Source organism: Necator americanus, chromosome III (genome assembly GCF_031761385.1).
Source record: "Necator americanus strain Aroian chromosome III, whole genome shotgun sequence".
Taxonomy (NCBI): domain Eukaryota; kingdom Metazoa; phylum Nematoda; class Chromadorea; order Rhabditida; family Ancylostomatidae; genus Necator; species Necator americanus.
The window spans coordinates 40,300,625-40,372,713 of NC_087373.1; the positions used below are offsets into that span (position 1 = coordinate 40,300,625).

General features: G+C 38.0%; 5 protein-coding genes across 5 annotated transcripts; 3 read left to right on the forward strand and 2 right to left on the reverse strand.

Moving 5' to 3' along the window:
• Window positions 1-2,179: 2,179 nt before the first annotated feature.
• RB195_012450 (uncharacterized protein) lies at window positions 2,180-3,076 on the forward strand (the record flags this gene model as incomplete). Its single annotated transcript, XM_013453501.2, has 3 exons — window positions 2,180-2,341; window positions 2,443-2,517; window positions 2,921-3,076. The coding sequence occupies 3 exons, from the start codon at window positions 2,180-2,182 to the stop codon at window positions 3,074-3,076; spliced, it is 393 nt and encodes a 130-aa protein (XP_013308955.2).
• A 10,894-nt stretch (window positions 3,077-13,970) lies between these two features.
• On the forward strand, window positions 13,971-14,866 carry RB195_012451 (uncharacterized protein; the record flags this gene model as incomplete). Its single annotated transcript, XM_064194302.1, has 3 exons — window positions 13,971-14,132; window positions 14,234-14,308; window positions 14,711-14,866. 3 exons carry the CDS (start codon window positions 13,971-13,973, stop codon window positions 14,864-14,866), a joined length of 393 nt encoding a protein of 130 aa, XP_064051885.1.
• A 7,092-nt stretch (window positions 14,867-21,958) lies between these two features.
• RB195_012452 (uncharacterized protein) lies at window positions 21,959-33,849 on the reverse strand (the record flags this gene model as incomplete). The annotated part of the gene is made up of 3 exons (XM_064194303.1): window positions 21,959-22,063; window positions 22,439-22,541; window positions 27,477-27,619. The coding sequence occupies 3 exons, from the start codon at window positions 27,617-27,619 to the stop codon at window positions 21,959-21,961; spliced, it is 351 nt and encodes a 116-aa protein (XP_064051886.1).
• A 2,129-nt stretch (window positions 33,850-35,978) lies between these two features.
• RB195_012453 (uncharacterized protein) lies at window positions 35,979-37,379 on the forward strand (the record flags this gene model as incomplete). The annotated part of the gene is made up of 7 exons (XM_064194304.1): window positions 35,979-36,131; window positions 36,232-36,309; window positions 36,685-36,744; window positions 36,804-36,827; window positions 36,884-36,939; window positions 37,162-37,267; window positions 37,371-37,379. 7 exons carry the CDS (start codon window positions 35,979-35,981, stop codon window positions 37,377-37,379), a joined length of 486 nt encoding a protein of 161 aa, XP_064051887.1.
• Window positions 37,380-39,462: 2,083 nt separating this feature from the next.
• Window positions 39,463-43,880, reverse strand: RB195_012454 (uncharacterized protein; the record flags this gene model as incomplete). The annotated part of the gene is made up of 12 exons (XM_064194305.1): window positions 39,463-39,474; window positions 39,742-39,814; window positions 39,880-39,947; window positions 40,023-40,203; window positions 41,407-41,526; window positions 42,017-42,126; window positions 42,386-42,448; window positions 42,535-42,644; window positions 43,185-43,350; window positions 43,426-43,525; window positions 43,601-43,746; window positions 43,806-43,880. The coding sequence occupies 12 exons, from the start codon at window positions 43,878-43,880 to the stop codon at window positions 39,463-39,465; spliced, it is 1,224 nt and encodes a 407-aa protein (XP_064051888.1).
• Between the last annotated feature and the right edge of the window lie 28,209 nt (window positions 43,881-72,089).

A 72,089-nucleotide genomic window follows, 5' to 3' on the forward strand; every position in this document is an offset into this window, starting at 1 on the left:
AGGCACAAAGGTCCATCCATCCGTTAAGTCAATTTAAGAAAAACCATTTCGTTTGAAAGTGTCGTTCTAAATTTCTCGTCTCCGCAGGAGCCTACATTTTCCGCCGTTTGTCAGCGGCAAGGACTGAATCAATCCAGGATTACTGTGAGCTCCTCGTCTCGCTATCCTTAGAGCTTCCTCTTCGGGATGGTGAAGAGATAAGTGTTCTGCTGCTCATGAGACTCACTTACTGTTACGCTCACTCGCTTAGCGCCAGCACTCCTGTGCGTCCGTCCCAAAAAGTGCGCCTGTCTTAAAAAAACGATTTGATTCTGCTGAACAATGGAGGTCGAGAATGCTATTGCCAGTAGTAGGAATGCTGCTAGACTAGCATGCATCCTTAATGTCTATTCAAAGAACAATCTATTCTTTGACGGTTACAAATAAAAGTATTAGCGTGGAAGTCTTGAAATGGGTGTAGAGGACGTAAGCTATCGGTACGTCCAAAGCAATGATGACCAACTGATAATTGCTACGTATTCCGCACTTTTTTTCAGAGAAGGTACTGTTTGTCTCATAGAATGTTCAAAGATTCAAATGTAAGGTGCCATTCACAGCTGATTTTACCAAGACGCTACTTGAATACGAATTGGATATCCAGTAAAAATACATTATTAAGTCACTGGCGTCCATCCACTTGGGATGCGCCAACGAGTTTCGATGCAACTCGTAATCGTTGAGGTTTTGGAACGCGTGTTGGACTCAAGCATAGCAATGACTTGGAGTGACGAGCGTATGATCAGGTTAGCCTACGACGTGGGATTCATGCGCCGCAGGCAGGGGACGTTCGGAGCTGCACATTTGGTGCGACGCACCAAAAAAATGGGTTACCGTAATTATTGGTGCAACAACACCGAGCGATATTTCACAGCGGATTTGCCGAGAAGTGACTGAGAAGTAGTGAACAGAGAATATCGAATACTCAAAATAATCTTTTCGAATTACAGCGGTAACGAAAGAGTATAGGTGTAGGATATGGTTGGGGTATTCTTCAAGTGTAGTGCTGACTCCTTAAGGATGGAAACTACGAAATTTTCCATCAGTGCCCAGAGTTTTTAGAGAAAGAACGAACAAAAAAGTTGCGAGGTAAAAAAAAAATCTAATTTTGTAGCAAAAATATACAGAGAGTGCCCAAACTTTTGATTCTTATTGACTAGAGAGGGCGAGCAAAACAAGAAGAAGTCTAAACTCTAACTTTAGCATTACGTTTAGACTGGTTTATCTGTAACTCACCATTACATCTGTTTACACATGATTTTAGATAGGTTAGATGCAAAAGCAGTGCAAAAGCAGTGTAAGTATGAAATGTAATGAACACAAGATCAAATGAAGAATTTGTTAAAATCCCATCAACTATTCACCACTATGGCTTTTGAACTATGAAAAAAAAACTTTTGGACGTGAACCACATTGTGAAATTCAAACAAGACATATTAGATGCAAAAGCAGCTATTTTAGCATATTTGAAATCGATTCGGATTGGACCGTAAAATTTAAAATCGCTATGAACTGATTAGCCAAAAAGGATGGCTGTTCATCGATTTTTGTCAGCAAGAATTAAGTAAATCAGCAGATGTTTCCTACAGAAAGATAATGTTTGATTCTCTTTCCATTTTAGGATTCTCGGACCGTTTACTTTCAGGAGTTTAAGAATGAACATATTGAAAAAATCTGATCACTCGGAGCCATGACGAAGCAAAAACTCCAAAAAATTAAAAATCTTGATCATCTTCGAAAGAACTATAACCGATGACTGACGATTCTATGTTGGAGTTATCCTCATTTCAATAGTATTCTGTATTTTCTGCGATTTTAAGGGAAAAATAACCACAAAACAAGACTAAAATAATTAGAGCTGAATTTGTTATTGGCAGATCATGTGGCCAGGCTACTTCCATTTGCTTGCCATGACGATCAATCGTTCCTCGTCTGCAGCGTTTCAGTTCGATTTCAACATCAGTGCTAAAAAAATATAATGGAGAGAACACTAAAAAGCTTTTAGTGTCAAGTATATAAGACTGCACCCAATCACTTCTCTGCAAATCACAACATCTCTTCTCCCACTTCGCCTTCGCCTTTCAAAGCTTTTCCTTTTCAAAGCTACCTCATCTTTGAAGTTCTGAGAACCGATGAGATTTAGATGCGTTGCCTTGTTCTGTGCGCAATCTGCGCCTGGATTGCTTGTGCTGAAGACGACTGCAGTTGGGACATGTCAGTCGGCTTCTCTGTAAAGGGATTCGATGCGAAGGATGCCCCGAAGGGTTTCGTTGAAGCTGTGGAGAAGTTCCTCGCAGAAGAGCTGGCATGCATTTCAAAATTATTCCGTTGAGCCAATGGAACATTTGGAATTACAATTGATTTTGCAATTTGCTATCCAGCAAAGACAAAAATTTCGATTTTTAGCCCAAGGACAGTGATGTGACCACAGTAGACTTCAAAGAAAATGGCAAAACGTACGTCTACGTGAAGGTTGCAAAGGTAACATTAATTCAGCAAGTTCTCTTAAAACACATAGGGTACTTCTGCCGAAGATGTGAAACATTCAAGAAAGCATCCAGATCTATTGTGTTTTAGACGACGTGAATGAAAATCATTAGAACACTTAGATTTCTGTAGGGAAATTAGGGTTTTTGTAGGGAATTAGAATTTTTAACTTATCAGTATTGGTGCACATTTTGTTTGCAATGGATTAGAAATGGACCAGGTTATCATTTTTTGTTGCTTTTTTATTTTTATTTATTTCTATTTCTGGATCTTAGGTTAAGAGCTAGTAGATTACAGACAGCATTTAGTTTACAAAAGTTTACAGCTGGAGTTTATTTTGCTGCAGCTGAAAATTCTCAGCACGAGAAGAACGACTTAGTAATAATGTTCTTTGAAGGGAAAGAGTAATCCGGGTTCAATGGTGTTCGAAAAGCGGGACTCAGAACTGCTGGAGGGTAAAAGAGTCGATCAGAAGGCATTTATGTACCAACTGGCTCTCTGTCAGTGGCGTGGTATGAAGCCAAGAAAGGAGGAATTCAGCCTCCGCAAGTGATTGAAGATACCGAATGTGGTATTTTAGAAAATAAAACTGGTTGAATTTGATTCTATTTCTTATCACATCTTTGTTTGTTGGAGGGTGCGTTATTCCACTCCTGAAACAATCTGCAATCTTTTGGAAAGATTGTGCAAAGCATTAGTGTGACTTACGCAAGTCCCAAAGCGCACTGTTAACGTAGACGCCGGACTGCATCCAGAGAACGCCTGTCTACCACGTGCAGCGAACAATCGCTTTTATAGGTGCCTCCTCTAAATTTATGTGGTTGTGTAAAGTATTTTTTGTGGGCGCGTGTGGCGCAATCGGTTAGAGGTCCGCTGTAGCCACACGGTCGATGGTTTGACATCGACCGTGTGCCAAACAAACCTTGGATTTCTCCTGGATCGATAAATTGGTGCCAGACTTCTCCGGGAAGATGCAACACTAACCTGATGATCGGCTCGTCACTTCAAGTCGTTCCATGGGTCAACTCGCGTTCCAACACCTCAACGATTACGAATTGCCATCGTAAAACTCGTTTTCGCATACCAAGTGGATTGGTACGCCAGCGACTTTATAAAGTATTTTTACTGAAATCCATTTCGTTTTCAAGTAATTTTTTGGTTAAATCAGGTTCAAATGGCATCGTACATTTGAATCTTTGAAAATTCTACGGGAAAAACACTACCTTCTATGAAAAAGAGCGGAGTATGTAGCATTTTTCAGTTGGTCATCATTGGTTTGGACGTACCGATAGCTTATGTCCTCTACATCCAGTTCAAGACTTCCACGCTTATACTTTTATTTGTAACGTTCAAAGAATAGATTGTCCTTTGAATAGATTAAGGATGCATGCTAGTCTAGTAGCATTCCTTTTCCTTTCGTTTTTTTAGGAAAGGCGTACTTTTTAGGACGGACACACCCGGAGTGCTGGCATTAAGCGAATGAGCGTAACGGTAAGTGAGTCTCACAAGCAGCAGAAAATTCATCTCTTCACCATTCCGAAGAGGAAGCTCTAGGGATAGCGAGACGAGGAGCTCACAGTAATCCTGGATTGATTCAGTCCCCGCAGCTGACAAACGGCGGAAAAAGTAGGTTCCTGCGGAGATGAGAAAGTTAGGATGACACGATCAAACAAAATGGTTATTCTCAAATTTCCTGAACCCTTTGTGCCTACAGAAACATCAATTCAGATATGCTCAATGCAAAAACATCTGTACATCAACATAACTGAAATCGTTTTAGACTCGACCATGGGTGCTGCTCTAAAGGTTTTTCCTCCGTGTTCAGCATGATCGTTCAAAGTTACCCACAATTGACAAGCAGTAATCAAAATCGTTACAGACTGATTAGCAGTGAAACGTCTGTAGCTCTTTATTGATTATTTTTAATTAAAATTAAGTGAAAATGAGAGGTTTTAGACCGCTTGTGAAGTTAACTAAAAGAACGAGATTTCAGGTATAATAATTACAAATTGAATTTGTTGATTTCTTGAACGATTAGGGATTAAGGAATTTCGCAGTATGTTACTGCTTGTTTCTTCTCCCAAACACATGAAAAGTCTCGGTTCCTTCCATGTTTCTCCGGCTAGATCTTCCACTTGTCCAAGATAAACCACACAAGAAGCATACAGTTCAACTGGTTACTACAACAACATATGACAACACGATGCATATCTTAAGAAACCTAAAACAAAATAAAACAAATAAACAGTTTGGAGGGGAAACAGTTTGGAGGGAAAAAACAAATAAAATAAACAATAAACAATAATAAAGAAACAAAAAATAAATAAAAAATAAAAACCAAAATAAACAGTCGAACCTATTCCGGCTGGACATTTCCAGCCGATTCCAACCACAGATCACTAGCAGAAACTCCCAATGGAGTTCAAACGTCGACTTTATACAAACTCTGCGGAACCTTACCTTCATCGCGGTTGTGAAAGTTGAGCTAAAAAAAAACGAGTATCTTACTACACTACAGATTGCTAAACCACAAATGTTGAAAAGAATGCTTAGCGAAGCTTTTATAATTCATCATACCAATATTTTGTGGTAAAACACTGCAACAGCTCCAGATATCAATGCAAAAGAGTTTTAAAAAAGTTGACAATCGCCTGAAGTGTTCCCAAAGAGTTTGGAGGGACTTGTTCCTCTTCCAGTATAGATTAACATTGATAAAAAACCGCTCCTGTTAATCTGAGTGGATGCAGAAAAAGTATGCAATGACATACCGTATCCAAATGAATACGATTCATGAATCCTCCCTTCAAAACATGAGGTAAATGTGGTTGGATATAACTGATACTTTTAGTTCTAAACACTAACCTCCTTCTTACTTTTTTCCTCATTCTTGAGTTGCTTTTGCTGCATATTTAGTAACTATTACATGTACACTAAATTTTAGTAAATCACAAGTCCATGTAGTTTACAGCAAAAATCTAAAAAAAAATCGTACAAGAATCATACATCTCATCTAGTAGTCACGGAAGGAAATTAGTAATAAAAAACATTAAAGAAAAACAAGGGAGAAGCAGAAGCAGAATTTAACGAGTACAACAGTCAGAAAGGTGTAGTGAAAATTATCAATTATCAATAATTATCAAAACATGATTGAACGACGAATTGCAATGAGGAAACAGCTCATTTATCATTCATATCCACTTTCCATCTTGTACATAGGCAATGCCATAAGGATCCCGGATTCTCGTTGCCCCTTAAGCCTTTAGGGCTCGGCATCAACTATCGACTCGATCGATAACAAGTGTTTTTTGTGCGTTGCTGTTTTTGTTCGTGGAGACCTGTGAGAAGGCATTACTAAATTGCAGCGACACCGTGATTTCTAGGGCTTCCATACCTCTTTCCTCTACTCTGATTTTATGAAAAAAAAAACATTAGGTAAAGAACTCTTAATTATTTAGTACTCGGATTTTTATTCGAAGATCACGTGGCTCATTTGCAAAGCCATTTCAGGTGGCTTTTCGTAGCGAGTGGTCGGTTGGGTGGTCAAAGCCGAAAAATTTGACGATGGTTTGTGGTTTAGAGTTGAAAGATTCCGACCGGCTTGTCAATTTTAACCGTGCAGCTGGAGATTCATTTGATTAAGAAGGAATAGAATATAGCATTTTTTCGGATCTGGAAGCTTTCTCATGTGAACAGAGTGGTGTTCGAGGGTCAAAGGTAACAGAAAAATGTAACAACTTTTTCAGGTCGGTGAAGTAGTGCCTAGTGATTACACTTGCTAAGTTATTCGAGAGTTGTTAAATCGAGAATGATGCCGTACTGATAAAAGTATCATAAGTAACATAGTTTTGTGGATATAGATCGAAGAATTTTAATAAAGAACGTTGATTGCATTCGGTTGTTTTCGTCTTCATCGTTCTGTTTGTGAATCTTCGATGCATCTTTAAAAAATTTTCGGGGAATCTGCACAGACACCTTACAGCATTCTGATAAGGTTTCTAAAATTGTTCTTGTTACCATCAATGTCGGTGGGGATCCAGTAGAAATGATGAAAAGAAAAGCGATAAAGGGTGAGAAAACTCAGTGACATCTGTGAAGGCCACACTCATGGAGAATCTGGTTTCTTTCGCTGTTCACAAACCTAATCAGAGGTGCTGAAATTGGATTTGAGTAGGCGATTCAGATTAGTAGTAAAATTTCAGAAATGCCGTTACTTACAAAAGCATCACTTAATTCTAATCTTTCTTCATTTCAAAATCACTGTACGACGAGTCCAAACTCTCTAAACTGCTCGCAGATTTAAAGATTACGGATTTCAGAAGATGCGGAAAAAAACTTCTGCGAGGTTGACTGTGAGGTAGCATAGTAGCAGAGGATTTACCAGCAATTCTGGTCATCATGAATATTTTGTTACGAAGAGAAGAGTGTGGTGTCAATACTAAAACTTCCTAAATTAGCGAAAAGACTAATAAAGTTTACCCTCATTTAATTGGCGATCTTATCAAATTTATCTCAGACTTTCCAAATCTGTTAGCTCACTTCCGACTGTACAGCACCTTCCTTATCACACATCATTCTCAGGGCTATAGAACATTCAAAATAAACTTCCTGGATGCACGACGGCACATAACATCGAGACATCTATGCCACTACCACGACACACTGCGCCCTCTTCGCACAGTTTGAGAGTTCCGCGCTGTGAATCCCTATGCATTCCCACGGCTAGCAGTAGCAGATTCAATGCTGTTACTGTAAACAACAAAGAGAATTCTTCAGCTACCCCAAATGTAACTGATACAGAGAACTTCAAGACTCCAAAATCACGAAAAGATTAGTGGTAATTATCACTTAAATGACAAGGATGATGGTCAACAACATTCAGGCGAATCCCAATAATCAACGGACTAAACCTGGAAGAATTGCAAAAGTTGCATGGAGTGTAGTCTTCATACATAAAAACATTACTCATAAACCAACCGTACCGTAACCCAACGTGCAGAATTTTACCGATTCCGAATTGCAGTCGAACGTCAAAACTTGAAACGCTGTACACCCTTATTTTAGAGAATTTAAGACTTTATTTAGTCCTAATAGTTAGTTTTAATCCTTTAACATAATACTTTAATCCACACTTTAATCTATGTTAATTGACAGTTTAATTTAATCCATAACTGGAACACAACTTATTGGATCAGATTTCCTGGACGATTTACCAGCTCCCAACTTACCCAATGCACCTAACAGTTGGTTTAAATCTTGACCTTACCCGTCATTATCTGACAGCTTTGCTACTCTTTCAGTTTGATTTCGAATTCATTGAAAATTTCATTGAAATGCTACTTTTACTCGTATTTTGACCACTTCAATCGAAAGTTTCCCGAAATAGAGTTCGTTCATAGTTTGGTACTGATATTGTTTGCCCTCTATCCAGATTTTTCCACTGCATTTAATACTTAAACAACATCAGCAACGTGAACATTTCATTGAGAAACTGAAGCAGATAGAATTGGATCGGACATCTTTGCGTCGAAAATGATTGGATCCGGACGCGCATTATTGGCATCGACACCAATAGCACTAATCTAGTGATAGTAGATCCAGAAATACATAATTCTCCACCATCAAAGAAGAATAATATACTTGATTTCATACGCCAGTTGTGGAAACGAGTTTGTTGGCACGACAGCTATATATACGCATTAAAAGAGCAGGTAAAACGGAAAGAATAAGTTACGAGGAGTAGGAACCTTAAGATGTCCATGGAATACAAAAACACGACGGAGCCGATTTTGATGTCAGAGTCCAATTCTTAGTAAAAAAAATCCAAATCGTTGGCTGGAAAATCGCTGGAGGCAGTCAGGGATCCAAGCCAAAATTCTTGAAGTGAACCGCAAGGGCGAATGGCCATCGATGACACGGAAACTCGCGCCATATCTCGGATGGTTCTTCTGATCCGAATGAGACATTCGAACCATTTGCTCTAGTGATCGATCAGTCAACGGCCCATGCGCCTCCGATCAATGCTGGACATTCAGTATAGTCGCCAAGTAGCGTGGAATTTGAAATTCCCTGCTGCCCTTTTCTATACTAATTTTCATCCTCACCATTACTTGAATAATTGAATCGGCTATTCCAGGTTCTGAAGAAGGCGAAAGCGTTAACCAATGAAATTATTTAATAACCTCGTGTACGGGTCATCAAAAAATCAATATGACATCTAAGTATGCCGAGGTTCATTGATAGTCAAACTTTTCAATTGACTCGAAGAAGAATAAATCGCGTAATATCGATCTCACAAACTGCAAGGCTCGAAGTCATTCCGACATTTTTTCCATAGCTGAATACACACACTTCTGCTTCTTCTGACTCAACAACTAAAGAATAACTCCACATTAGCGGCGGAAAAAGGATATTTTTGCCTTAAAAAATCTATGGTGAATTCGAAGAAGTGATCACTGAAGCTTTTGCTTCGCCAAAATCTAATCCTCTGCGCACGAATTTTATCCCTTAGTTTCCGTTCCATAAAAGCCAGCTACCCAGAATTGCCTTGTGTGTGTTCTAAAAATCACAGAGATTAAATCGCTGGAAATAAAGGAAATAATGGTGAGCATGGAAAATAATATAGAAAAGGGCAGCAGGGAATTTCAAATTCTAATATGTTCATTCAAACGCGAGGAGCAAAAAAGTTCCTTGGTTAGAAATACGGTCCAGCAGTAGCTTCATACTGTGATGAGGAAAGCAATGACGGCTGAAAATGCCCAGTACTGGAATAAAAGAAACATCCGCGTGCTGAGGCGCTACGAGACCCCCAGATGGGAAGGGTTAGTCAGACCGCTCAGTGATTTATTGCAGGGTTAGATCAGAGATGATCTGCGTGCAAGAAGGTGCTTTTAAGTTTTTTTAAACATTAATCTATTTACCCCTCCTGTTACCGCATAAGTGTACATCTTTCCATCTTCTCCGAAGGCCTTTATCCAGGTAAGTATGCCGTCTTCGGGCTGAAAATCAAGGGCTGCTGCCTTTGCTGTACAGTAAGTTGGGGAATAAATTGTGATTTCAAATCTTCTACTTTTCAAACAAAATGATTATGATTACACACAAGCTTTTTTTAAGAAACTCCTCCACAGCTGCAACGATATTCTTGGGGGCCTCTTTAACCTTAGCGGAGCGAGTGAGGGAGCTACTCCAATTGCAACCTATATCAGCACAAGCAATCCAGACACAGACTGCGAACAGAACAAGGCAACGCATCTGAATCTCAGAGTTTAAATGATTAGATTGCATTTTAAAAGAAAAAAGTTATAAAAATAGAAGACGATGGGCAACAGGAGGAGTTGTTTAAATTTGGAAACAGGGGCATGTTGAAATCTTATATACTTGTCACTGAAAGCCACTTAAGATTCTTTGCATTGTGCTTTTTTTTTAGCACTGATGAAGCGATGCGGGCGAGAAGGGATTGATCGCTACAGAAACGCATTTGAGGTTGCTCAGCCATTTGATGTGCGAATAAAAATTTCGATCCAATTCATTTTAGTTTCCTTTTATCTGGGGCGGGTGTGGCGCAGTCGGTTAGAGGTCCGTTGTAGCCACACGGTCCAGGGTTCGAATCCGCACTAAAGCTCACCATGCCTTTCATCACTCCGGGATCGATAAATTGGTACCAGACTTGTCTGGGAGGATAAAAACACTGACGCGATCATCGGCTGGCCCCCGCAAGTCATTGTATAGGCCAACTCGCGTTCCAAAACCTCAACGATTACGAATTCCAGTAAAACGCATTGGCACATCCCAAGTGGATTGATACGCCAGTGACTTTATCCTTTTTTATCCTTTTTTCTCTTACTTTATGTTTTTCTTCACGAAATCAGAGTAGAAAGGGATATGGAAGCCAAGATAACTCTATCATAGTGTAGGTGGACATTAGTAGTTATTCTTTCGAGGATCGTCCCATCAAAAAAATGATTTTGCTTGTTCTGCCTCCTAACAAGTTCCAACGAACAGAAACGGAGATGTACAAAAGGAACAATTAAGCAGTTACTATCAGGCAATCGATAGTTCATGCTAAGCCCTCAGGACTTAAAGGGCTACTAAAATTCGGGGCTCAATGTAATTGCGCGTTGCTTCTCTTTTTTCTTGACGTTTCTTGACTGCCTCAGGAAATCTATGGTTACTGTTCGGTCTTTCTTAGATCTCAACTGTGACAGAAATTAATTGTCCATGTTTTTTTTTCACCAAGTATCCAGGAATGGGAGCTTAGAAATGAAATATAAGAAATAATAAGGAGAGTGAGTCTTTAGAATTAAAAATATTAGGTGGACTAGAGAAAATCTGAGCGTTTTCGCTAGATCTCCTGATCACATCGGGTCATACTTTACGGCGATTTTAAGCTGACATTACGCTTCAAATGTTCTTTATCAGTCTTGTGCTGGGTGGAGCCAGCTGTAAGTTGCAGTGTTACAGTATTGTGGTAAAAAAGAGAGGATTCGATACATTCTTCAATACCACTACGACCAAGATGAGCAGCAAAAGACGAAAAAAATTTGTGGACCTAATACGTTATCGAATACAACAGCAACGCGATGGTTTCAACGATTCCTCTTTGTAATATGGACGTCGAAGATGAGGCGAAACGTCGAAAGTGTCGTTGTAATCATGGAAATCGTCAAGTCGAATCGCCATGGAAGCACGTATTCTATCGTACAGGAACCGCAAATTAACCACAAAACCATTAGGAACCATATGCATAAGGCTGGTCTCAAGAAGAAACTCGAGATGTGGGTGCCACACGAATTAAGGCAAACGAACTTTTTGGATCAAATTGATGCTTGCGAAGGGAAGCGAAGAAACGCTCAAAACATTTTACTTCATGTAGTATCACTTATGTTCGCAATATTGGTCTCATGTTTCGAAAAGAAGATTAATGAAACGTATTCAGTTTGTTGCTATACGTGATTCTCATCTGCTCACATTAATTGTGGCGGTTTTCATCAATAGTTTTGCTTGAAATCTGTTCATTTAACCATGTTTCTCCAAGTCCTCTTCTTTCCTTCTCCTTAAAAAATAATCAATAGAAAACTAAATACGTTTCGCTGCTAATCAGTTTGTAGCGATTTTGATTATTGCTTGTGAATGGTATGCGAACATTGAACGATGGCACTGAACGCGGAGGAAAAACCTTTAGAGTAGCACCTATGGTCGAGTCTAAAACGATTTCAATTATGTTGATGTACAGCTGTCTTTGTATTGAGCATATCTGAATTGATGTTTCTGTAGGCACAAAGGTCCATCCATCCGTTAAGGGAATTTGAGAATAACAATTTTGTTTGATTGTGTCGTTCTAAATTTCTCATCTCCGCAGGAGCCTACGTTTTCCGCCGTTTGTCAGCGGCGAGGACTGAATCAATCCAGGATTACTGTGAGCTCCTCGTCTCGCTATCCCTAGAGCTTCCTCTTCGGAATGGTGAACAGATAAGTGTCCTGCTGCTCGTGAGACTCACTTACTGTTACGCTCACTCGCTTAGCGCCAGCACTCCGTGTGCGTCCGTCCCAAAAAGTGCGCCTGTCTTAAAAAACGATTTGATTCTGCTGAACAATGGAGGCCGAGAATGCGATTGCTAGTAGTAGGAATGCTACTAGACTAGCATGCATCCTTAATCTATTCAAAGGATCATCTATTCTTTGACGGTTACAAATAAAAGTATTAGCGTGGAAGTTTTGAACTGGGTGTAGAGGACGTAAGCTATCGGTACGTCCAAATCAATGATGACCAACTGAAAAATGCTACATACTCCGCTCTTTTTCATAGAAGGTAGTGTTTTTCCCGTAGAATTTTCAAAGATTCAAATGTACGATGCCATTTGAACCTGATTTAACCAAAAAATTACTTGAAAACGAAATGGATTTCAGTAAAAATACTTTATAAAGTCACTGGCGTTCATCCACTTGGGATGCGCCAACGAGTTTCGATGCAACTCGTAATCGTTGAGGTTTTGGAACGCGTGTTGGACTATGCAATGACTTGGAGTGACGAGCCTATGATCAGGTTAGCCTACGACGTGGGATTCATGCGCCACAGGCAGGGGACGTTCGGAGCTGCACATTTGGTGCGACGCACCAAAAAAATGGGTTACCGTAATTATTGGTGCAACAACACCGAGCGATATTTCACAGCGGATTTGCCGAGAAGTGACTGAGAAGTAGTGAACAGAGAATATCGAATACTCAAAATAATCTTTTCGAATTACAGCGGTAACGAAAGAGTATAGGTGTAGGATATGGTTGGGGTATTCTTCAAGTGTAGTGCTGACTCCTTAAGGATGAAAACTACGAAATTTTCCATCAGTGCCCAGAGTTTTTAGAGAAAGAACGACCAAAAAAGTTGCGAAGGAAAGAAAAATCTAATTTTGTAGCAAAAATATACGGAAAGTGCCCGAACTTTTAATTTTTATTGACTAGAGAAGGCGAGCGAAAACAAGAAAAAGCTTAAACTCTAACTTTAGCATTACGTTTAGACTAGTTTATCAGTAACTCACCATTACATCTGTTTACACATGATTTTAGATATGTTAGGTGCAAAAGCAGTGCAAAAACAGTGTAAGTGTGAAGTGTAATGAACACAAGATCAAATGGAGAATTTGTTAAAATTCCATCAACTGTTCACCACTGTGGCTTTTGAACTATGGAAAAAAAAACTTTTGAACGTGAACCACATTGTGAAATTCAAACAAGACATATTAGATGCAAAAGCAGCTATTTTAGCATATTTGAAATCGATTCGGATTGGACCGCAAAATTTAAAATCGCTATGAACTGATTAGCCAAAAAAGGATGGCTGTTCATCGATTTTTGTCAGCAAGGATTAAGTAAATCTGCAGATGTTTCCTACAGAAAGATAATGTTTGATTCTCACTCCATTTTAGGATTCTCGGACCATTTACTTTCAGGAGCTTAAGAATGAACATATTGAAAAAATCTGATCACTCGGAGCCATGACGAAGCGAAAACTCCAAAAAATTAAAAATCTTGATCATCTTCGAAAGAACCGAAAGAACTATAACCGATGACTGACGATTCTCTGTTGTAGTTATCTTCATTTCAATAGTATTCTGTATTCTCCGCAATTTTAAGGGAAAAATAACCACAAAACAAGACTAAAATAATTAGAACTGAATTTGTTATTGGCAGATCATGTGGCCAGGCTACTTCCATTTGCTTGCCATGACGATCAATCGTTCCTCGTCTGCAGCCTTTCACTTCGATTTCAACATCAGTGCTAAAAAAATATAATGGAGAAAACACTAAAAAGCTTTTAGTGTCAAGTATATAAGACTGCACCCAATCACTTCTCTTCAAATCACAACATCTCTTCTTCCACTTCGCCTTCTGTTTTCAAAGCTTTTCCTTTTCAAAGCTAACTCACCTTTGAAAATCTGAGAACCGATGAGATTTAGATGCGTTGCCTTGTTCTGTTCGCAATCTGCGCCTGGATTGCTTGTGCTGAAGACGACTGCACTTGGGACATGTCAGTCGGCTTCTCTGTTAAGGGATTCGATGCGAAGGATGCCCCGAAGGGTTTCGTTGAAGCTGTGGAGAAGTTCCTCGCAGAAGAGCTGGCATGCATTTCAAAATTATTCCGTTGAGCCAATGGAACATTTGGATTTACAATTGATTTTGCAATTTGCTATCCAGCAAAGACAAAAATTTCGACTTTTAGCCCAAGGACAGTGATGTGACCACAGTAGACTTCAAAGAAAGTGGCAAAACGTACGTTTACGTGAAGGTTGCAAAGGTAACATTAATTCAGCAAGTTCTCTTAAAACACATAGGGTACTTCTGCCGAAGATGTGAAACATTCAAGAAAGCATCCAGATCTATTGTGTTTTAGACGACGTGAATGAAAATCATTAGAACACTTAGATTTCTGTAGGGAAATTAGGGTTTTTGTAGGGAATTAGAATTTTTAACTTATCAGTATTGGTGCACATTTTGTTTGCAATGGATTAGAAATGGACCAGGTTATCATTTTTTATTGTTTTTGTTATTTTTATTTCTTACTCTTTCTGGATCTTAGGTTTAGAGCTGACAGATTACAGACAACCTTTAGAACAAAAGTTTACAGCTGGAGTTTATTTTGCTGCAGCTGAAAATTCTCAGCACGAGAAGAACGACTTAGTAATAATGTTCTTTGAAGGGCAAGAGCAATCCGGATTCAATGGTGTTTGAAAAGCGGGACTCAGAACTGCTGGAGGGTAAAAGAGTCGATCAGAAGGCATTTATGTACCAACTGGCTCTCTGTCAGTGGCGTGGTATGAAGCCAGGAAAGGAGGAATTCGGCCTCCGCAAGTGATTGAAGATACCGAATGTGGTATTTTAGAAAATAAAACTGGTTGAATTTGATTCTATTTCTTATCACATCTTTGTTTGTTGGAGGGTGCGTTATTCCACTCCTGAAACAATCTGCAATCTTTTGGAAAGATTGTGCAAAGCATTAGTGTGACTTACGCAAGTCCCAAAGCGCACTGTTAACGTAGACGCCGGACTGCATCCAGAGAACGCCTGTCTACCACGTGCAGCGAACAATCGCTTTTATAGGTGCCTCCTCTAAATTTATGTGGTTGTGTAAAGTATTTTTTGTGGGCGCGTGTGGCGCAATCGGTTAGAGGTCCGCTGTAGCCACACGGTCGATGGTTTGACATCGACCGTGTGCCAAACAAACCTTGGATTTCTCCTGGATCGATAAATTGGTGCCAGACTTCTCCGGGAAGATGCAACACTAACCTGATGATCGGCTCGTCACTTCAAGTCGTTCCATGGGTCAACTCGCGTTCCAACACCTCAACGATTACGAATTGCCATCGTAAAACTCGTTTTCGCATACCAAGTGGATTGGTACGCCAGCGACTTTATAAAGTATTTTTACTGAAATCCATTTCGTTTTCAAGTAATTTTTTGGTTAAATCAGGTTCAAATGGCATCGTACATTTGAATCTTTGAAAATTCTACGGGAAAAACACTACCTTCTATGAAAAAGAGCGGAGTATGTAGCATTTTTCAGTTGGTCATCATTGGTTTGGACGTACCGATAGCTTATGTCCTCTACATCCAGTTCAAGACTTCCACGCTTATACTTTTATTTGTAACGTTCAAAGAATAGATTGTCCTTTGAATAGATTAAGGATGCATGCTAGTCTAGTAGCATTCCTTTTCCTTTCGTTTTTTTAGGAAAGGCGTACTTTTTAGGACGGACACACCCGGAGTGCTGGCATTAAGCGAATGAGCGTAACGGTAAGTGAGTCTCACAAGCAGCAGAAAATTCATCTCTTCACCATTCCGAAGAGGAAGCTCTAGGGATAGCGAGACGAGGAGCTCACAGTAATCCTGGATTGATTCAGTCCCCGCAGCTGACAAACGGCGGAAAAAGTAGGTTCCTGCGGAGATGAGAAAGTTAGGATGACACGATCAAACAAAATGGTTATTCTCAAATTTCCTGAACCCTTTGTGCCTACAGAAACATCAATTCAGATATGCTCAATGCAAAAACATCTGTACATCAACATAACTGAAATCGTTTTAGACTCGACCATGGGTGCTGCTCTAAAGGTTTTTCCTCCGTGTTCAGCATGATCGTTCAAAGTTCACCCACAATTGACAAGCAGTAATCAAAATCGTTACAGACTGATTAGCAGTGAAACGTCTGTAGCTCTTTATTGATTATTTTTAATTAAAATTAAGTGAAAATGAGAGGTTTTAGACCGCTTGTGAAGTTAACTAAAAGAACGAGATTTCAGGTATAATAATTACAAATTGAATTTGTTGATTTCTTGAACGATTAGGGATTAAGGAATTTCGCAGTATGTTACTGCTTGTTTCTTCTCCCAAACACATGAAAAGTCTCGGTTCCTTCCATGTTTCTCCGGCTAGATCTTCCACTTGTCCAAGATAAACCACACAAGAAGCATACAGTTCAACTGGTTACTACAACAACATATGACAACACGATGCATATCTTAAGAAACCTAAAACAAAATAAAACAAATAAACAGTTTGGAAGGGAAACAGTTTGGAGGAAAAAAAAACAAATAAAATAAACAATAAACAATAATAAAGAAACAAAAAATAAATAAAAAATAAAAACCAAAATAAACAGTCGAACCTATTCCGGCTGGACATTTCCAGCCGATTCCAACCACAGATCACTAGCAGAAACTCCCAGTGGAGTTCAAACGTCGACTTTATACAAACTCTGCGGAACCTTACCTTCATCGCGGTTGTGAAAGTTGAGCTAAAAAAAAAACGAGTATCTTACTACACTACAGATTGCTAAACCACAAATGTTGAAAAGAATGCCTAGCGAAGCTTTTATAATTCATCATACCAATATTTTGTGGTAAAACACTGCAACGGCTCCAGATATCAATGCAAAAGAGTTTTAAAAAAGTTGACAATCGCCTGAAGTGTTCCCAAAGAGTTTGGAGGGACTTGTTTCTCTTCCAGTATAGATTAACATTGATAAAAAACCGCTCCTGTTAATCTGAGTGGATGCAGAAAAAGTATGCAGTGACATACCATATCCAAATGAATACGATTCATGAATCCTCATGAAATCTCATGAATCTTCATGAAAGTAAATGTGGTTGGATATAACTGATACTTTTAGTTCTAAACACTAATCTCCTTCTTACTTTTTTCCTCATTCTTGAGTTGCTTCTGCTGCATATTTAGTAACTATTACATGTACACTAAATTTTAGTAAATCACAAGTCCATGTAGTTTACAGCAAAAATCTAAAAAAAAATCGTACAAGAATCATACATCTCATCTAGTAGTCACGGAAGGAAATTAGTAATAAAAAACATTAAAGAAAAACAAGGGAGAAGCAGAAGCAGAATTTAACGAGTACAACAGTCAGAAAGGTGTAGTGAAAATTATCAATTATCAATAATTATCAAAACATGATTGAACGACGAATTGCAATGAGGAAACAGCTCATTTATCATTCATATCCACTTTCCATCTTGTACATAGGCAATGCCATAAGGATCCCGGATTCTCGTTGCCCCTTAAGCCTTTAGGGCTCGGCATCAACTATCGACTCGATCGATAACAAGTGTTTTTTGTGCGTTGCTGTTTTTGTTCGTGGAGACCTATGAGAAGGCATTACTAAATTGCAGCGACACCGTGATTTCTAGGCTTCCATACCTCTTTCCTCTACTCTGATTTTATGAAAAAAAAAACATTAGGTAAAGAACTCTTAATTATTTAGTACTCGGATTTTTATTCGAAGATCACGTGGCTCATTTGCAAAGCCATTTCAGGTGGCTTTTCGTAGCGAGTGGTCGGTTGGGTGGTCAAAGCCGAAAAATTTGACGATGGTTTGTGGTTTAGAGTTGAAAGATTCCGACCGGCTTGTCAATTTTAACCGTGCAGCTGGAGATTCATTTGATTAAGAAGGAATAGAATATAGCATTTTTTCGGATCTGGAAGCTTTCTCATGTGAACAGAGTGGTGTTCGAGGGTCAAAGGTAACAGAAAAATGTAACAACTTTTTCAGGTCGGTGAAGTAGTGCCTAGTGATTACACTTGCTAAGTTATTCGAGAGTTGTTAAATCGAGAATGATGCCGTACTGATAAAAGTATCATAAGTAACATAGTTTTGTGGATATAGATCGAAGAATTTTAATAAAGAACGTTGATTGCATTCGGTTGTTTTCGTCTTCATCGTTCTGTTTGTGAATCTTCGATGCATCTTTAAAAAATTTTCGGGGAATCTGCACAGACACCTTACAGCATTCTGATAAGGTTTCTAAAATTGTTCTTGTTACCATCAATGTCGGTGGGGATCCAGTAGAAATGATGAAAAGAAAAGCGATAAAGGGTGAGAAAACTCAGTGACATCTGTGAAGGCCACACTCATGGAGAATCTGGTTTCTTTCGCTGTTCACAAACCTAATCAGAGGTGCTGAAATTGGATTTGAGTAGGCGATTCAGATTAGTAGTAAAATTTCAGAAATGCCGTTACTTACAAAAGCATCACTTAATTCTAATCTTTCTTCATTTCAAAATCACTGTACGACGAGTCCAAACTCTCTAAACTGCTCGCAGATTTAAAGATTACGGATTTCAGAAGATGCGGAAAAAAACTTCTGCGAGGTTGACTGTGAGGTAGCATAGTAGCAGAGGATTTACCAGCAATTCTGGTCATCATGAATATTTTGTTACGAAGAGAAGAGTGTGGTGTCAATACTAAAACTTCCTAAATTAGCGAAAAGACTAATAAAGTTTACCCTCATTTAATTGGCGATCTTATCAAATTTATCTCAGACTTTCCAAATCTGTTAGCTCACTTCCGACTGTACAGCACCTTCCTTATCACACATCATTCTCAGGGCTATAGAACATTCAAAATAAACTTCCTGGATGCACGACGGCACATAACATCGAGACATCTATGCCACTACCACGACACACTGCGCCCTCTTCGCACAGTTTGAGAGTTCCGCGCTGTGAATCCCTATGCATTCCCACGGCTAGCAGTAGCAGATTCAATGCTGTTACTGTAAACAACAAAGAGAATTCTTCAGCTACCCCAAATGTAACTGATACAGAGAACTTCAAGACTCCAAAATCACGAAAAGATTAGTGGTAATTATCACTTAAATGACAAGGATGATGGTCAACAACATTCAGGCGAATCCCAATAATCAACGGACTAAACCTGGAAGAATTGCAAAAGTTGCATGGAGTGTAGTCTTCATACATAAAAACATTACTCATAAACCAACCGTACCGTAACCCAACGTGCAGAATTTTACCGATTCCGAATTGCAGTCGAACGTCAAAACTTGAAACGCTATACACCCTTATTTTAGAGAATTTAAGACTTTATTTAGTCCTAATAGTTAGTTTTAATCCTTTAACATAATACTTTAATCCACACTTTAATCTATGTTAATTGGCAGTTTAATTTAATCCATAACTGGGACACAACTTATTGGATCAGATTTCCTGGACGATTTACCAGCTCCCACCTTACCCAATGCACCTAACAGTTGGCTTAAATCTTGACCTTACCCGTCATTATCTGACAGCTTTGCTACTCTTTCAGTTTGATTTCGAATTCATTGAAAATTTCATTGAAATGCTACTTTTACTCGTATTTTGACCACTTCAATCGAAAGTTTCCCGAAATAGAGTTCGTTCATAGTTTGGTACTGATATTGATTGCCCTCTGTCCAGATTTTTCCACTGCATTTAATACTTGAACAACATCAGCAACATGAACATTTCATTGAGAAACTGAAGCAGATAGAATTGGATCTTTGCGTCGAAAATGATTGGATCCGGACGCGCATTATTGGCATCGACACCAATAGCACTAATCTAGTGATAGTAGATCCAGAAATACATAATTCTCCACCATCAAAGAAGAATAATATACTTGATTTCATACGCTAGCTGTGGAAACGAGTTTGTTGGCACGACAGCTATATATCCGCATTAAAGAGCAGGTAAATGGAAAGAATAAGTTACGAGAGTAGGAACCTTAAGATGTCCATGGAATACAAAAACACGACGGAGCCGATTTTGATGTCAGGGTCCAATTCTTAGTAAAAAAAAAATCTAAATCGTTGGCTGGAAAATCGCTGGAGGCATCTAGGATCCAAGCCAAAATTCTTGAAGTGAACCGCAAGGGCGAATGTGCATCGATGACACGGAAACTCGCGCCATATCTCGGATGGTTCTTCTGATCCGAATGAGACATTCGAACCATTTGCTCTAGTGATCGATCAGTCAACGGCCCATGCTAGGCGCCTCCGATCAATGCTGGACATTCAGTATAGTCGCCAAGTAGCGTGGAATTTGAAATTCCCTGCTGCCTTTTTCTATACTAATTTTCATCCTCACCATTACTTGAATAATTGAATCGGCTATTCCAGGCTCTGAAGAAGGTGATTTGCCAAAGCGTTAACCAATGAAATTATTTAATAACCTCGTGTACGGGTCATCAAAAAATCAATATGACATCTAAGTATGCCGAGGTTCATTGATAGTCAAACTTTTCAATTGACTCGAAGAAGAATAAGTAATAATATAATAATAATATAGTAATAATAGTAGTAATATCGATCTCACAAACTGCAAGGCTCGAAGTCATTCCGACATTTTTTCCATAGCTGAATACACACACTTCTGCTTCTTCTGACTCAACAACTAACGAATAACTCCACATTAGCGGCGGAAAAAGGATATTTTTGCCTTAAAAAATCCATGGTGAATTCGAAGAAGTGATCACTGAAGCTTTTGCTTCGCAAAAATCTAATCCTCTGTGCACGAATTTTATCCCTTAGTTTCCGTTCCATAAAAGCCAGCTACCCAGAATTGCCTTGTGTGTGTTCTAAAAATCACAGAGATTAAATCGCTGGAAATAAAGGAAATAATGGTGAGCATGGAAAATAATATAGAAAAGGGCAGCAGGGAATTTCAAATTCTAATATGTTCATTCAAACGCGAGGAGCAAAAAAAAAGTTCCTTGCTGGGAAATACGGTCCAGCAGAAGCTTCATACTGTGATGAGGAAAGCAATGACGGCTGAAAATGCCCAGTACTGGAATAGAAAGAAACATCCGCAAGTGTTGAGGCGCTACGAGACCCCAGATGGGAAGGGTTAGTCAGACCGCTCAGTGATTTATTGCAGGGTTAGATCAGAGATGATCTGCGTGCAAAAAGGTGGCCATTTAAATATTTTCAAAGTCTGCTGATTGAAAATCTGTCAGCTTTAATAGCTCCTTCGCTAAGTTAAGACGTTTTAGTGTTAAGACTACAATGCTCTTCATTTCAGTAGGTTGATGACGATGAGAATCTCTGGTAGATTCACTGTTATTACGTGACCTAAAAGAAGTCTTGAGAAATTCCTTTTCTGAAAGACATCCTTGGAGGTGCTGGACTCAGGGTACACTCACTTTGAAACTTGAAAAGATCCGCCGATAAGCAAAACAATTTCTGTAATTTTACTGCTAACCTCAACGTTAGAGCTCAATTCCACTTTCAATATCTTTGTCTAATTTTGTGGATAGCTCAAGAATCCGAATTATCTTTGAGAACGATCTTGATAGAAGTGAAAGAGTTACATATTTTCAATTTTCATGTGAAATTTTCTTTTCTTTTTAATCATTTCTACTGGATCCCTATCTGCACATATGTTGATGGGAACAGAAACAATTCTATAAGCTGGGTTAAAATCCTGAGATGCCTGCGCAGAATTCCTACTACTTTTCAAGGATGTTTCGAAAACTCACGTGGAGAACGACGTCAAATCGAAGCAGAATCGCCGAACAGAATCATATGGAGTTGACTTTGTCAATTCCTTAAGCTGTGTCCACAAAGCTGAGTTAGTGAAGGCACTTTTATCAATGCAGCATTTTCGATTTTAAATTAAGCCGTTAGCAAAGGTTAGATGCCAATTCGTAGGACTTGAAAGTTCTAGCATTTTTCAGTTCCGTATGACCATCGAACGCCACTCTATCAAATTCGTCAATTCTCGAGAGCTGAAAAGAACATTATCATTTTTTTTTCTTGATATTCTTATGAATCTACTATTCCAAGATCAAACTTTACAGTCACATTCCATTCTTTTAACTCTAATCCACCGAAATTGCATGCTGTCTAAACATGCTTACTAATGATTGAAATATTATTATTTTGACATTGATAAACTGATAAGAAGGTACGTTCTAACGTTACGTTAATAAAAAATTAGACATAGGAATTCCGCAAAATACTGTGCGTCTTCAAAGGAATGTTAGTGTCCTTTTGGAGCTAAACAGAAAATATGCGCTGGAGATGCTCACGTAGATAATTTATATCCAATTACGTAGCGAAATAGGAGAGCTTTAACTATTTTTAAACATTAATCTATTTACCTCTCCGGTTAACGCATAAGTGACCTTCCTTCCATCTTTTGCAGCGGCCTTTATCCAGATGATCCACTTGTCGTTGGGCTGAAAACTATTGAAATGAGGATAACTAGAATTGCTACCCACTGGATTTCTTCGAAAACGATCCGCTAGGATTTTTAATTTTCTGGAGTATTCGCCTTCTCACGGCCCTGAGTGATCAATCTATTAATCGTTCAATCTATTAATCCCTAAGCTCCTGTAAGTGTGCGACAATCCTGGAATGGAAAGAGAATCAAGCATTATCTTTCTGTAGGAAACATCTGCTGATTTACTTGATCCTTGCTGACAAAAACCGATGAACAGCCGTCCTTTTTCGTTAATCAGTTTATAGCGTTTTTAAATTTTACAGTCTAATCTGAAACGATTTCATTGATGCTAGAATAGCTGCTTTTGCACCTAGCATATCTAAAATCATGTGTAAACAGATGTAATGGTGAGTTACTGATAAACTAGTTTAAGCGTACTGCTAAAGTTAGAGTTTAGAGTTCTTGTTGTTTTCGCTCGCCTTCTCTAGTCAATAAGAATTGAAAGTTCGGGCACTTTCTGTATATTTTTGATACAAAATTAGATTTTTCTTTTCCTCGCAACTTTTTTGGTCGTTCTTTCTCTAAAAACTCTGGGCACTGATGCAAAATTTCGTAGTTTTCATCCTTAAGGAGTCAGCACTACACTTGAAGAATACCCCAACCGTATCCTACACCTATACTCTTTCGTTACCGCTGTAATTCGAAAAGATTATTTTGAGTATTCGATATTCTCTGTTCACTACTTCTCAGTCACTTCTCGGCAAATCCGCTGTGAAATATCGCTCGGTGTTGTTGCATCAATAATTATGGTAACCCATTTTTTTGGTGCGTCGCACCAAATGTGCAGCTCCGAACGTCCCCTGCCTGCGGCGCATGAATCCCACGTCGTAGGCTAACCTGATCATAGGCTCGTCACTCTAGGTCATTGCATAGTCCAACACGCGTTCCAAAACCTCAACGATTACGAGTTGCATCGAAACTCGTTGGCGCATCCCAAGTGGATGGACGCCAGTGACTTAATAATGTATTTTTACTGGATATCCAATTCGTATTCAAGTAGCGTCTTGGTAAAATCAGCTGTGAATGGCACCTTACATTTGAATCTTTGAACATTCTATGAGAGAAACAGTACCTTCTCTGAAAAAAGTGCGGAATACGTAGCAATTATCAGTTGGTCATCATTGCTTTGGACGTACCGATAGCTTACGTCCTCTACACCTATTTCAAGACTTCCACGCTAATACTTTTATTTGTAACCGTCAAAGAATAGATGATCCTTTGAATAGATTAAGGATGCATGCTAGTCTAGTAGCATTCCTACTACTAGCAATCGCATTCTCGGCCTCCATTGTTCAGCAGAATCAAATCGTTTTTTAAGACAGGCGCACTTTTTGGGACGGACGCACACGGAGTGCTGGCGCTAAGCGAGTGAGCGTAACAGTAAGTGAGTCTCACGAGCAGCAGGACACTTATCTGTTCACCATTCCGAAGAGGAAGCTCTAGGGATAGCGAGACTAGGAGCTCACAGTAATCCTGGATTGATTCAGTCCTTGCCGCTGACAAACGGCGGAAAATGTAGGCTCCTGCGGAGACGAGAAATTTAGAACGACACTTTCAAACGAAATGGTTTTTCTTAAATTGACTTAACGGATGGATGGACCTTTGTGCCTACAGAAACATCAATTCAGATATGCTCAATACAAAGACAGCTGTACATCAACATAACTGAAATCGTTTTAGACTCGACCATAGGTGCTGCTCTAAAGGTTTTTCCTCCGCGTTCAGTGCCATCGTTCAATGTTCGCATACCATTCACAAGCAATAATCTAAAATCGCTACAAACTGATTAGCAATGGAACGTGTGTAGTTTTTTATTGATTTTTTTAGATTAAATTTAAGTGAAAATGGTAGAGGTTTTAGACTGCTTGTGAAGTTAACTAAGAAAATGAGATTTCAGGTATAATAATAACAAGTTGAATTAGTTTATTTGTTAAACGATTAAGGATTAAGGAATGTTGCACTGTGTTGTTGCCTGCACATCAACATCTTCATTGTTTCTACTGTTAAATCTTCCACTTGTTACTACAACAACTTTGTTTATACTGGCCAATACATATCTTAAGGGACCTAAAAACCGAAATAAACAGGTACGTTAGGTAAGGTAAACGAAACGTTGGGTTAACAATAAACTTTTTCGAACTAAATCCTTTAAACTATATCCACAAAGCTATGCTAGTCTAAAGAATCGCTTTTTTAAAACAGCACTTTTGATTTAACATCAAGCCGTTAGCAGTTCCGAAACTTAGATGACACTTCAGCGGGTTCGAAAGTTCTAGCATGTTTCAGATGCCAATGACCATCGAACACCACGTTTTTAGGACGTCTCACCTGAAAAAAAAGTATTATTTTCTTGATATTCTTATGAATCTACTGTTCTAAGATCAAACTTTACAGTCACATTCCATTCTTTTAGCTCTAATCCACCGAAATTACATGCTGTCTAATCATGTTTACTATTGATTGAAATACTATTATGTTGACATTGATATACTGATAAAAAGGTATGTTCTAACGTTACGTTAATAAAAAATTAGACATAGGAATTTTGCAAAATACTGTGCGTCTTTAAAGGAATGTTAGTGTCCTTTTGGAGCTAAACAGAAAATATGCGCTGGAGATGCTCACGTAGATAATTTATATCCAATTACGTAGCGAAATAGGAGAGCTTTAACTATTTTTAAACATTAATCTATTTACCTCTCCGGTTAACGCATAAGTGACCTTCCTTCCATCTTTTGCAGCGCCCTTTATCCAGATGATCCACTTGTCGTTGGGCTGAAAACTATTGAAATGAGGATAACTAGAATTGCTAGCCACTGGATTTCTTCGAAAACGATCCGCTAGGATTTTTAATTTTCTGGAGTATTCGCCTTCTCACGGCTCTGAGTGATCAATCTATTAATCGTTCAATCTATTAATCCCTAAGCTCCTGTAAGTAAACGATCCGAGAATCCTGGAATGGAAAGAGGATCAAGCATCATCTTTCTGTAGAAAACATCTGCTGATTAACTTAATCGTTGCTGACCAAAATCGATGAACAGCCATCCTTTTCGGCTAATAAGATCATGGTGATCTTGCCCTCCTATTCTAAAAACACCTGGAAAAAGGTGGGGATAAATACATTAAGGTAGCACTTGCAGGCCAATCTGAAATTATTTCGTGTATGTTAAAACAGCTGCTTCTGCATCTAATACATCTAAATTAAAATTTATGGCGGTTTCAGATCTTTTCTAAAAACGCTTTGAAGATAGCATAATGACGGATTGTTGATGGAATTCTAAAAATCCTTCTTCTGATCTTGTGTTCTTAAGCTTCACATTTCCATAGGAGACCATCATTTCTGCTATCTTTCAGCGGTATCGGTTAAACCAACAGCAAAGTGTAATGGGATTCCCACAACTCACTGCAATTATCTCAGCATTGTTGGTTAGGATTTTTCCAGGATAGGAAACATATAAGTTCTGATCTCCCTCGTTTGGTCTACATGCCTAATACTCAGTCGTTAAGTGCCGGCACCCATTCTCGGGAAAAAGAGCCGATCAATTCCACTCAGTCTACTAGTAAGGTTGAAGTTCGGATTGCTATCGTTGGGATGGGACTAAGTTAACATGGACCACCCAAGTCACATCCATGAATTCAACATTATTATTATAATCATTATTATCAATATTTAATTTTTTCAATATTTCCGCGGTTACAAATATATAGGCTGTGGAGGAGCTGAGATTCCCAAACTTCTCGTTACGAAACGGACCTCTCCTGAATCCACAGAGGTAAACAGCGCGTTTTCCAAATATCCTACACTGCTGGTAATCGAACCTTCAGTAGCTATAAATTTAGCACCTTTGAAATAGAAAAGAAATATTCCTTTAATTAATTTACCGCTTGGTTTCTGCAATAAAAAAAACCAGCAAAAGGTGTAGGAAGAATTCAGATTAAAATTGTTGTCAACTTGGAAAACTTGAGGAATTCCCATATTTCGCGTGATACCTTCGAATTTTGTCTATAATGTATTGATAAGGAGTGTTTGAAGCTGAAGCTCGAATGTTCTCCAAATGTAGAAATGACGCGTTTAGAAAGAAGACTATGAAATCTTCCGCTTTTAGTTATAATATAAAAAGGAAGAAAGACTGTTGGAGATACACAAGTCCAATTTCGTAGAACTAATAGCACTAATATTAATTTTCGTTGATCAGTGAAGACGAGCGAAGCAAACACAGGAGAAGATCTGAAGTCCGGCTTTGACCGGACGCTCAGACTGGTTATAATATAATATAGTATAAGTATTATATTATAAAAGTCTGAATATCCGGCTAAAGCCGGACTTCATACTTTCTGTGATTTTAGCGTTGCTCCCCTTCACTGATCAATGGAAGTTCATAGTAGTGACATTTTCTGTAAAATCAGAATTCTCTTTTTCTAGCAACGTTTTCTTCTTTCTTTTTCACCATAAATAAAGGCAAAAGATTTCAAAGTCTTCTTTCTAACGCGTCAGCTCTACATTTTGAGAATAACCTTAGCTTCAAACACTCCTTCGGTTTCAATATAATATAGGCACAATTCTAAAGCATTTCTCGAGGTATGGATGATCTTCCTGTTTTCCCCAACAACCATCAAAGAATGATGCTTTAACATAAAATGACGTAAATCATCGCACTGATAAAGTTAAGTTCTACATCAGATCAAGTAAGTTGTTGGGTACCATTTAGGCAACTGTTTGTGTGGGTTTTTGCACTTTTTGAAGAAGGCATGGCACCAAGTTGAGACGAACGTGCAAGGAAATTGATACGTTGAGGATTCATAGAGGTGCAATGCAATGCAACACGTGCAGTGGTCATGAATATGGAACGGTTGCAACGTCTAATTTACCTTTCGCGACATCTGCACAAAGTTATTGCGCACTGGTGTTGGTGCACCAATTCAACGCCATTGGACCCGTCGCACCCGCTTCTATAAGAGTCTGGCGCGGGTGGACCCGTCGCACTCCCTTCTTTAGGTATCTGGCGCCTGTGGACCAATCTGACGCCGGTGGACCCGTCGCACCCCCTTCTGTAGGCATCTGTCGCCGGTGGACACATTGCAATCCACTCTACCAATGTTAGTCTATACTGGAAGAGAAAAAAGTCTCTCCAAATTATTTTTGCGAACACTTTAGGCAATTGTCAACTTTTTTTTAACGTTTTTGTGTTGATATCTGGAGCTTCTGCAGTGTTTTCCACAAAATTTTAGTACGGAGAGTGAGAAAAGCTACGCTAAGCATTCTTTTTAACATTTGTGGTTCAGAAATCTGTAGTGCAGTAATCTTTTTAAGATACTCGTTTTTTCAGCTCAACTTTCACAACTGCGAAGAAGGTAAAATTCCGCAGAGTTTGTATGAAGTCGACGTTTGAACTCCATTGGGAAGTTTCTGCTAGTGATCTGTGGTTGGAATCGGCTGGAAATGTCGAGCCGAAATAGGTTTATTTTGGTTTTTGTTTTTTATTTATTTTTCGCTTTTTTATCATTGTTTATCGTTTATCTTATTTGTTTTTTTTCCTCCAGGCTGTTTCCCCTCCAAACTGTTTATTTGTTTTATTTTGTTTTAGGTTTCTTAAGATATGCATCGTGTTGTCATATGCCGTTGTAGTAACCAGTTGAACTGTATGCTTCTTGTGTGGTTTATCTTGGACAAGTGGAAGATCTAGCCGGAGAAACATGGAAGGAACCGAGACTTTTCATGTGTCTGGGAGAAGAAACAAGCAGTAACATACTGCGAAATTCCTTATTCCCTAATCGTTCAAGAAATCAACAAATTCAATTTGTAATTATTATACCTGAAATCTCGTTCTTTTAGTTAACTTCACAAGCGGTCTAAAACCTCTCATTTTCACTTAATTTTAATTGAAAATAATCAATAAAGAGCTACAGACGTTTCACTGCTAATCAGTTTTTAGCGATTTTGATTATTGCTCGTGAATTGTAGATGAACTCTGAACAACCATACTGAACGCGGAAGAAAAACCTTCAGAGCAGCGCCTATGATCGAATCTAAAACGATTTCAGTTATGTTTACATACAGCCGTCTTTGAATTAAGTATATCTGATTTGATGTTTTAGGAGGCACAAAGGTCCATCCATCCGTTAAGGGGATTTAAGAAAAACCATTTCGTCTGATCGTATCGTCCTAAATTTCTAAATTTCTCGTCTTCGCAGGACTTTTTATGTCAACATAAAGACTGAATCAATCCAGGGTTACTGTGAGTCCCTCGTCTCAGTATGCTTATAGAAGCTTCCGTTTCGGAATGGTGAACAGATAAGTGTCCTGCTGCTCGTGAGACTCACTTACTGTTACGCTCACTCGCTTAGCGCCAGCACTCCGTGTGCGTCCGTCCCAAAAAGTGCGCCTGTCTTAAAAAACGATTTGATTCTGCTGAACAATGGAGGCCGAGAATGCGATTGCTAGTAGTAGGAATGCTACTAGACTAGCATGCATCCTTAATCTATTCAAAGGATCATCTATTCTTTGACGGTTACAAATAAAAGTATTAGCGTGGAAGTTTTGAACTGGGTGTAGAGGACGTAAGCTATCGGTACGTCCAAACCAATGATGACCAACTGAAAAATGCTACATACGGAATGGTGAAGAGATGAGTTTTCTGCTGCTTGTGAGACTCACTTACCGTTACGCTCACTCGCTTAAAGCCAGCATTCCGTGTGTGTCTGCCCTAAAATCTACTCCTGTCCTAAAAAACGAAAGGAAAAGGAGTGCTACTAGACTAGCATGCATCCTTAGTGTCTATTCAAACGACAATCTATTCTTTGACGGTTACAAATAAAAGTAGAGGGCTAGAGGTCTTGAACTCTTGTAGAGAGGTCTTGTAGAGAGGTCTTGTAGAGAACGTAAGCTATCGGTACTTCCAAACCAATAATGACCAACTGATAACTGCTACATATTCCGCACTTTTTCTGAGAAGGTAGTGTTTTTTCTCGTAAAATTTTCAAAGATTCAAATGTACGATGCCATTCGAAGCCGATTTTACCAAATAAACTACTTGAAAACGAATTGGATTTCCAGCAAAAATACTTTATAAAGTGGAGCTTGTCGATAGTCAATCCAGCAACAGCCAAAATTGTTAACAAACTTTTCTACGGTTAACGTTTCGGCGTCGTCTCCTTCGTCAGAGCCTGGAAAGTCAGATCATTTGTGACATATCCTCTCAAATTCCTCATCCACAACAAGTCATCATCCCCTAAGATGCTATATCCAAAATCGGAACCAAAAGAGTTAAAAACCTTGTACTTACCTAGGTAGAGATTTGTGGGAGGTATTTCAACAACTCTCAGTTGGTCGTCGAGACCACACCTAACCAGACTTGCCCTTATCGCCTTACTCAGGTCGTCGGTTATGAAAGGTAAGCAGAAATTGATCTTTTTGGATTCATCCACCTTGGCATCGATCCACTCCTGGACGCATCGATCCGCTTCTAAACATCAGATATCACCCTTACGGCTGTCCTTAACATGTCCCGAATGACTGATTTCTTTCTTTTCCAGGGGTGAGCTGAAAAACAGTAAACTAATATGTTTTTACTACTTTCGCACTTTAGGAAGATGTACCAACAACTTGTGTTCAACTTGTACGAGAAGCCCTTTCTTTGAGACAGAAGATCGTCTCAGAAAAGCAATCCACCCAGTTTCTCCGCCCGCTGTTTAAAATTCCACGTCGTTCCGAACTTTAATTCCAACAAGCGGCTATACGAAACATGCGGACTAACGAAGGGGAGCCGACAAGTGAGAGAACTCGAGAAACTTCTACTTCGAAAGGCACTGAAGATAAAGCAAGATCAACTGTATTCGATGTTGTTAAAGGGTGCTTGTAAAGAAGAGAGTTGTAGATGATTCGTGCTCAGCAACCTTTAGAGGAGAATCGTGGGTGAGTCAAAAATTATTTGTGATACTATTCGCTCTAATGCCAAGTCTAGACTTCAAGGGAAATTCGTTAGGCTACTGCATCGAAAACGAACCAAAAACACTTTTTAATAATTGCAGCAAACCCTAGTAGTCGTAGCCTTGACCATTTTTCAAAAGGTGCGAAAATACCGCCTCGTGTTTCTGTTAATGTTAGAATATCGTGGCTTTTAAACGTCATACTTGCTCCGTTGCTTAAGTATGTTCCCGCTCATTTATCCAACACCAACATGTTTCTTGAGCAACTTCGAAGCGCGCTCTTAGGAAAAGAATGTGTCGTTGAATCTTTCGATCTCACTTCTCTTTACACCAATGTCTCAAACAGCGCTGCATTGCAGGCCGTGTTCGAGCTACTCGTAGAACACCAAGACAGTCTGAACCTGTACGGGTTTTCCATAAGGCAAATCATTACGCTCCTGGGTGAATGTCTAAAGTGCTCCATATTTCGCTGGTCGGGACACTACTACAGACAGATCAGGGGTTTGGCCATGGGGCAAAGGCTAGCTCCCACACTAGCCATTGCGTTCATGTTCAAAATAGAACAACCCATCCTGGAACGAAGAGCTTTCCTGTACTGTCGTTAGATTGATGACTGCTTTATCATATGTCCCACTCAAGACGAGATGTACACTTGTTTTGAGCTTCTAAACCACCAATCCCCTTACATACAGTTTACACGGGAGAAACCCAAAGAAAATTGGCTGTCCTTCCTTAACGTGGAAATACAGTGGTCCAACAGTACAGTGGTAAGTGGAAGACACGATGGTTTCGAAAACCTAGAAGTAAAAACATACTAGTTCACTGTCTTTCAGCTCACCCTTGGAAAACAAAAAAATCAGTCATTCGGAACATGTTTAGGACAGTCATATGGGTAACACCTGATGTCCAGGAGCGGATCGATGCGGTTAACTTGGCGCAGCGGATCGCAACCTCTAATAGCTACATAGATGATGTAACTCGTAGGCCAGATCTTATTGCGCAGCGAGATTATGCCAAGGTGGAAGAATCCAAAAAAATCAATTTCTGCTTACCTTTCATAACCGACGACCTGCGTAAGGCGATAAGGGCAAGTCTGGTTAGGTGTGGTCTCGACGACCAAGTGAGAGTTGTTGAAATACCTCCCACAAATCTCAGGAAGCAGTTAGTACGAAACAGAATGTGCGATCGTATTCGCCTCATTCGTCTCAGAACTGTGTAATATGTCCATTTGGTAAGGCAGGCGATTGCTTGGTCTCTGGTGTAGTTTATTTGATTTCGTGCAAAACATGCAGCGAAGATTATATTGACGAAACAGGGCGACCTCTTTGCGTTCGTATTAAAGAACATCTAGGTGGGATGAAACATTCAAACACAGCGACCGCTCTCGGAACCCATCGCAGAAAGTGTTATGAAAATGCTCCTTTCTGCATAGCTGCCACGATACCATCATGCAAACCTGAAATTGCAGCTCGCAGAACTTTGGAGGCGTTTTGGATTAACGCTAAAAGTCCAGAATGAATAGAAAGGAAGAATGCATAGCCGTGACCAACGAGCTGGCTATGTATCCAGACTTTTGCGGGTTTTGATCTACGGGGTCATATACCGGTCGCATCCTAATTAGTATTAGCGGAGCGGTTTTATCACGCGGAGGTCCGCTAATATCAGGGAAACGCGGCTACCTAGGTAAGTACAAGGTTTTTAACTCTTTTGGTTCCGATTTTGGATATAGCATCTTAGGGGATGATGACTTGTTGTGGATGAGGCATTTGAGAGGATATGTGACAAATGATCTGACCTTCCAGGCTCTGACGAAGGAGACGACGCCGAAACGTCAGCCATAATAACGTTTGTTAATAATCTTGGCTGCTGCTGGATTGACTATCGACAAGTTGCAATCTATATGCCAAGATTCAAGGAAAGTCGAACTTTCGCACTTTACAAAGTCGCTGGCGTACCAATCCACCTGGGATAAGCCAACGAGTTTTACGGCAGTTCGTAATTGTTGAGGTTTTGGACCGCGGGTTGGCCCATGCAACAACTTTAAGTGACGAGCCGGTGATCAAGTTATCAGTGTTGCATTTTTCCAGACAAGTCATGCACCAATTTATCAAAACAGGAGAAATCAAAGGCATGGCTGGCACAAGGGCGGTGTTAAACCATCGACCGTGTGGCTACAGCGGACCTCTAACAGATTGCGAAAAAATACTTTATACAACTACATAAATTTAGAGGAGGCACCTATAAAAGCGATTGTTCGCTGCACTTGGTAGACAGGCGTTCTATGGATGCAGTCCGGCGTCTACGTTTACAGTGCGCTTTGAGACTTGCGTAAATCACACTAATGCTTTGCACAATCTTTCCAAAAGATTGCAGATTGTTTCAGGAGTGGAATAACGCACCCTCCAACAAACAAAGATGTGATAAGAAATAGAATAATATTCAACCAGCTTTATTTTCTAAAATACCACAGTCGGTATCTTCAAGATGGACATCGTCGGCGGATGCCGATTTGATTCATTGACCTTATACACCGCAGCTTACAGAGAACCAATTTGCGCAAATGTGTCTCCGTGTCGGATAGTCTTCTACCCCCCACCAGTTCTGAGTTCCGCTTTTCGAAAACAATTACATCCTGACTGCTCTCGATCTTAAAAGAACATTATTACTAAGTCGTTCTTCTCGTTCTGAGAATTTTCAGCTGCAGCAAAATAAACTCCAGCTGTAAACTTTTGTTCTAAAGGCTGTCTGTAATCTGTCAGCTCTAAACCTAAGATCCAGAAAGAGTAAGAAATAAAAATAACAAAAACAATAAAAAGGATAACCTAGTCCATTTCTAATCCATTGCAAACAAAATGTATACCAATACTGATAAGTTAAAATTTCTGATTTCCCTGCTAAAATCTAAGTGTTCTAATGATTTTCATTCATGTCCTCTAAAACAATAAGATCTGGCTGTTTTCCTTAAATGATTCACATCTTCAGCAAAAGTACCCTATGTGTTTTAAGAGAACCTGCTGAATTAATGTTACCTCTCCAATGATGACGGCGAGGTACGCTTGACCCTTTACTGTGAAGCCTAGTGCGGTCAGACTAGTGTCCTTCGGCTAAAAATCGAAGTTTTTGTCTTTGCTAGATAGCAGGTTGCAAGATCAATTGCAATTCAAAATTTTCCACTGGCTCAACGAAATAATAAAATCATACTAGCTTTTTTGCGAGGATCTTCTCCACAGCTTCAACGTGACCCTTGGGGGCATAATCCACTTCGAAGCTCTTAAGTGAGAAGCGGACTGACTTGAAAGGACGGCAGTCGTCTTCAGCACAAGCAATCCAGGCGCAGATTGCGAACAGAACAAGGCAACGCATCTAAATCTCATCGGATCTCAGATTTTCAAAGGTGAGTTAGCTTTGAAAAGGAAAAGCTTTGAAAATAGAAAACGAAGTGGAAGAAAAGATGTTGAGATTTGAAAAGAAGTGATTGGCTGCAGTCTTATATACTTGACACTAAAAGCACATTAATATTTTCTCCACTATATTTTTTTAGCACTGATGTTGAAATCGAAGTGAAGCGCTGCAGACGAGGAACGATTGATCGTCATGGCAAGCAAATGGAAGTAGCCTGGCCACATGATCTACCAATAACAAATTCAGTTCTAGTTATTTTAGTATTGTTTTGTGGTTATTTTTCACCTAAAATTACGGAGAACACCAAATACTATGAAAACGAGGATAACTAGAAGTGTTAGCCACTGGATTTCTTCGAAAACGATCCGGTGGGACTTTCAATTTTCTGGAGTATTCGCCTCCTCACGTCTCTGAGTGATCAAATTCGTTCAATCTATTAATCCCTAAACTCTTGTAAGTAAACGATCCGAGAATCCTGGAATGGAAAGAGGGTCAAGGATTATCTTTCTATAGAAAACATCTGCTGACTAGCTCAATCCTTGCTGACAAAAATCGATGAATAGCCACCTTTTTTGGCTAATCAGTTCATGCCGATTTTAGATGTTGCCTTCTTATTCTAAAAATACTTTGAATAACGTGGGGGTAAATCCATTAGGGTAGCAGTTACAGGCCAATCTGAAATTATTTCATGTATGTTAAAACAGCTGCTTCTGCATCTAATACATCTAAAATAAAAACTTATGGCGGTTTTAGATCTTTTCTAAAAACACTTTGAAGAATGGCATAATGGTGGATTGTCTTATGCTTCACACTTCCATAGGAGACCATCATTTCTGCTGTCTTTCAGCGGTATCGGTTAAATCAACAGCAAAGTGTAATGGGATTCCCACAACTCACTGCAATTATCTCAGCATTGTTTGTTAGGATTTTTTCAGGATAGGAAACATATATGTTTTGATCTCCCTCGTTAGGTCTGTATGCTTAACACTCAGTCGTTAAGTGCTGGCACCCATCCTCGGGAAAAAAGAGCCGATCAATTCCACTTAGTCTACTAGTAAGGTTGAAGTTCGGATTGCTATCGTTGGGATGGGACTAAGTTAACATGGACCACCCATGTCACTTCCATGAATTCAATATTATTATTATTATTAATATTCAATATTCAATTTTTCAGTAGTTCCGCGCCTACAAATACAGGGCCTGGGGGGATGGCGAGGATGTCTAAAGCTGGGTGAGGTGGACACCAGCTATCGATATGTTCGCATCAAAGGTGATCAAATGATAATTGCTGCACCATCCATTCCTAGAACTTACGAAAGTTTTCTTTTTGCGAAATTCTTAAAAACCTAGGAAAAAAAACCTAAAAAACAAGTTTGTGCTGAAGAAAAATGTGAAAAAGAAGAAAATGCCGCTGTTTCTTGCGCAAAAAAGAAGAATATATCGGTTAATGTGTTTGAATTCTCAGCTCTAAGAATCAATTATTAGCAAACGCTGTTCACTGCCAGCCTCCTCTTGTACGAGTCGCTACAGCCGACGGGTGCGAAGGGACAGCGTGTTCGATGTCAAGTTACTCTTTCCATCTTAGCATTCTCGGATCGTTTACTTTCAGGAGCTTAAGAGTGAACATATTGAAAAGATCTGATCATTTACGAAGACGAAGCGAAAACTCCAAAAAATTTAAAATCTTGATCATCTTCGAAAGAACTATAACCGATGACTGACGGTTCTATGCTGAAGTTATCCTCATTTCAATAGTATTCTGTATTTTCCGCAATTTTAAGGGAAAAATAACCACAAAACAATACTAAAATAATTAGAGCTGAATTTGTTATTGGCAGATCATGTGGCCAGGCTACTTCCGTTTGCTTGCCGTGACGATCAATCGTTGATCGTCTGCAGCGCTTCACTTCGATTTCAACATCAGTGCTAAAAAATATAGTGGAGAGAATATTAAAGTGCTTTCAGTGTCATGTATATAAGACTGCACCCAATCACTTCTCTTCAAATCACAACATCTCTTCTTCCACTTCGCCTTTTCTTCTGTTTTCAAACCTTTTTCCCTGTTAAAAGCTCCGAAATTCTGATAACCAATGAGATTTAGATGCGGTGCCTTGTTCTGTTCGCAATCTGCGCCTGGATTGCTTGTTTTTAAATGGGGGAACAAAAAAAAAAAACCGCCAAAAGGGAAGGAGGCCCCCAAGCATATCACTGCAGCTGTGGAGAAGTTTCTAAAAAAAAAGCTTGTGTGTAATCCATGATCATTTTTTTGAAGTGTTGGACATTTGAAATCACAATTTATTCCGCAACGTACTATATAGCAAAAACACGAGCTTCGATTTTCAGCCCGAAGACGAATTTTTCAGCTGGGTAGAGGCCACTGCAAAAGATGGAAAGATGTACACTTATGCGATAACCGGAGAGGTAAATAGATTAATGTTTAAAAATAGTTAAAGCTCTCCTATTTCGCTACGTAATTGGATATAAATTATCTACGTGAGCATCTCCAGCGCATATTTTCTGTTTAGCTCCAAAAGGACACTAACATTCCTTTGAAGACGCACAGTATTTTGCGAAATTCCTATGTCTAATTTTTTATTAACGTAACGTTAGAACGTACCTTTTTATCAGTATATCAATGTCAAAATAATAATATTTCAATCATTAGTAAGCATGTTTAGACAGCATGTAATTTCGGTGGACTAGAGTTAAAAGAATGGAATGTGACTGTAAAGTTTGATCTTGGAATAGTAGATTCATAAGAATATCAAGAAAAAAAAATGATAATGTTCTTTTCAGCTCTCGAGAATTCAAGAATTTGATAGAGTGGCGTTCGATGGTCATACGGAACTGAAAAATGCTAGAACTTTCAAGTCCTACGATTTGGCATCTAACCTTTGTTAACGGCTTAATTTAAGATCGAAAATGCTGCATTAATAAAAGTGCCTTCACTAACATAGCTTTGTGGACACAGCTTAAGCAACTTTAATTGACAAAGCCAACTCCATTTGATTCTGTTCGGCGATTCTGCTTCGATTTGACGTCGCTCTCCACGTGAGTTTTCGAAACATCCTTGAAAAGTAGTAGGAATTCTGCGCAGGCATCTCAGGATTTTAACCCAGCTTATAGAATTGTTTCTGTTCCCATCAACATATGTGCAGATAGGGATCCAGTAGAAATGATTAAAAAGAAAAGAAAATTTCACATGAAAATTGAAAATATGTAACTCTTTCACTTCTATCAAGACCGTCCTCATAGATAATTTGGATTCTTGAGCTATCCACAAACGCTGTTCTCTGCCACCCTCCTCTTGTACGAGTCACTACAGCCGACAGGTGCGAAGGGACAGCGTATTCGAAGCCAATTTGATAACAATTTTCAAGTGAATTCTTCTTACACCTTTTGCTGGTTTTTTTTATTGCAGAAACAAAACGGTGAATTAATTAGAGAAATATTTTTTTCTATATCAAGAGTGCTAAATTTAGAGCTACTGAAGGTTCGACTTCGAGTAGTGTAGGATATTTGAAAAACACGCTGTTTACCTCTGTGGATTCAGGACAGGTCCGTCTCGCAGCGAGAAGACTGGGAAGTTCAGTTCAGTTGTTGTTGTTATTGTTTAGTTTTAATATTTATTATTGTTGAGTAGTTCAGTTGGGCAAGGCATATGCACTCAAAAATAACGAGGTTTTAGTGAATGTGAAAGTGGCATAGCCGTTACTGGGTCCTTCTATTTTCTACTACAATACTCTGACTTGCTGACTTAATCGGAGTGCTGGTTTCATCGTCTGACGCGATTACTCGCAACTTCGCTAAGGTGTGCTGTCCTTGAACACATCTCTGCCCAACCTTCTCGATCTTCTGCGAGAGCTTGCGCGAAATCAATGCGTTCGGCGCTACTCCATATCCTGCGAAACCTTACTTCTCGCCTAAACTGTCTATCCGCCTATCCAGGACGGGTATCCTCTTTCACCACTTCAGTCCAGAACTTCTGCTTTCGGCCAGGTTGTCTCTTCCAGCCTGAACCCGACAAACTCCCCAAGACTAGTTGAGAAAGACGATCTGCTGGTCTCCTTAATATAAGAACGAAGTAGCGAAGACGATTTTCTGTAGCCACTTTTGAAGGGGATGCAAGATGTTGTTATCTTCCACGTGTCATCCGCCGGTACACCACGTCGACTTTCGCGTAAAGCTCTTTATTGTTGCATTCCCTATAGCAGAAGCAGTAGTTGCAGTTGACGACGCAACTTCCTTCTAAGACACTTTTCATGGTTGGCTTTCATGGCCAGTGCTGTGGGCGACACGTGCAGAATTGCACGTGTGTCTTGTATCCGCACATGCAAAGCGAACCTTTCTCCGCGTCATTTAAACCGGGAGCGTTTTCCTTGCGGCATCCTGGATTCACTTTGTAAAGGAATCCGCATCGCAAAGCTTCTTCCTGGTCCTTACTCCAGCATTAATAGACACACTTTGGCAGAGATTCGTCCGGCATTCTTCGTCCTTCAGACTCGCCATGTCGATTTTCCGTTGAGCAGCTCTAGATTTTCGGATATCCTACTAAGGAATGTCCCTCGCCAGAACGTAGTTGAAGTCTGAGAGTCCTCATCTTCTGCTTGCACTGTTCTTTAGGCGTTAAAGAGTTGAACCCTGCCACGTGACCTGATGGCGTCGATGATTCCTCCTAAACGTGGAAGCGATGATGAGCCCCGCCTGTTCACATAAGTGAACTAGCCAGTCACTGTTGCCCGACGCGTGCTCTCCTGGATAATGCCATTTCCCCAGGACATTGGATTGCACGTTGATTTCATCGCAGGAGGCTTCCTTACTGCTGTCCTCAGCGTTTTCCGCAGGTGCGTAGGCACTTACGATCCAGAATTTACGTCCTTTGCGATCCCGCTGTCGTACGAAGGCGCATCTTGACGACGTTGAACCAAATTCCTCCACCAGGTTGTTGTAATCGTTCCTCACAGCTATCGCGCAGCCAGCTACTGTCTTCTAATCAGCGTCGCCGCAGTATATGCTGTAATTTTCGATGCTGATGACATGCCGATCTCTTATGTGTGTTTCCTGCAGCGCAGCAAACGACGCAGAGAGATATCGTGGAAGCCTAGACAGGGCGGTTTGTTGGAGTTCACTCGATAGTGTTCGGCAGCTCAGCGTGGCGAAACAAATGGTTGTTCCCAATGATTACATGCTCCCTTCAGGCAGTTGACCTTTCAGGTTGTGGGCTTTGGCGATGTGTTGGATGACAGCACCTTGTTGCAATGTTTGGAAATCTTTCGCCATAAAGCAGTGCAGGTTATATAACTCATACGTTTCCAATGCGTACAGTCGAATGCCTGATTGCGTTTAGTTGAAGCAGGGGCACCACGAGCAGGTAGCAATCGGACTTGTATACGCGCCGCCACCACAATACCATGACTATGTTTACTTTAAAAAAATACAGAACATTTATCATTTGCATCGAAAAAGTACAGAAACCAAACAGATAGAAAAATTTAATACAAGGGTTTTTTCTTTTCATTTTCTGTTTTTTGAATTTCTCTACATTACTCTTCTGATCCTTACTTTTGACACAGCCTAATCCATGTCCTGTAAAGCAATTACGCCAGTCTACTTTATGTTAGGAATTTCAATCTGTTGCAAGATGAGAGAGAAGATCTATGCATCGTTATGATGCTTTGTTTTGATAGAAATGAAATTCCCTCGAAATAATGAATTCAATACTCGGAAGGCACATTCCTTTTGGATAAGTCACACGACTTCAGGATGCTACTGCTGTGCATAGCAGAACTCCCCCTTCGGTTATGGGCAATAATATAATATAATACTTATACTATATTATATTATAATACTTACCGTAAAGTCCTTATCGATATCGAAATCCTTCAGTTCTTGGATTATACTGAAGTCTGTTAGATCTTCGTCATTGCTGAACATTGGAAAAATAACCACGAAATAAACAAAAAATTGCTTGGAGATCAAGAAACAACGCACAAGTTCTGTTCCTCTCCATCCATCTTAATGAAAAACCACACTAATGAATTGCGATGCGGTGACCGTACCTAAAGAATGAAATAAATGAGAAGGTTCTCCCTGACCATCCGGGAGGGTGGATAATGATTGCGGACAACCCTTACCTTGTTCAAGTGTGGAAATAGTTCACCTTGTCCGGAATTGTAGAGAAGAACTACTGCTACCAATACTGTCATTACTACAGTGGACAGTGCCAAAATTATGAACCATTTGTATGTTCCAGAAAGTAGCAGATCAACAGCTTCGGCTATTATTGGGAAACATGGATCTAGAAGATCGTCAACACTGAAAATTTTAAAAGATGTTTCGTTTGTAGTCTTGCGTGTATTGTTGATGATATTCAGACAGAAGGTTAGATAAGAAAAATAAGCAAATTTTATCTTCTGCATATTGTATCGCCTAAGGGGAAAACATGTAAAGTGCTATTTTTCTACCATTATCACGTCCTCGAGTCGTACAGATAAATGTATGCATAACCAAAAGAATCAAATAATTATCTACCACTGGGAGACCGTATATGGACTAAATTGGATTTTTGTTGTTTGGCATGAAATTCGGATTTCTCTCATGCACTTCAATTTCCTAAGAACTTTAAACAGTTTTAAAGAAAAATAACATTTGAATTTTGGCTAAGCGTACACGTAACACTTCAGGTGGTGACTCTGCGACCAGTTCTAATCCCTACGATCTGTTAGTTGTTTGTGCCGCCAGTGGAGTTACATTGGGGAGCGCAACGATTACGGATCTATCTCAACGTGGCTACTGTAGCTCTTCATTCCTTCTGAGACGCAGAGGCGTCAGATGAAATTATGCATCCACATACGACCCAACACCCTCATATGGTTACCTCATAAACGTATAAGTCGACGCTAACACTAGAGAACTTCGGTGAGAGAGTAGTGTGATATGAGGAGAGCAATAAATATAGGTTACTGGGAAGGATCTTTTTTTCCACCAATTTACTGTTTTCCCCACAATTTATCCGAATACGAAGTGAATGTGCATTAAAAAAAAAGCCAGCGCAAAACGAAATTGACGATACGAAGTTCTGCCCACGAATAGATATGGATACTGGTGAAGTTCATGTGTAGTGCATGAGCTGAGATTACGCTCAACTTCCAGAAAAAGACGTACATAACAGACCTGTATGACTTTGTTCCCCTAACGATACAACTTTTTGCGAAATGTAACGCAGAGAATTCGATCGTGATCCAGCGTACGCAATCCATCAAATATAGCATACGTAAATAACAAAAGCGCGCAACTCTGGTTTTACGACCCGTACTAAGTTGCATTGTTCTGGAGATCATAATATCAGGCAAGGCCATACAATGCGCTTTTTTCCTAAGAAAAAAAAGCGACCCCTCTCTTCTACCCATAAATTTCACTCTATTTTACATCGTGCATCGTGTATTTCATTTTACATCTGTCCTTACGAAAGTTTTTCTGGCTTATCTACAAATGTTTTTTTTTTCTAAAAATACTCACGGTGGTTCCCTGAAAATACCCTTGTAATGTTCATATGCCTTCTTTGGTTTATCATTCATCAATTCAAACTCAAAACCGGAGTTCTTAGAGACGTTAACCAAATAACATTCTGGTTTGTTACTGAAAACATGTTAATAAGAGGATTTTGAGAAGAAAACGAAATAAATACTGGATTTAAGACTGTAAGAAGAGGCGTAAGTGTGGATAGTTAGAAACAAACGAAATCAAATATTACATTCTATGAAACATTAATCGACTAAATCACCGTATACTCCCTTAAACAATCATTAACATGTTTTTATTGCCTTATTGGGATTTGATGGCATATTTTCTTTCTAAATTTTTTTGCATTATTTTGCTTTATTACCTATGTTATGTATTTGCAATTGTGATTTTGCTACACAGGCCATTTTCACGAGGAAGGTTAGAAAGTTCAGATTTATGATCAATAAATTACTTAGCACACTAATACATACATGAGTCACACAGTACTATATATTCTATGGCCGAGTTACTTACTATTTATTGTTTTTAGATGAGACTGTGATTACAGTTCCCCGTTTCCTGTACTGTAAATTTTAGTTGAGTAAAGTTTTCTTGCAGAACCTACGTTTTACAACAATATGGAGGAACACCACACGATTCACTTAATCGCAAATATCTTGTCCAAAGTGGGATCCAGAAGAAATTATTCTCATGTTCGTGAACTTCGTTTGTGAACTGAAACATTTGTACTCTTTCTGAGAACATTCAGCACAGTAACCTACACTTTGTAGAAAATTTTCATCGAAACGAAGCGCTCGTAACGAAACTAAGACTACAAATCCTAGCAGGAAATAGTCCTTACGGTAAATTGTAGCGTTGACGAACTTTTCAGGAAGAAAAAAAAGAAAAGAAAAAGGAAGAACATCGAAGCAACTTGTAATTTTTGAGATTTGAAATATATCAGTTATAAGAATGTCGATAGGGAGATCCTTACCAGCATCTTATGACGGAATAGGTATCTCGAAAACCAATCCGTTTTCTTTCCAAACCCACAACACTAAAACAACGCTTTTTCAGATAAAAAGATGTATGTAGAATATTTTTTTCTGAATGGAAACATTTTTTTCGAGCAAAATCCTGTACCTTGTAGTGTACATGAAAAGCTACCACATCTCTATATTCGGCTCTATTCTCACTAATTATGTAAAGATAAAGATCAGCTATCAAATGTTGGCTATGAGCATAGAAACCGGCTGAAATGGAAATTTAAGAAGAAAATTTTCACTATAAGGTTTTCCAGTAATTGGTTTATCTACGGATATCGTACAACCGTCGTTTGTGTTAGTCAATCTGGGTTCCCCTGGTTTTTACAGTCGACTGGACTGCTGCTGTTGACGTCCCACTTCAATCGCTGGCTCTACCGCGCAGCTTCAAGCAAGGCACAAGTGCACTGCGCAGAGGTTCAGGATGACCACCGGATCGAGCCGACTGGAGAATGAAAATGAAAAAAATGGTGTCCCATTGGTTCCTCTGATGTCCTTCCCTGATATCGAACGATTTGGTCATTTGGTTTCCGGAAATTTCTATGAAGGTCGGTTGTGGAGGGATATCTTCGTCAAGGTGACCGTAACTCAGTCGTCCTTCATCTCTATGGTGTGCTCCAATCGAGCAGCCTTCTGGACAAACTTAGATCCTACTTCCATGTTTTTTATTTGGCCTTTCTTCAGCAAAGACAATAGTACAAAGTCTTCTAAAATTTGAATGTCTTATGATAAATATTAAAGTCCGCTCACCAATAAATGGTGCAGTTCCGATCAGAAGGACCACAACAAGCATGCTTAGACCATATACAAAACTAATTATTGATGAACGTTGTATTTGAAAAGATAAAATCAATACAAACTCCATAAGTATGCCAGTGATGGTTAAAAAGATGGCTAACGCAAGAAACTGAAACACCTGTAATGAAAAATATTGTGATTTGTCATTCTTTCTTGAAAAAATAGAGCCGAAAGCGAAAACAGAATTCCCAACCATTTTAAAAATTAAACTTTTATGCTGTCTTCTAAATTTGACGAGGAAATCAAAGTGAATATACCGTAGATCCCAAAGAATCCATAGCAAAGCCATCATGCTAAACCAAAAATTCGTTCTTTACGTAATTTTTCGTATAATACTAAAATTATGTGCTTGGAACTCTGATTCTAACCATATTATTCGAACAACGGCAGTAATCCATGAAAGATATTTCCATCCAATCAATCGTATTCGATTTCTTTTCAAGACTCTTTCCACACCACGTTTCTGACAATCACTGATCAATTCGTGAACGATCGCAAGGCGAGATTCCGGTTTCTGAATTAAATGAGTCAAAACTTTAAGGATTTCACATCAAATATTTTGAAAGAACTTACAAGTTTTCTGCATTTTTCTTTGTTGAGAATGATACGCAACCAATCTCTCTGAGCTGCTTCTTGCTCGCTATTCATAACCAGTCAGGAAGAACCGGTGGAAATTAAATGAAATCTACCCGACTAACCTGTTGACAAATCAGTAGGATAATTACGATAATTTAATATGAGGAATGAATGAAGATATCCCCAGAGGTGATTATCACGAAACAAATCGGTGAAAACGTCCAGTGTAGAGAACGGAATCCATACGTATCGATTGAAGTACAGAGAAAGTGATTTCTTCTTGTGAATATAAATAAAATCTCCGCTAATCAGGATCATCCTAACAGAAAGGTAGTAATAACTTCTACAAGCTGAATTTAACATTAATCTATTTATTTGTTTATTTATAACTAATGTTATTAATCAAATCTCAATAATACTTACGTAAATGATAGTTTGATAATTTTTATTGTTCTCCTGCCCCTTTTAGTGCCCTCCTCACAGATCATAGAGAATTTTTTATTTATATTCTGATTATGACTAGGAGTTATAGACAAAGAGATAAAAGTATGTAAATCTGTAGATGTTGGTCGTAATGCCACCGTAAAGTACTATGAATAGCATGATTTTTCTTCCAGATTTTTTTTTTGAGAAAGCCTTTCTTGGACCACTTGGCACTGGCAGCGACGATTCCATATAGGAGAACTTCTATAACAAGTAGTTTTTTTTTTTAAATTGATCATAACTAATCCTTTAATAATTTCGATTACAGAAATTACTTTCGAGTTTTTTGTTTTATTTCAAGTTGATTTCATATCAAACTTCAATTTCGAAGCAAATATAACTGTGATTCACTATGATGGCGATATTACAGTTTAATATTGTCCTTTATTAAAGTGTGATTCATGTAAAAGTGGTCTAAAGAGAATTTCTGATATTTCGGGAAGACGGAACAGAAATAGCGGCGAAAAAAAGATGTGCATCGTTCGTTTTGGAATGTACTGATGTGTAATTCTGTCGATTTGTTATCTGTATTAAAATTTACTTCTTATTTCTTTTCACTATTTCTATTTCACTAAGAAACATCTGAACTCTTCTGATTCTTTGCGGACTATTTCCAGATCTAATAAATCCCTTTAGCTATCATTGAGAATGGTAAACTAAAGTGCTGTTTTGTTTTGTTTTTTTGTTTTTTTTTCTGCTACATTCTAAGAAAACAAACTTTTGGAACAGAAAGAATAAACAGTTCATAGTTAATTAAGTAGCTGGTTTAGTCTGATAAATAAATAGTGTTAAATAATGCAAAAATTGTAAAATAAAACATAAACATATTCATTATTTATATATTATATTTATTATTATTTATATATTATTATTTATATTGTACATATTTATTAATTATATATAATTATTTATATCGTATTTAAATCCAGTGATTTCTTTCCACTTTTTATGAACAATTCAGTCTTCTATTCCGAGATAAAACGAATGATTTACTAATTCACGCAAAAAAGAACACTACATAGTTCAAGGAATTGAACCAAACCAGAAAATGTAGCAAACGATTTCGTTGGGATTTTTTTCCAGGCTCAAAATTCACTTAAATTCTCTTCCATAATATCCACCGCATTGTATTTGAGTTCTTTGAATTGTTGTTGAAGATGTTTTGTGAATAGCATCAAAGAAGTGTTAAGCGAAGAATCTCCTAGGATCTGGATATTTTTTTTTAGGTTGAAGCCCTCCTTCTCTCTCTAACTCTCTCTCTCTCGAAGGAAAACGACGAGTACTAGGAAACTTTCCTTGAAAGTCCATATTATGTTTCTTAAAGGCTCTCAAAGTAGCTTATTCGAGATCAATTCAATGCTCTGAACGAAGGTCTCGGAGAAAGTATTTGTGGAACATGCGAAAACATTCTAAAAGCCCTCATAACAAACTCTACAAAATCGTTTTGGAATCGATGATCAATGCAGAGATTAGCTTTAGAATTTATTTCTTAAGGATAATGGAAATATTCAAAAAAGGCAACAGCGAGCACAAATTATCCAGAACAATTTTTAGACTTCATGTTTCCATTGCCTAAAATCTATCAAATTTCTCGCTGAAAACACAAAAGCGATGACGTCATACGTAGTTCCAGAACAACGCAGAATTCTCCATCTTTCATACCCTCCATAATTCCCGTGTCTCTTATGTCCTGCATAGTTGCTTAAACCTCTAATATTTAATGTTTGATTTTATTATTTGATAAATATTTGATGTTACGTAAATACATTTGGAGAAAATACTAATTTATGTTCCAAGAAATGTACCATTTAATACAAAAATTAAAAAAAAATAGGAGAGAAGTAGTATGATTTATTCGTTGATCTCACATTTTGATCTGCACATGTGAAAAAATCGAAGTGACCTGGATTTGACATCTATGTATGGGTGACATGAGCTCAAGAAAATGTTTTCTAGGTCAATGACGAATTTTTTCACCGCATTTTTTCTGGAATACGTGCTTTTTTGTTTGTTTTCTCTCTCTTTCATGTTCTGTTCGTTGCTGACCTTTGGATATTTGGCTTTCTTTCAAGGATCATCAACGTTTAAAAGAAAATAAGTGATTCCATGTTCCTGTTTATAGATGCATAGTTTCTTTCGGATAGTTCTGGTTGTTTCTGTGCTGCTGCATCCCTGTTCATCTTCGCAAGTGGCTCTTTTCTTTTTTTTTTCTCTATCCTTTCTACATTTTTCGTTTATCCATCTAGTATTAGCCATATAAAGACAGACATATTGCATAAATTGTCTTATCCACAAAATAGATTCATAGATAAGCTTTCGGTCTATGAAACTTCGAATGAACTTATATTCATATCGCAGTTCTGTGCTCTTTATTGCTTTTTATTTCTTGAAAAAAAAAAGTTGTGTAAACACAATAAAAAGTGCTTGTAGCATAGATATACTGTCAAAAGACATAAAAATAAATTTCACCTAGAAATTTCCATCAAAATTTCGTTTGGTGTGCTTGTCTGGATAAACTATGCTCATTTATCAGGACAATAATCGTTCGTTTCGATCATCTATGGATGCCAATGCTAAAGTCAGAGGCATTTGTGAGGCAATTGTAAGTGTTACAAATTTTATTCTTGTACAAAAATATTCTACAAAGCTTTTCCAGAAAATCCTAAACATAATTTTGAAGAAACATCGCTATGAATCTCCTACTATGAGTGCTCCATGCAATGTAGATGTGAAATTCCAAACATTTCATGAAATTAATATTTCTTCGAAGCTGTAAACGTGAATCTCCCATAAGTGTAAATAACTTTACTCAAAGATTACTGTAGTAACATATGTTACGATAATTATTACGATAATTTGCTGAGGTAGTTCCGATGTTTTCATGATAGAGTGTGTGTGTGTGAGTAGACTATATAATCCCAACACTCTCCATAAACTTCATTATCCTGCCTTCATCACTCTTCCATACATGTGGATCTTGGATGAGATTCTAAAAAATTGAACTTATCGTAATTTCTGATCGTTTGAGTATCGATTCAACGTTATTGATTAGATCATGCGGTCAGCTCACCTCTTGGTCGCAATCATTGCGCATTCGATTTTCTTCTCCTAAATATGTATTCAACGTTAAATGTTGGAAAAATTAAGAATTAGTGGTCCATTGGTTTTCTTTCTTTTTTGTAAAAATCACACAGTATCCTAACAACCATATCGTACACATACATAGGATCACCAGTCTACTGCTGTTTTCAACGATATCGATTTTTCAACGCTGAGATCTGTGAAGCGATAGATCATCGACTAATTTGAGCAGAACTTGAAGCTAAAATTCTACTGTGAAAGTCCTTCTTTTGTCGGAAATTAGTTTTTTTCTTCGTTATAAAAGACTTAATTTATTATATTATCTATATTTCCACATAATTCAAATTTGTAATCTGTGGACTACTCGCCGGCGGAAAACTGGCGTTTCAGTTGCTTTTCTGGTGCACCATTTCAGAGAGGGAACCCTTAGAAATTTCTGGAAAGTTGATCACTCCCAAAAATTAGAATATTTTCGGCTTAGTTATGGAATGGATGAGATTCTAAAAAAATGAACTTATCGTAGTTTCTGATTCAACGTTATTGATTAGATCATCTGGTCAGCGGTCAGTCAGTACAATGATTCGGGAATATCCATTAAAAACTATTGAAGCTATATTTTCATCAATTTTTCTTGCTAGATTCTCATCTTTTTCTTTTCTTTTTTTTCTCATCATCGCTGAAAAAAGATTGAACGCTCACCTGCGGTTATTTTAATGAACTTTTTGTGTATTTCTTGCTTCTGTGCAGTTAGTGATCTGAAATTATGCGTAGATGGAATTTAAAATATATTTCGTAAAAATAATACAAAAAACCAACAGAACGGTAGTGCAAATATTCGGAAACCTACTGTGATCTTGAAAAATATGTGATCAACACGGCAGAAATCATTAGTAGCACCGAGAGGGACATCATCGAATAGCCTATGTGCCGCCGAACATGGATCTTTGACTGAGAATCCGGGGAGCTGCCGGAGAGGAGGACAGTCGCTGAGGCCAACATAAGTAAGATGGAGAGTCTGAAATTGTTTCTTCACAGATTTTAGACAAAATTTCCTTACGGTATCCACAATTTTGCAAAACGAATCACTTACACTATGATAAGGATCACTGCTCTCCTTAAAACCATCACCCGTTCTTCAGTACACTTATGCTTCTGAAAGCGAAAAAGAAAGAACTTGAAAATTAGATTCTAGCGTAAATCCAGAATACTATTTATTGCTAATTTTTACACCATTATTATGTTTTTTTCTTCAAATATACGAATATGATCCTCTTCTTTACGTGTGTTCAGAAACGAAAAGCGATAAATATATGATATCATAAATATTTTTATTGCCAGTATTTTTATCTTTGAAACTCACTTGGAAAGAAAAAAAAAATCTAATAATTAAGAATTCTGTTAAAAAAATCCTCGCAATTTAACTTAGATGAACTTAGATGTGATAAGAGAAAAATTAGCTTTAAATTATTTTTTGCGTTTTTTTACTCATATTTTAACTACGGAATTATAAGAAATAGAAGCAAAAGCAAAGGAAACGGATTTGACGGGATGATTTGAATAAATTGTATGGGAGGATTTTAAATGTATAAACGATGAAAGAACAAATAATAATATAATAAATGAGAACAAATAAGTGAATAATGGGTGATATATGCCTAACATAAATTACTCCAAAGCAATTGTTTTTAATAAGACTGCGATACATATGTAAATGTAGCTTAATTACCGAGAAATAAAAAGTTTCCGCTCAAAAATTCCTTCACGACTTATTTGCTATCTTTATACATCGAAATAAGCAATTATTGGGGTTTTTTTGCAATAAAAAATTTATTTTGAGGAAGGGTTTTAGTTTTTACTTACAAGAAAAAAAAGAAGTCTGCACAGCAACTCAAAACGAACTACAAATGAAGCACGGGGCTTCAGTATGATTAGGAACTAACCTAATTACCCAGATGAGCAACTACGACCAATGACTTCTAATAAGTGAACTACGGCTATTTTTACTTATTGAATTGTCAAATTATCCAACTTCGGAGAAATTTTCCTAAATTATAGAAAATTGCTTCCGGTAGAACTTGGCATATTGGAATTATTGGAAAGTTAGCGAAGTACAGCTCTGTTTTATCGCAGAATTTTCTGAAAAAAACGCGTAGATTCCTCGATTTTTGTAGAGGTCCCACTTTCAGTGCTTAAAATTTTCCATAGGGGATCCAGATTAACTTGATCTTAAGTTAGGAATTGGACTCGATGCTTGGTTTCTCTGAAACATTTGGAAAATTTATCTATTTTCTTAATACTGGGGTGCGGATGTGGGACGTTCAGATTTCCCGGATATTTCATAGCCATGTGACGATGACTTAATCATTTCTTGACTCCACTACATTTTTTCAAAGTTCTTTTTGTGACTTTATTAGAGCCTACCTTTCTTTAAAATAAAATTATCGAATAGGATTGAACACTCCCGATTAAACCTACGCCTATGCTCTCAACTTGAGGTTCATCACCAATTACGGAGAACTTTTGAAAAAATCTCCGTAGAAATCTTTTCAGTTAGCTTTATTCCTGATGTTTTCTTCTTTTTCTTGTGCTGGCTGCTATACAAATAAATAAATAAGAAAAATAAGATTAAAAAAATATGATAAAGAAAATCTTCTCGTATTCATTAGAAACGACTTTTTTTCCAATTCGAGTCTTTCAGAAGAATATTTGAAAAGCGGCATGTTTGAATGAAATCGAATATTCGATTCGATTTTATCTCAAATCAACTGGTACACAAATGTGTTGAAAGTCCTAAGTTTGCGTGAGCCGGGTGGGCCATATAACTACATATGTACACATGCAGCAGAACTATGTGTCCTGCGCTTCATCCCACTTCAAATAAAGGATTTCAGGGTTTTCTCTGTGACTTTTTTTCAAAACTAAGGGATATGTGTTTAAGTGCTTTTGTGAATTCTTTACTTGGAGAGAGGTAGGATAAAAAATTTGTACTGGTTGTTATTTTCGTTTGTTGTGTAGATGTTTCCGCATGTCCAAAAAAATTTCACTTAAAAATAATATTTTCTTCTGAAAATTGCTGCTACCTAACTGAATTTTCGTGTTTTGGTAATTGACGCGAATTTTATTTGGCGAGTCTTTTTAATCGTTTTTTAAGTCTTTTTTTTTTGCTACTTTAATTTATTCTTTATCATAGCTCATTCACCTCTGAACACTGTGGCGAATTTCATCCATTTAGGAAGAGTTTTATTTATTTTATTCGTTTCTCTTTATTGAAGCGAAGACCGCTAGTGTCAACAAAACACCTTATCCTCCTTTCATTCGAGGAATCGCTGCCGGTTTCGATTTTGATACCGTAACCTTAAATTAAATTTCGTATTATTTAGGATCCGTCATGAGCAAAATTAATGACAACCTTATTTTCGGGCAAAACGTTTTAAAGAAGACGAAGGACGAAACATTTCTATTTATTCAAATGTTTCCAATAGACTGAGTGATGTCTTTTCTTTTCTTTATTTTTTTCCGCTTCGGAGTGATCTCTTTTCTTTTTTCTCAACTTTTTTTTTCGAAATCATATCATTCTACACCTTCAACCACCCTTTTGCGATAGTTTTTTTCTTCTAAACTTTTCTTAAGCGAATTTTTCTGGTGAAAAATTTTTTCATGAAATGAAATCTGTTGTTGGATCTCTTCCAGCAATATGAAGGATGAACATTTCGAGCTAAGCCTAAAAAAATCCTTTTCCTTCTTCCTCGAAGAGTCCATCGGAACGAATGATTTCGCTAATTGGTTTCGTGTTTCACAAACATCGCCAGCTATTCGGCTAATAGTCGCCTTATTTGCACTATAGAATTTTTGGAATTCTTTTTCATCACCGAAGGTCTTGTATATTTTTAGAAATGTTCCGCAAAAAAAATTAAGAGGGCTGCTCGTAAACTTTAAAAATTGTTAAATTAGATTATTTATATTATATTTAAATTAATTATAAAATTAATATAAAATATATATAATTATAATTAATATAAAATCAATTAAATTTAATGAAAAAGAGTTAGCAGTTTGGGATCCGTTGAAAATCTAATACTCCTGGGATTACGTCTTTTCCTGGAAACATTCATTTTCTCCACCTACACACCTCAATCAATATATAAAAAGATACGCACATGGAGTACTGTATCCGAATGCAAGTGGCTTCTTAGTTGGAATAAATTTTTAAGTGACAGTACACTGGTCATGCTTCAGCTTGAGGGTCTCAGGAATAGCGTTAAGAGAAATTTCGAGGAACTTAATGAATATGGGCATGATTGGTCGATTATGAGATTTCTTTGCTAACTGAAGCTACTGCTATTGAAAACAAATGGATTTTTAAGTAATAATTTTTAGTAGTTTGTTGGATCATGGATACCGGTATCGTTCCTGAAGTACCATCAAAGTATCGTATCGTTTCTGTCATTTTGTCTCAATAAGCTAGTTTTTTGTGTAAATGTTCTTGCATTTTCGGGTATAAATTATGTGGTTGCGTGGGATTGAGGAGCGGATTCAAGCAAGTGTGCTTAAGTACTTTTTTTCAGACTCGATTTAATTCTTTTTCGATTTTCGAATTCGATCTAATTTTTATTTTTTTAATCCTAAAATTCTACTGCACGAAATTACTGAATATATAATTGAATCTTTCGTTAATAATGATAGATAATAATAACAATAAATAGAGTATTTACTATTTATTATTAATATTTATACGTATTTATTATTTATTTATTTATTTATTATGTGTGCTTTCGCTTTAAATGAGGAATGTTGGGATGAAGGGCTATTATGAGAGACTTTTTATCCCTGTCTAGGAACATTTCTCTTTCTCCATACGTACAATTATTAAGAGTCAGTGCTCCCGTAATTTTTGCCATTTTTAACGGATCCCTTTGTGATTTGCGACCGTGGGAGACCTCGGGAAATTCCAAGAATGGAAATGTTTCGAGGCTTTGTCACTCTCCTTTTTGTTAACGTTTCACTGAAAACTGGGCTTTTGTGAAAGACAACAAAAGAAACTGACTTGTCGCGTGTCTTCGAAGTTTGCTTCTTTGTCTGTTTTGATTTTAATGTTTTAAACAAAGAAGAATCGGGAATGTAAGATTCAGAAATAAAACAGTATTCCGTTTCGCATCTGTTTGATGAGAGTGACTTCGATTTTTTTTATAATTTTATCGAAAAATGGTGTTGTATTTATATTTGTAGACCTAGACACCTATTAATTTATTTGTCTTTGTTAGCTACGTTCCAGAAAACATTATGCTGAGGGATTAGACTCCTCTAAAAGGAAATATCAACAATAGGCAATGTTTATTCACAAAAGACACTGCTTAACTTAGTTTCTTCTTCTTCCCTTTCTGCTCTTTCATCCGTAAAAAATAAATAAATATCTCAGTACGATTTATTTCTGTTTAAAAGGGAGTGACTAAATTTATTTTAACAGTTATTCATTCGACGGAGTTTTATTTCTTCTAAAATTATTTTTACATGGGTGTTATGGGCGCCTTGAATTCCATAAATTTGATTCCTCGCTGGGTACATACGTTTGCCATTGTTCGCGAAGATTTACATAATTTTAGCTTTGAGATTTCTTCTCCTTTTTTCCTGAAAGTTCTCAAGCGAACAAAAAACGGGCAGAACATCGTTTTATTGTCAGAGATTCAATTTGAATCAGTGAAATTTTTCACGAGATTTGTTTTAAATAAAACTTCTTTAGGAGGTGAAAACGAGCGGAGCCGGAAACCGTGCTACTTTCTTCACAGGATTAAGGCTGGTCCCTAACAATATCTAACGATTTTTCAAAAGCTTCTAAAATTAGGAATTCTAAAATTAAATTTCTTTTTTTTCTTCTTTTAAATTTTTGAAATTAGAATCGTTCTTAAAGAATCAACTGCGAAAAATTTGAATAAGCGTGAAAAACAAAAGAATCTACTGAATTATGGACTACCGTACTTCAGATTACGGTACAGATCCACGGAAAAATCAAAATTAACGAAATGTTTCGAATTTTTCCGTTGCGAGACTTCCGTATAAAATACCTCGAAAGTATTTTTGCTTTCAAACAATTACGAAGATTTTTTCTTCGAGTGATAAATATGATGAATATTTCATTAATTTTCGTACAATGCTTTAATACTTTGGTCGTTGTTCTTGTTGGCGTAGATCCAGCTGCACAAGCCCTAATTAGCTTAGTTAACAACGCTTCCCTGAACCAAAGTATAAGACAACCACTTTGTGGCGACGTATTCTTGCAAACATTGTGTTTTTATGGACTTTGGTCTATTTATTAGACAACATTCAGCAGCTTCAGCATAGATTCATCACGTAGCTGTTCGTATTTTCCCATCGCATATCTAAAAGATTTCCTGGATTTTCGTATATGGTCGTATTATTCTGCGTCAGCGTTATTTCAACGCTTTTTATTTATTGCCCATGTTCGACTGTCTTTGAATCTTGTTTAATAAAGGCGATCAATAACAATCTTGGCTACAGCTCAAGGAAATCAATTAAAAGCTTTTTATTTATTTATGATTATATATGTTATATTCATTAGATACCGTTGCTTGGATTTATTTGAAAGTATTTGCGCTATGTATGTACTCAGGTGGTAAAACCTCGCGTCATGCGATATAGTGATCGCCTTTGTTTTTTTGATGCCCTTGAAAGCTGTAAAAATCCACGGAAGACATCACATGACATAACAAGCCGGCTATGAACAAGCCGTAGGCGATGGTGTGCGAAAGGTTTATGCAAATGTCGCGTGACTCCGCTCCGATGTGCGAATCACGACAACAGTGCTAAATTTCTGAATTGGTGGATATCCGCCATATCCGTCATATATACACATATATATACACATTTATATATATGTTTAGTTTTTCGATTAGCAGAAATAAATTACCACCCATTTTATTCAAAAATGGATCATCTATGTAGGTTGAGGCGAAACTATCCATCTTTCAATTTTATCCTCTATCTTGTTTATTTTTGTTGTTTTTTTAGATGGAATTATGCTAAAATCCTAGAAAATTTGTGACTCATTCGCAAACAATGCTCTCCGATACCGATTGTTCTTAGTATTGAACAGCAGAAACAATTGATTTGTGTGATTTTGAACGAAAACAAAAAAACGACGGCGCAAGTTATCCCTAAATTTTATCCTAATCCGCTTTTCTTGGACTTCTACATGTGTAGTGTTTAAAAAATGTAGTGTAGAAGTGTAGTGAAGTAAGAAGAATTTTTAATTCCATTGATTACTTAGGAAATTTTTTTATCGGAACTCTCTCTCACATCTTCTCTTATGTCATGATTTTTGAAATTTCTACTAGAAAAACACCGTATCTTTCTCTCTAAATGAAAATAAATAAATTCAAATATTTCCAAATACTTCTCATATGATTACGTAGGCTTTCTGTCTAAAACGTTCATGCCCTGAGTTAGGAATTGAGTAATTTTTTTTTTGCTGAAAAAAACGCTTTACTTTTTTTTTCTTTTATGTGCAATTTTGCACGCACAAGGTGAAACCAAACTCTTCGCCAGTTGGCTACCTCTGTGACGATTACCATTCTTTATTTACACATCCAGGATTAACTTAGCCTGACAAGCGCCAGAAAAGAAACGTCTTGTCCTTAGTCACGGATAGGCAGCCGAGCAAACAGTAATGAAATTCATTCTTGTCATTTTCACGTTTTCCAGCCTACTTCTCTCCTTTTTCCAGTGTCTTTTTTCCTGGAATCGCGAGTCATTCAGAGCTGTACCGGTTTCCTCTAAATCCCTCACCCCAAGAACTGTAAACTCTCGCAAATTTCTAATCGTTGGTTGTCAGATTCTTTTTTCTTAGAGAGCTAGGATGCGTATTGATGTTATGTCACTCATCTACTAAGTCACTTTTTTCAATCAGTTGTCATGTGCATCTGCAAAATAACAAGGAAACGCCAGTCTTGGTGAGATTCCCAGGCTAAATTATCCATCGGTTATTTGGTGGCTTTATGAGTAGTTTACCTATTATACACTTTTTAGTTTACGCTAATAGCGGAAAGCATAACAACGCTTCTTCCTTGTGACATGAAGTTGGTCCAAATTTTATATAGTGAATCTACTTTTTCCTGAGGTTTTTCTGATCTCATCGACTAGGATGCAAATGTGGACTACGACCCAGTGCTCAGACGAGTGCGATCGTGTGCTGAAAGTCCTTCGAAAGCGCGCACGACAATCTTTGATAGAATTTCAAATACCACCAAGGCATTGTTGAAAAGAAGAACGACTCTGAGGCTTGATCCGGGTATCTGAGTATGGCACCTTGAGCTGTTAACAGCACTAACTGCAAAAAGGTGATACAGAAAGGGCTTTCAAAATATAGACAGAAGAAGATTCTGGAGCAAAAAGAAGGACAAAATTGAAGAAGTGCGGCAGGGACCTCCGTAATATAATATTCCACTGGAAGCCCTGCTGAGCGGAGTCGGACTCCCATCTCTTCGCGTCGTAAGATGAAAATCATCAAAGAGAGATTCATCTCGAATCTCTTCCGGTCGTTAGTTCCTGTGACAAGTCCCAGTCATCGCCACTAGGGAAGCTTCACTACGGATTCTCCCTTAGGAGACGGGAGTCACTATGAGAAGCATGAAACCTTCCACAGCCCCGGATCTGATTCTATACCAGCTGATTTTATTGGTGGCCGTCCGCTCCATGTAAATCTAGCGGCGCACATGACGTCTTATCTCCCGAAAGAAAGGATACAGGACCAGCGAACCACATCCAGCCCTAAGAACAAGCTGGTTCCGTTAGGATTCACCTGTATGGACTACATCCAAATTGTATCGAGGGTCATAGAGGTTTGAAGGAAATACCGCCTGTTACCTGTTCTAACCTTCGCCGACTATGTGAAAGCCATCGAGAACGTGAAAAGGAATGCAATACTGTCAGTACTTGTCGATCAGGGTGTGGATGCGTCGTATGTGGGGACATTAGCCACTTGCTACGATCGATGCACCAATTAGATACAGCTTTTTCACCGCCCCTCACCATACCCATCGGAAAGGGGTACGACAAGGCGGTACTATATCGCCGAAGCTATTCACGGCTGCATTGCAATGAAATCACTTTTCTAGGAAGAAAGGGGCATACGTGTTGATGGAAGATTTCTCTCGAACTTTCGTTTCGCGGACGACATCGTTCTCTTTTTGAACAGTACCAATGAAGCAGAAACGATGCTTAACAAACTGAACGAAGCAGGGAGAAGAATAGGACTGCGAATAAACAGAAAGAAGACACAGTCCATAAAGAACGACTACTGCGAGGATGGAGGAGTACAACTTGAAGGCTTTCAAATTGTGGAAAGCGTCACACGCATAGCTTGACGTTCTATGAATATTGCAAATGACACGAAGGAAGAACTGAACATAAGGACGAGAGCAACATGAGCAGTATTCGCACCCGTCAGCGAAGCCACGGACCAACTGACGAACCAAGATCTCCGTACGTATTAGTTCGACTCGACAGTTCTTCCAGCGCTCTCTTGCGCACCGGAGACGTAGGCAGACACCGCTGCCACGTCTAGAAAACTACTCAACGACCACAGTGCCCTTGAAAGATGAACCGGCGCGCACAACACCTAGCTCGTCTTTTCAGCTCCGACTTAAGAGCAATGCTCCATCTTTGCGACCCGGCGGAATATATATCGAAAGCAAAGCATTGATAGGCCGGTCACATTATGAGAAGAACCGACGATAGATGGACCAGAAGAACGCTAGAGTGGATCCCAAGAAATGTTAAACGCTTTCGAAAGAGGCCGCCAACGAGGTGGGGTGATGTGTTCGCTGCACGGATGGACCACCTAAAAGCTCAGCTGCATACGGCTCAAGGACCTCATCAACGTCACTCAAGAAGCATCTTGGGTGTCAAGGGCGAGGGAACTAAACGAGTGGAAAAGATGCTGGGGCGTTCAATGAGAACGGACCATCTATGTGTCTAAGTGTGAAGTAAGAATATGGTCTTAAGGAATTATTTCTATCGAACGATGCTCCACGTTGGTTTCTGGATACGTGTAAGGAAGCAACTGATCTCGAGTGAAATTCATCGATTTCACAAAAATGCAGGGATATATTTATATATTTCATTGTCTTACTAATGTTTTTGGTAAATTTATCTTCCTCAGTAAAAAGTTCTTGTGGCTATTTTAAGTTCGTTAGGCGGAAAATTTCTCTAATAAGATTCTACCATGTTAAATTTTTTGAATACTAAATGCAAAACATTCCAGTGATCCACAGTAGCTTAACAAAGCGAATTTTACCACTACTTTCAAACTTTACATATGTAGTTCGTTTTGCATTGGCTCGGGAGCTATGTTGCTCTAGCCAACAGCGACACTCCTGCTGATATTCGTAGATTTTTGTATGGGATTTTTAACTCAGCATTTATAAACGGAGAAATCCGTAAGCTTCCTTCGTTTTTTAAATGTAAATTCGTAAATTTTTAGTTTTTTTTTTTCTGAGGGGTATTCTTTTGATAGCTTCTGCTGCTGAGTACTGCGCTTTGTGGATGTAAATTCTATAATGTGCATCAACCAGAAACAGGTTTTTCACCTTCTAACTTTTTTTCTGATCTCAGCCACTGAGGAGGTACGACTATCAGAAAACAACAACTGTGGATTCATAGAATTTACTATATCCAGCTAATCGTTGCTAAGTGTGCGGATTTTTTCAACGAGGAAAATCAGTTTGCCGAGAAGAGGAATACTACCAAATACTTCTTGAAGGATATAGGGCTCGTAGCTTCTTTTGACTGTACGTCAACCAGTCGGAGTAATGGAATACGGTGATCACATCAGCTAGATTTCGTCTTTTCGGCTTACATTCTAGAATTCCTGAAGGTTAAAATTCTGCTCAAACAGAAAAAAGGAGCAGTTCTACTCGTCTGTTAACAAATGGCAACGATATTTTCTGTTTTTTTCAGAGAAGTTTCACTTAGAAACAGTGCATTATTCGTTATGAGGAGAATTTTTTCTCATTTCTGTCGTTCCTTTGATTGTAGTTCAGCTTATATCGACTTCATTTACGTGAGAATACACCTATTGAACACTTTGAAAACTCGCCCTTCAGCAAATACTTTCCAATCTTTTTTCTTTTTTTATTTTTTCGCCTTAAGCAGATCGTGTTTACCGTGTAACTAACGTTCGCAGATTCATTCCAGTAGCTGAGCGAAGTGAAGGCAAAAAAAAACTTGAAGTAGGCTCCCCGTCGCTGTCGGGTCGAATCATCAGTCAGTTTGGTCTTTCAATTCTTTTTTTTTTCTGTGAAATGAAAGCACATCAGTACGGCTACTTTATATTATTTCATCTTAGATTTCCTGATTTTTCATTGCTTTTGAAAACCTGTTGGCGGTGAAGGGTCGATGGAAGCGGACAACTAGCACAATTTTTCCTACGTGGGTGCGGCGTGCAGGTTCCGAGAAATGTATTCATGTATTTATCTCAGTGTTTGCGCGAAAACCTTCTGATTGAATTTGTGATGAATGTCGGTTAACGACGTTCGGCTTTGACTCATAAATAATGTGTCGGTACGGTTTCTTTACGGCAAAAAATGGAGGATTTGTGGAATTTTCCACCTTTCTTCTGCTGTTCGGTTAGTTTGCTGTTCATCCAGTCCACTGAAGACGCTCAGGAGAGGCTCCAGCCCTTCAGTAAGTTATTTTCGCACCATTCTTGCTCTGTGATCGGTCAGCGTATGCATAGATTGTGGACAAAAAAAAATTCCCGAAAATTGCTGCTCGACTAGCGATTTGACGTGAAATGCATACATGAACATATACGTCATGAATGTAGTCCTATGTCGGTTGAATAACTGCTATTCGACGACGGGGTTTAAAATCAAGAAATTCGTGCTTTTTATATTTTTTTAACTCGTAAGATTTTTTTATTTATAAAATTTTATGCCTGAGATTAACGTCGGTATCCATGACAAGTCAATCTCATCCTCGACATTTCTACGATTTCCGTCTATTTGCTGAACATTGTTTTTTTCTCTGAACGTTTCATTACTCTCGAATAAAAATATATTCTGTTTATTGTGCCCTGAGGCTTATTACAGTATTATGCTTGTGTGCGGAGTTTATCACATCTTCTTTTGCTGCGTTTATACTTTTATTACTTTACTTTTTAGTATATTTTTGTGCCTTGTATGAAGATCTTTGAGTATCCCGACTGATCATATACTTCACTCAAGTAAAGACCAGTTGAAAACTACTAAAATATTTCTTTATTGTTCCAACGGTCACAATAATACTTGAAACACTGTCTTTTTTCTCGTTGAAAGCTCTGGATCTAACCGCGGTACCGTTTCCCTACAAAAATATGTTATTTTTTTCCGATTTTTCTTAGTTAACGATATTTTCCATCCATTTATCCTCTTAAACATGGTCAGCGCTTTCTTTTCTTTTGAAACTTGGCCTAATTGTTTTTTAAAGGAAGAATCCATGACTTTCCTCCACGTGTTATGAAGCAAATTTTTTTTGCAATGATATCCTCTTACTCTCGGCACGCCTTTGAGCGTAATAAATAAATAAATAAATAAATAAATATTCCGCCCATACTGAACGTGAATGTGTCAAATAGAATATCAAACTATCTTGCAGGGATTTTTTTTCTTTTTCTCTGTTTCTATATTTCTTCTACGGGGCTCAGCACTCTATGAATGCTTGTGGATTTTTTGTTCTTCTATATAAAAGGAAAAAAAAAACACGCAATGCAGTACCGTAAAGCAGTACCAGCAAATTCACACACGAACGATGCGATAGATTCTCATTTCTCCGCAAAAAAAGTGCTTTTGCTGCTGCTGCTGTCAATTTCAAAATGGCTGAGAGTCTCGCATAAATTCGCATCGTAAAAGCTTTTCGTGCGCCTTTGGCTCCGCTTTGAACGTCATCGAATACCTCAACAGATTTTTCCATAGAACTTGTTCTGTTTACGTAATGGATTTCCAAATAGGCCACAATCATCGTCTTCTGGAAGAGGCCGGAGAAATTGCGTCATTCTATTTGTATCATTGAGCGTGCATATGCAATAACTATATTAAACTTTTTCTTCTTTAATAGCTTCAGGGTTTTGCAATTATACAGTAGCTATTAGGTTAGCGTGTTGCAATGGTTTATGCAGCAGAATGTTTAAGAAAAACCGCTAATTTTGTCATTTTATCCTTGAAAATTATCCGAAGTAAGGTGGGAATGTTCCGGCAGCTGCTTAGGATACCCTTCAAGCACGCGGCTCACTTGATTCATGACTTCGCTCCTTACAACACGTACGTAAGGAGAAAGAATGCATAGCTACTGGGACTACCGTAGGAGTAATTTTTATTCCTGGAGGAGGAAAAACGAGGAGGAGGAGAGAAATTTGAGTTTTGAAAATTCCCTAAGACAAGGACTACTTTCGAAAAAGTATAATTGGGACCCAATTAGAAAACGGTGGAATTTTTTTGAATAAAAAGGGAGTATTCTGTGGGAACTCAAGTGTTCAATTATCGAAACACTATATTTTAAGGAGCATAGTTGATTCAATACGGGAAAAGATGCGACCATTCTCACCACAGGATGCTGTCAAGCAAATTGCAGCGAAGGAAAAGAGAGAAATTGCATTGTTTTCCGTGTAAGGGGTGAAAATCCATAGGTATAACACCGTTTCTTTCCGTTACCTCAATGGTCACAAACAAAGATAACAAGCAGCCATTGTGACCTGGAGGCAGGAGGTCAAAGCTGAGGAAAACCGAGCAAACATTGAGGGCACCACACCGCTACTAACTTTTGTCCCAAAATAGGTCGCCGATGGATTAATCTCGTCGCAAACTGTCGGAATTCTTGGGAGTGGGCAAAATTAAATTTTGAAAATACCATTCAAACGTCACGTGTAAACGTTATGTGGGAAATTTGACTCCATTCCCTCTACGATCCATATACGATCTTAATTTCATTCAACCTTGAGGAAATAAAATCATGTATAAAACCAGAAAAAGTTCTTTCAAAACGTGAGTGTAATAACTCTAGGAATGACTCACGCAGTTATCTTCCAAAAAAAAATTATAATTTCTAGATTTTCTTTTTTGTTACTTACTTATTTATTAGTATATTTTATATTTTATTTATTTATTATTCACTAATTTTATAATCTGTTTCACTTATGTGCTCTTATCCAAATAGATCACGCCTTTTTCTTGCAAGTGAGTGCATTTGGTACTAAACGAAGGAAAAAGTCCAAAGAAAAAGAATCTTCTCCATTAGAGCCCAGGTCTCTCCAATAATTTTCCACCAGGATTGGGCGCAATCAAAGATTTAAAAAAAAAATTAAAACCTAAATATTCTACCGTGTTATGTCAGTAATATTTCATTCACTCTTCTCGTGTTTCACCCAATTCTTTAATGACGTCTATTTATAATATTTTAGTCCAACTCACTAAAATATTATTGATTCAGGAGATCAACTAACTGTTACTATTTCTTTCCGGAATTTTACAATTTCTGCTGTGGTGTGGCTCCACTCTCCTGCATTTTGCGTAACTCCTGGAAATGAACGCATTCCAAGAACAATCAAATGGCAAATCTTAAAGGACAGGAAATTTGCTCTTTTGGAGTGCGTTGTCCATTTAACTAATTATGTGGAGCTGAAAAAAAACGATGCTTTTTGGGCTGAATGCGCTCCTTTCCTTCTTTTCCTTTTTTGTAAATGTTTTTTTTTGTTCTATTCGTTTCCAAAATTGAATCAGTTTTGGGTATAACTGTGGAAAAATAGGGCTTCACGAATAAGGATAAAGGGTAATCCCCTGGATTCTTCAATCCTTGTGGGACCCGCCCATACGTTCGATCTCGACTCAGAATCATTTGGGATGTATGAACGCGTGTTATATTCCATGATGGCCGCCGCGTTTCCGTCAATTCAGACAAATCCGGAAACAATTTATCTGCACCGGATAAATGAAATTTTTTGTTGGCTCTAAGGCGATTCCGAGCTATAGACCGTAGTAGTCGCAGCCGAACCTCTTACCAATCACACCAGACTCGATTGGATTGGAGCATTTGATAGAGAACAGAGAAACGGTGATCAAGGAGGGGCGGTGTGTGCGTCCGTGTTGCTGTCATCCAACACAAGAAATACACCACCGACTATAAACAGCATATGTTTCGGAAAAAAAAACCGTAAAGCATTTATTGAGCTCGCTTTTGCACAGAAAAGTCGGCAATGTCAGCTTGTTTCGTCGTGAAAATTCGTGAAAATTCTACAGTATGCTACTAGACGCAGTTCGGCTACAACTGTACCACTTCTCATAACCATTATCCCTATTTGATCATACAGCACCAGAAGATATGACATTCGCGGCGCTGACGCAATGACAACTGCAACCGTTTCCGCTCTAAGACCGACTGACTGACATCGTGGACGTTTCAGTAGCGGACAGCTCCGTAAAAGGGCAAAACAGCGCCGCCCTTACCTCCCAAGTGGCCCAATGACGTGAGCAGGGAGCTACATTAGGCGCTGCGGCTGTCCCTGAATGAGTATCCATCAAGTGCAGGGGTTATCCTTGTTTCTGGCTCGAAATCTCTCCGTATTTCCAACGTTAACACCAATTTTTCCATATGTCAACCAATATGAATCCGGGATTTTTCTAATTTTGATTATTTTGCATGAATCGCATCGAATTGTCATTGTTGTTCCCTTTGGATAATTTTTTTTGAGATATACTTAGTTGATTTCTCGTGAATAAACAGGACGTTTAAGAGGGTTAAGAGTGGGAGAGTTGAGTAAAATAAAAAAATCCAGACCTCAACGTTTAGTGTCAGAATCCTCTTCACCCTCAAAAATCAGGATTACGTCGACTCGTCGTCACTTAGAATGGTGGGTGAAGCGATTAGAAGGGATTTCGCTCAGAGAGCATTTTTTCTGCACTTTTTTCTTCTTTTTCTTTTTTTTCTTTTGTCTCTTTTGTCTGCGCCTTCTTGTCGCTCTGTACATGTTCCAGATAAAAGCAACTAGATTTCGACTAACTCGTTTAAAAAAAACTCATAAAAATCATATTCCGTAACGTTTCTGGATCTCGGTTTCTCTATCCCCATGGAAATTTGCCCAAGAGTACTGTACCAGGAGATAGTTTAAATTGTTTTCTGAAGATTTTTCATAGTCTTTGTTTAATAATTTAACATTTCTGCGTATCCAAGAAACTTAAGAAACTATGTGGATATTTTCTTTGTTGTTCGCTAAACCGTTCAAAATAATCCAGAATATGAAACCATATAGAAAAATCCAGTTGTTTCCAGAGCATTTTCCAGAGCATTTTCCAGAGCTGCTGTTTTATCCACGGCTACCACTCAGCCCTTCTTTCTATTCTCCATAAAATATCGAGGATGTGGTTTGCACTGCTGCTTTAGTTTTTTGTTTTTTTTTTTCAAAAATTTAGCATAATTTCGAATCAGGGAAATCTTCAAATTCCAAGGTGTTGCTACAGGATTTGAGCACAGCGGGCGGCGTAGTATATTTTTAAAGAGTTATTACATAAAAAACCAACTAGAATCCCAACTGACTACCGTATTCTCTAGAGGAACGTCTACTACCATTCTTCTTATTGTAGAGTACCGTCTCAGCAGTAAATTTCCGAACCTCCAACCCTTCCTGGTGCTGATTCTATGAGCAGTTCTACGTATGGTGGAAACGTTGACTTTTTTCTCTTTAAAAATTCTTCGCCCATATCTTTTTTTTCGGGAGAAAAAAATCCGGCGTCAAATTAACCCACGATCCTCAATATAATCCATCTCCAAGTCGTCGAGGTCGTGGCTTACGCTTTGCATATAAAATGATCTCGTTGCTGCTGTTCGGAAGTGTCTGCGAGTATCTTCGGATGGTGATATCGTCATCTCCTGAAATAGTTCCGATTTATCCAGACGGTGTCGAAAATGTGGTGGATAAATTATTAAGGAATTTTCTTCTTGTTCTTCAGATTCACAAACAAACTCACACTCAACCTCCGAGAAGTTAGGGCCTCCCTAGTGCTTCCTGAATGGTTGCGCTTTTTTTCCCATTGCATTGAAAAGTCTAACTCGGTTCCAATAAGTGAAGCGTAAACTCACAAAATTTCAAATTCATAAAAAGTTGCTAAACAAGTGATTTTGGATAGCGTAAACTCTCCAAAATTACTTGTTTAGCAGCGGGTGCGAATGAAAAGAACTGTGCTATGTATAAAATGTTCCTCCATGTACACGGCCCTGTTTTCTTTTCGTCAAGAATTCCCTCTCAGATCCTCGAATATGTCGAATTCCTTGCACATATGTATGCACGCTAGTTGACCTTTTACAATTACGTTTACTCGGAATTCTGCTCTTCTCCCATCCCCCGTTTCTTATTTTTATGGGACGCATCCCGAGTAGCACAGTCGACAAAAGGTTTAGCCATGACTGCGTGGTTGATGGTTTGAAACCGTCCTACGTCCAACCAACACATCCATGCCACTACCGAGCATTTCATCTCTTCCTATGGATTGATAAGTGGATATCGGACCCGTCTGAAGGATAAGAATACTGACTCAGGGCGTAGGGAAGTCATTGCAAGGCTGTGGAAAGGTTCAAAAGACTTAAATAATTTCAAACTGAAGTCGAACAGGTAGATGAATCCATAAGAGATCAGCTAAAGCGGTTCATTTAATCCTTAAAACTTCGTGGGACGCTATGGGCATCTTGAAATCCTTGGCAGACGTTCAGTATTTCATGTCAATGTTACAAGCAGTAATAATACAAATAATAATAATGGGGTGGGTGTAGCGCAGTTGGTAAGAGGTTCCGCTGCGCTCTACACGATCGATCAGGGGTTCGAAACCACTCTAGTGCCAACCAAGCGTTGCATCGCTCCGGGGTCGATAAATTGTTGCCAGAAGTGTCTGCGAGGATAAAAACACTGATTTGATCATCGGCTGGGTCCCGCAAGTAGGATTAAATATTCCAGCACACTTTTTTTTTCCCTTTTTCTTTTTTTTACTTTTTAGGTTCCGAAACCTGAACGATTAGGAATTGCAGTAAAACGCCTTGACGGATCTCAATCGCAACCCTTGATTGAGGCGCCAAAACATCATCTTTTTATCCATAAATAATAAAAGAAATAAGAGCAAGTCAGCATGGATTGCAAGACTCCGCTGGTAGCAGAAAGTGCTCCGCACTTACGCCTCTGTTTGCCCTCGTAAACTCGCTCCCAAACCTCCCCCCACACTCATTTCATTTAACCGGTAAAATGAGGATGATTTGGATATCTGCACTCTTCTTGTCCAAACTAATTTCCTATTCTGAATCGTGCCTTGAATTTTTGATTTGCGCCCAGCGAGTTGCCCATTACAAGCACCAAACGGTTGAAATGTTTACGAGTACGCAGCGAGGTTGCTCTAACTTCCAGAATCGTCCAGAAAAGGGAGTCTGAACGGACCTCGTTGCTAGCCGAAGATTCTAATAATTCTAGTAGTAATCGAATTACAGACAGGGTGGCGAAAAATTACGTGGTTCATAAAAAACGATCAAACTTTATTTTTTGCTCATAAATATTTGAACAATTTCTAAAAATAAATCAATAGACCAAAACATTCTACGTATAATTACAAAGGATTTTTAAAGTAGCCGCGATCAGCTCAGTTAACAATTCGCTCCTTTATAGACTCGCTGAAGGAACGGAATAGAACTAATAAATAAGATAAATCCCCAAAAAGAAAACTGTGATGCATTAAGCAAATCCTTCATCGAAAAAAAGAACCGATCTTGCCCTCAAGGAATCATTGCTTTGGTTCCACGGGGTGGAGCCCAATTTTGTTGAAGGACAAAAATTGGGATAATTTTGCTTCCGTGGCACCACAACTTTAGAATGAGGGTCTCTTCTTGATTGGGGATCGCATTAATTTTGTAAAAATGAAACGTCACGCACCACGTAATTTTTCGTCAACCCCTGTAATATAATAATATAATAATTATAAGTAAACATGAAATAATATGATATAGTGCATACAGTAATAGGTAATAATGACAGCGAAGGAATGAAGTGAATTATTTATGGAATTGTATCCGTTACTGTCCCTCAAAAAGAAAAATTCCTTCTTACTGTTATAGGAAATTTCACAAGATCGATTAAATAACTGTTTAATAGGCTTTTGAACAATCTCTTTGGCAAATTGCCAGCACTTCTCACTTTATTCGCTTCCCTTGTTTTGTAAACAGTGAAAAACAAAAATTTCACATTTTTTGTGGATCTTTGCGGGGATCAGGTTGTTTTGACCTGATGGAGTTATAAATGGCGATTTCGGGCCTCATCATCAGGACATTCTATCGGTTTCGTTTGACCGCTCTTTGCATGTATTCTTCTTCTCGTTTTTCGTATTTGGCTCATATTTTATGAGATTTTTCTAGGATTCTTCTTTTATTCCCTTTCGAGAGCTTGGCAAATATAAGAACTTGTCATCTACCAACTCTACTGCGCTACGTTTTTTTCTTTCCAATGTTTTTTTTTTTTAATTTCACGCTCTACCGAGTGCCGCCTCACAGTGGAAATATAATTTTTGCGAGCAGAGTTTCTTTTTTATGCGCAGGGATAGGTCCTACCTGCGCATAAAAAAGCCTGCGAGGCCGAGAGTGCCAAAAAAAAATATTTTTACCACTTTTCCCTACGACTTTTGAATTGTTCCTATTTTTGAGTTGAAGAAGAAGGGCAGTGCCTCTCAATTGTCTATACTCTCTTCCTGCAACCTTTTTGGTTTCTTCAAGTAAAATTCGCTCCTTGTCCAGGAAAAATTTACCGTATTTTATGAAAAAAGAAAAGGGCAAGAAAACGTTTTCATTGGCTCCCTATCTGTTTCCCTTTTTTTGTGTGGATTTTTCCTGAAATGTATTTCTGACCCAGAAAAATTCGAAAAGTTTTGTGAAGTTTTTGTGATCTGTAGTTCAAAAAAAAGACAAACTGTAGAGTTTTTTTTCTAAGGAAAGTTAGCTGGATCCAGAAAAATACTTCTTCTTCTTCTATGTTCATTTATCTATGTATGTTTATTTGGACAAACGTTAGTTTATTTTTCTTTCATCGCGGGCTGTCAGTTGTGGTTTAACGTCCTCCTTTGTTATCCATAGGAAACTTCCCTTAAATACAGCTCCCGTATCTAAAAAACTCGAACTGTGAACAGTAATGGATTTGGACGAGTTTTAATGTGTATTAAGCGAGTGAAAATTGAATCCAGATTTTTTCGTTTCGTTTAAATTTTCTTCAAAAGAAAAAAAAAACATTAAGCTGACGATTAAAAAAAATTTTAAAGCATGATTTATGTGATCTGATCCATTAGGTATTTGTTGAAATGTAGTTCTGATGACGTTTAGTGCTCTGCAAAACTCATCCATTCGCCTCAAAATCTTTCGGAAGAATAGAAACGCCGAATTTATATATCGGCTAGCTCCTGAAAATTACTGGATTATTGCAAAAAAACCTTTTTTTTTTTTTTTTTTTTTTTTTTTTTTTTTTTTTTTTTTTTTTTTTTTTTTTTTTTTTTTTTTTTTTTTTTTTTTTTTTTTTTTTTTTTTTTTTTTTTTTTTTTTTTTTTTTTTTTTTTTTTTTTAAAATTATTATTTTTTATTTTTTTTTTTTTGTGGGAAGGGGTGTAGTTTTGGGGGGCACAATTGTGGATGGTTCGAAACCATCCCGGACAAATGGCAGACTTTGAAGAAATCAAGAAAAAAGGCCCACTTGTTCTTAAACCTCAAAAATTCCAGTCAAACGCGATATCGCATCCCGAACGGATTTGTGCACCAGAGACCTTCCCCTTATTCTTTTTAATGTAGTATAGAAACTTTTCCAATTATTGGAATTCTCCACCATTAATCGATCAGCAATAAATTACTGATAACTGGAAATTTGAGGTCTTTTGCTGTTGTTTATACAAGAACTCTATTTCATTTGGTATCTGCTATGAACTTCGCACCTTAAACGAATCCCTGAATGTTTTCCTGACTGGATGCTTTGTTTAATCATCGATAGAATCCACAATGAAGGAGGATTAATTGTTTCATGGATGGATAAGGTTATATGGGAGGTTTATGGCAGGACGATTAATTTTTGCCCCAGGAAATGCATCCGCAGGAATGTTGTGAATCTTTGTTCACTACGGTTTTTGAGAATCCTTGATCTTTTCCCGAAAAAAAAAAACTCATTCAAACAACTAGGTTTAGTTACTGACGACTTGTTCGCTTCAGTGCCTAAGCCCAACGTCTACCAACTGCTGACTCCTCTCTACAAAAAAAAGCTGCCTTTGAATTAAATGGTTTTGAATTTTTCGCTTAAAATTAAATTTAAACGCCCAAAATTTTTGCAAATTTCCGAACTAGAACCCTAAAGAGTGTAGCAAATATTGTGGATTTTTCTGTAAGAATTTAGGTCCTTATAGAATGCTGCAAATCGCAACTCAGTCTGCTTTTAATCCCTGTTGGACCTTCGCTCCTTAGTTTTTTTTTAAAATTAAACCACTTTTGCTATTTATACATCTTACTCGTTGGTTTTTTGATCGAGAAATGATCATGTAGATCAAATTTGAGTTGGATCGATTTTATGGATTAGAATTGGTGGCGAGTGGACCGGACATAGTTGAGAAATTACTCCTTTCTGCTTCTTTTCGCTCCATCTCAGTTATATATATATATATATATATATATCGATTTATGACTTTTCCGACATCTTTCGCTAATAAATTCTGGAATCTTGAAATTACCGTTTTGAGATCGATTATGATTGAAATTTATGGATTTATCCGATCAAGACTAAGTTGATTAATTAACTTTCTGTATTCTGCATTTTCTTTTCATTTTCTTTTCATTTTTTTTTCATTCTGTTTCTTACTTGCTCTTCGCCTCATCATCTCCTACATGTTCGAAGAGGATTCAGCTGCAGAATAATTAAATTCTTATCCAAATAATTTTCTGAAAGCGTTCTAAAGTGTTTTTAAAGGGTTCTTAATCCATCTTATTCAAATCTTTATGGGGTTTTCTTCACCATCTCAACGGGCCTCTTTTGCTGTTCTGCAAATTTCATATTCGGAGGTTCTAGAGTGCTTTTCTGCAAATGCGGACTTGCATAAATCATTCGGCTGCGGGAAACGTTGATTAATACTTCATGCTTTTCCTTTCTTCTTTTTCTTTTTCCCCCCGTGTTCCTCCTGTCCTTTCAGTTACCGATTTTTTTGCGGTTGTTTCTTTGTCCATGTCTATGTCTATGTCTATGTATGCTCCCGGTATGTTAAGCCAAGCTGTGGCTGTTCCTAAAATTTCGCCACGGATGCACGAATGCTGCGCCAATTCCGAAGATGAAATCGAATTCATGGGATACCCCGTTGCTCATTGAAAATATCCGAATGTAGCATTTTTTTCTCTCTGTTGATAGCATTTTTTTCTGTTGATATTGCCGAAGTCGTTATGGCCACAACCGTCGGAATCCTGATATCCTCAATTTTACAATGATCCCCTACCTTCAGATATGATAAATTTAGCTTTTCGCGAACTTCGGTGACCTAAATATTACTGGCATATTATTTATTTGATAAAATCCTTGGACGCGTCATAAAAGAAAAAAACAAAATAGAAAAGAGCTTAATTCAACTTTATCTTAGTTTTATACGGGGAAAGGTAGAGCTTTTTTCAGCACATTATGTGATAGATTGACAGGTTGTTCTCCGGCTACAAAAGATCAGGAATCGTGATCTTATTGATTTCTTAATCGAATGTTAGATCCTCCAATCCTTCACTTCTTGAAATCTCGACATTTTGAATTGTCAGGCTTCACAAAATAATGTTTCACCAAAACCTCGTTGACAAAACAAGAAAACATAAATTATTACATTGTTTTCTGCCGCATTTCTCAATTTTCTCCACACCCAGACTCATTTCTGGGAAATAATTCCGTCCAGTGAGTCTAAGCACACATCAATATCGAACACTGTTTAAGGAAAATGGAAATTATTTTATATAGCACAGTCAGACCTCATTCGAAGTGTTCTGAGTGAGGGGATTGTCGGAAATATCGGATTTGTGCGATATTCCATACTTTTTGGTCAGTTTTGTTCTCTTTTTTTTTGAACAGTTGAAAAAAAGGAGGAATTTCCGTAGCGATAAGAATTCGCAATATTTTACTTGCTCCTTTAAAAAAAACACCATGAACTGGTGTATATGTGAAATTACTGCGGCAAATATATATAAATGCACTTAAAGTACAATTAAAGTGCTGGAAATATGACACAGTTGTTACGACTTTGTTTATAAACAATACATATGTTGATACGTAAACATGCAAGCACGTTCACTTTAGAGTTACGATCGTTGTCATATTTTGTTATTTATTATTTTGAGGAATTGAATTGAATTCACTACTATTTTTTATTATTTATTATTTATTTCGAAGTGCAGCAAATAGAAAAGAAAAAACGAAGGTGCAGGGTTGATTATTGTTCCGTTTAAGATATCCGGATTAAAGATTACGCCATTGGTTTTTTTTTAAATATTTTTGTTCAACGACTTCTTTCGATTAAATTTCTTCTTTTTTTAGCATCGTTTTAAAGGATTTCCCTTTACAACGGCAGGAATATTTTTAGATTTTCGCACACGTCGTTGCAGAACGTGCAAACGTCTTTAAAATGAACGAGTCGTAAATGGACGTTTTGGTGGTCGTGAAATTTGTGGATCGTGAGAATCACCGAGAAAAATCAGGGATTTTCTTCGTTCCACCGGCTATTAATCGTTCGGGGAAAAAAATCCACAACTTCCACGAATTCTCATATAAGTAGGCGGTATTTATCGGAACAGTTTCACAACAGTTTTGCGAATGTTTTCTCTTGTCTGGATAGTTAGTGTCAGTTGTCCAGCGTAGGTGTACGCACAGTTTTTTTTGCTACTTACATTTTTTAAGCGAGATTATTGTACTTCTAAGGAATATTTTTTTAATTTTGAAAGTTCTTTTTTGGAATTTTTAGGTTATTTTAAATGAACAAAACGCAGACCCTCCGCTCCGTCCAGAACTTCTCTCCCGTTTAAGTGTCATTCATCTTAAGCGCTTTTTTCCCTGGTAACGAATCACGTTCTTCTCAGAACGTCGCATAAATCCTCGCCAAAAGCACGCCATGCTCATGGATTCAGGCTGCAGTAGTGAACAAATCGTCCACATTAGTCTTCGTTACGCTGCGAAGAACTGCGACACCGATCCGTGTGTCCCTGTGGATTGGAGTTCCTCTCAACAATACCAACATAACCATTACATTGAGGAGAAATGTAAACGTAGAAACTTTTAAGGAAAATGAAATTCTTAAATTCTGAAAATCTGGATATCCGGAAGGAACGTTCACTTCGAGAACGAAACTGCTTTGGTCATAACTCGAGATTTTTTTTTTGGAATTTTTGTTATTGAAATGGTAAAATTCTTAAGTGGAAAAGACCGTATGAAAAGACTTTACAGTAATTAAAAGATTAGATTTAGAGTTAGTTAGAGTTAGAAGTTAGATTAAAAGTAATTGTGAGCAAATTTGTCGTCTTAGTAAGGTTGAGGGCCTTAAGAACGTGGATTTTCAGCTAGATCCCAAATTTTTGCCACAATGTTTACAGAAAGTCTACTAAATGGTGTTCCCACACCGTTCGCAGTCAAGGCACGGCCTCAAGACCCATCGGACATAATTGCACCTGGGA